Consider the following 60,948-nt stretch of genomic DNA (forward strand, 5'->3'; position numbering starts at 1 on the left):
ATTGAGAATGCCTTGACGTAGTGAGAGAATTGTTCAACAACCTAACCGACACATGGGTTTAACAGAAACTCAGGTCGTCATACCTGATGATGGCTGAGAGGATCCATTAACCTTTAAACAGGTAATAGAAGATGTAGATAGAGACCAATGGATAAAAGTCATGGATCTTGAAATGGAGTCTATGTACTTCAATTTTGTATGGGATTTTGTAGATCAACTAGATGGAGTAAAACCTATTGGTTGTAAGTGGATTTACAAGACAAAAAGAGACCAAACTGGTAAGGTACAGACCTACAAAGCTAAACTCGTGGTAAAAAGGTTTTACCCAAAGAGAGGGGATAGACTATGGAAAAAACCTTCTTTCCTGTTGCCATGATTAAATCTATTATAATACTTTTATCCATTGCTGCTTTTTATGATTATGAAATATGGCAAATTGATGTCAAGATAGCCTTTTTGAATGGTTATCTTGAAGAAAGTATTTATAAGTCTCAACCAAAAGGGTTCATTGAACAGGATCAAGAGCAAAAAGTTTGCAAACTTAAAAGATCCATCTATGGCTTAAAACAAGCTTTTCGATCTTGGAATATAAGATTTGACACTTCGATCCAATCTTATGACTTTGAACAGAATGTTGACGAACCTTGTGTTTACAAGAAAATAGTCGACAACACTATAGCTTTTCTGGTACTTTATTTTGATGATATCTTGCTCATTGGGAATGAGGTAGGATTCCTTACTGATGTGAAGAGATGGCTAGCATCGCAATTTCAAATGAAATATTTAGAAGATGCACAATATATTCTTGGAATCCAAATAGTTCGAAATCGCAAGAACAGAACGCTAGCACTATCTCAAGTATCTTATATTGACAAAATATTGTCAAGATATAATATGCAAGATTCCAAAAGAGGTTTGTTACCTTTTAGATATGGAATTTGTTTGTCTAAGGAACGGTGTCCTAAGACACCTCAAGAAATTGAGAATATGAAAAGAATTCCTTATGCATCAGCAGTTGGGAATTTAATGTATGTTATTTTCTGCACACGCCCAAACATTAAAATTAATAAAATGATTTTATTTAAAAATAATTAAATAAATAAGTAATAAAAATTTAGTTCTTTTTCGCGCTAGCGCAGTTACCGAACCCGTCCATCGGACCGAACGAACGGTGGTGGCAACGGCGTGCGCGTGTGGCAAAAGGTTTATACTGAAGGAACGATGAAGTTCCAAGCAGAAGTAGGATTGTTCCCAATTTTATTTTTCAGAGAATCAAAATTTTACATAATGAAAAAAAAATTATGCATTATAAGGAAAAAATAACAACATGTTGATTGATAAGGAATTAGGGAAAAAAATATCTTACCCTTGAAGCAAAAAGGTCTCCACGAATTCTCTCGATCCAGATCATGAACTCTTTGATCTAGATCTCAATCTCTAAAATTCAATATCCCAAATGGCCACCACCACAAATGAACCTCGTGTATTCTCATTAGGGATTGAGAATTTAAGAGTTGTGGGATTTTTAAGAGAGATCTCTCTAACCCACAAAGAGAAAAGGAAGAAGATGATGAATCGTCAAAACTGAATACCCCTACTGCACGTCTGGTTGAGAGACAATTAAGGGAAGGGAGTTGTAACTCCCTCCCTTTAATTTAATTTAAATTAAAATTAATTTAATTTAATTAATAATTATATAGATAGATAGATAGATAGATAGATAAATATATTCTATAATAACTAACTTATTATATGTATATATACTATATGTTATATCAAATATAACATATAACCTATAATTTTTATATTGAATCAAGTACAATATAACCTATAGTTTTAATTTCTCTCAACAATACATGGTATTTAACAAGTAAACAACATAAAATATTATTTTGAAAAAACTGTTTTGAGCAAGTAAAAGAGATCAAACTTAAACATCAAGATCTAACGATTTGAATTGATGCATAGTGAAGTAGGGCAACAACCTTGTTAGAGATAGTGAGTTACCTCTTGAACTTTCAATAATACTAGTTGATACCCCCACAACACGTTTTACCCTCTTAGTCCTTTTCTCGATTCTGTGATATAGAGTGTGCTTATTATGGCCATACACATAAACCTCGGGTCACCATGAAAGCTCTAGAAAGAAACCTTTAAATTGTTTCATAGAAGGCGGACACACCTTCACAACCACGTTAGATGCTTCATCAAGTTTGTTAAAGTCAAACCACTAAACTGAGCTATGAAGACTTCGTCATCTAGTCCGTATCAAAACCATCTTCATCAGGTCTGTCAAAGAAAAATCACTCCAATACTGAGCTATGAAGATTTCATCATTATCCCACCCAAAGAAAGGGCTATGGACCACTAAAATGTTTTAGTATTATCCGTCAAGTCTATCCTTGGACCACCTATATAACGGACTATGCACCATCAAGTCTATCCCAACAGACCACCCAAATAAATGGGCTATGGACCATCGAGTCTATCACAATAGACCACCCAGAATAAGGGTATGTAACCTATAAAGGTTTAAGCTCCATGTTTACTGATGATTCTAAAATTATTTTCCTTGTTAGGCCTTTGGTCAAAGGATCGGCCAAACTTTTCTCAGACCTCACATATTCCAAGGAAATAACTCTTCCCTTTAGCAATTGTTTCACAACTCTATGTCTAAGACATATGTGTCTCCTTTTGCCATTATATACACTATTCTTGGCAATACCTATGGCAACTTGTGAACCATAGTGCATATAAACTAGTACCGATGCCCCTCACAATGGTACATCCCTTAGTAGGCTTCTAAGCTATTCAACCTCTTGTCCTGCTAGTTCTAGAGCAATAAATTCAGATTCCATAGTGGATCTAACTATGCAAGTCTGTTTTGCAAACTTCCATGATATTGCTCCTCCTCTGAGTAAGAATACATATCCACTTGTAGATACCTAGTTTTCATCACAATAACCTTCTAATAGAGTAGGAAATTTGTTAAAATGAAAACAATAGTTCATAGTGCCCTTAAGATATCTTAACAGACGACGAAGAGCATTCCAATGATCATTATTAGGATTATGTGTATATCTACTTAATCTACTCACAGCATATGCAATATCAGGTCTAGTATAATTCATTAAAAACATAACACTACCTATGTTCTTTGCATATTCGGACTAAGATACACCATCTCCTTTATTTTTCTTAAAACTTATACTAGCATCATATGGAGTTCTTGCAGGAGGATCATCAAAACAGCCAAATTTCTTTAGTAATTTTTCGATGTAGTGTGATTGACACAGAGAAAAACCATTTTCAGTTTTTCTTATCTTAACACCAAGTATTACGTCAGCTTCCCTTAAATCTTTCATTTCGAAATGTGACGATAATAACAATTTGGTATTATGTATCGTCTTTATGTATATTCCAAAGATGAGCATATCATCAACATACAAATATATAATCACACACTCAGCTCCAAACAACTTTGAATAAACACAGTATCTGAGGAGTTTACCTTAAACTCATTGTTTATCAAAGTATCATTGAATTTTTCATACCATTGTTTAGGAACTTCTTTAAGACCATAAAGAGATTTTTTTCAGTTTACATACTTTGTTTTCCTGACCGACAACTTTAAAGTCTCCAGGTTGTACCATATAGATTTCTTCTTCTAAATCACCATTGAGGAATGTTGTTTTTACATCCATTTAGTGAATTGGAAGTTCGTGGATAGTAACTAGTGCAATTAAGGCTCTAATTGTAGTTATTTTTGTTACAGGGGAATACGTGTCAAAGTAGTCAATACCTTGTTTTTTTGTATACCCTACTACTAGCAATCTAGCCTTGTATCTTTCAACCGAACCATTTGGCCTCATTTTCCTTTTGAAAATCCACTTGCACTTAATAGGTTTACTTTCTTTTGGAAGATCTACTAAGTTCCAAGTTTGGTTCATAATTAGAGAATTTAGTTCACTCTTATTGGCTTCCTTCCATAAGCTAGAATCTACAGAACTTAAGGTTTCTTGGTAAGTTTTAGGATCCTCATCTATTAGATACATATATGCAAACTAACAATCAATATCATTTGGCCTTTTAACTAAAAAGTAGTTAAAAAATCAGGACCAAAATTTTTCTCAATTCTCTATCTCTTACTTCTTCTAGGTTCTATATCATGCATTCTATCCGTAATGCTAATATCTACAATTTCAGACATACTACCAGAAGCTATATTATTTACATACATTCTCACAATTAGATACATTGGACGAGGAAGGCATGGAAATAGATACATTCTCACAATTAGACGTTCTAATATATTCAATGTTTCTCTTTTTCAATGGAAAAACATGCTAAAAAAAATTCTACATCCCTATATTTACATACAGATATATCATTCAAGCACATAAATCTGTATGCAACATTATCTTGAGCATAACCAATAAACATGCAATCAAAAGTTTTAGATCCTACTGTAGGTTTCTTGAATACAAGATATGATATCTTAGCCAAACATCTTCATACCCTCAAGTAAGAGAGATTAGGTGCATATCCTTTTTAGAGTTCGTAAGGTGTCTTATTCAGTTTTTTATGAGGTACTCTGTTAAGAATAAAATAGGCAGAAAGCACAACTCCTCCTCACATTATCAAACAATCCAGAACTTAACAACATAACATTCATTATCCCCTTAAGAGATCGATTTTTACATTTTGCTATACCATTTTGTTGTGGTGAATAAGGTGCGATAAATTCATGAATAATGTCATTTGATTCACAAAATTCTTTAGGTGTATTATCACAGTATTCACCACCTCTATCTGATCTTAACCTTTTAATCTTTTTATCTAATTGATTATCTACTTCTTCTTTATATTTCAAAAATATACTACCAGCTTCATCTTTTGTCTTTAAAAGATAGATTTTAGTATATCTAAAAAAATCATGAACAAAATAAATGTAGTAATTTTTCCCACCTCTACTTGTAGTGTTTTTTAAATCAGCTAAATCAAAGTGAATCAGTTGTAGTAATTCTATACTTCTAGATGTGACAGGTTTAAATGGTTTCTTGATAAAATTTGTTTCTACACAAACAAGATATTTATTAGTTTCATGTGTTTCAGATGCATTGATCAATTTTAAATCCTTAAGTTTCTTAACCGATGCAATATCCACGTGACCTAGTCTACCATGCCACATATCAAGAGACTCGATTATGTAAGCAAAACTAGAAGCACTTGCATTCATTATATTTGCAACAAGGATAATATTCAATACAAAAAGACCATCAGCAAGACATCCCTTACCAACAAAGTCTCCATTTTTTGTGAGGACAATCTTGTTAGTTTCCAGGACAACCTTAAGCCCAACCTGATTCAATAGACTCCCAGATACCAAGTTCCTACATAAGGAAGGTACATGCAATACATTACTTAAGGATAAAGTTTTTCCAGAGGTTAATTTTAAAAGAACCTTCCTTTTTCCAAGCACTCATGCTGTGATAGAGTTACCCATGAATACACATTTTCTGCCAGTAGTGTCTTCGTAGTCATGGAAGAGCTCTCGGTTTGAGCAGAAGTATCTCGAATCTTCAGCGTCAAGTATCCAATCAATTTTGTTTTCCACCAGGTTTGCTTCCACAACAGCAACGATTACGTCATCTTATTCAACAAGATTAGCTTGTGGTGTAGGTTGTTGATTTGGCCTTCCTTCCCTTTGACTGCATTGGTAGGATTTGTGCCCAGGTTTCCCACAGATATAAGAAATTAATTTTTTATTTTCAATCTTCCCACCAACGGTTTTTTTACGACCATTCTTTTGAGAAGAATTATTCTTTCCAGACTGCTTCTTATGATTTTTGCACCTGTCTTTGTTAACAGCAGAAGATTCAACCAAGTTAGCATAACTGAATTTAGATTTCCAAAAATTAAATTATTTTTTAGTCTGTTGGCTTCTTTCTTGTACACGTGATTGATCTACTCCTAGGGTGTCAGATCCTTCTTTTTGTGTTTCAAATGATTTCTGTAGTTGCTTCAGATGGCATAAATTTCTCAAGTAGTACATTTTCTTGGAGAACCTCAAACATTTTCATGCTCTTGGTCAAAACGTCGGCCACCAAATTTTCATATTCATGTATCTGCTCCACTATTGGTTTCTTGCCCATCATTTGAAATTGTAGCCATTTACCGACGACATACTTCTTGCGGCCAACATCATCTCCTCCATACCGGGACTCCAACATACTCAAAATTACCTTTGCTGGCTTTTGGACCACGAACAAATCGAACATCGAATCTGTCATATGATTCAGCAGATGGCCACAGACTGTTTTGTTGTCTTTCTCATTCTTATCAGGATCAATCGCGGAGGATTGCTTTGATTGATCAAAAACATCAAGGGGTTGTTTGGAGGATTCTAGATCAGAGATAATGGTCACCTTCTCGATATTAGTAGGCGCTTCTATGGTAAGGATATAATCAATCTCTAGCTGTTCGAAGAAGATCAAATTTTTTAGACCAGCGGCGATAATCTGTTCCATCGAATGGTTCGAGCTTGGACAAATTGCGGATAACCTTACCATTCTTGATCAACATCTGGTTATTTGCTTTCAGATTGTTAGAACAGATGTCACGAAAGGTTGTTGCATCGTGGAGAAACCACTGCGGAAGCAATTACGGCACGACCTTGGTGCTAATCACTATGTCAGTTGTTCCCCAAGATTAACGCAGCCTCCAAATTCAGGCATGCACTCGCCGGAAAATGGACTAGAATCGATGAGAAGATTGCTCAGAATAGAAGAACAATTAGAAGAGAATAGAAGAAGAAATTTCAATTGTGTGTCTCCTCTCAGGTATGATTTGTGTTAAATAACAGAGGAGAAGAGGAAATAAACAGTAAAAAGAATATGAATAGTCAGATGAATGTTGATACAACATTCATAAAAGTGCAAAAATGAACAGTCATTAAAAAGTTAAAAAAAAATGAAAGATCAAAAAAAAAAAAAAAAAACTCAAACCCATCCGTTTGGCGATGACAACACGCGTATGGTAAAAAAGTTATACTTCTACCACCAACACACTTTAGACTCTCATCTAGAATGTCTTGGTATTTATACTTTCTAGGCAATTCTAAATCTATCCAGGTGGGACAAAACTTCTCACTTCTCTTAACTTTTCCTATGGGCCTAAGCTTCTCACTTTCTTGAATCTTGGCGAAGTGGGACAACATTACACTTCTAATATTTTATCAAAATCCAATAAGTGAAGTAGACGCCACTAGTAGGCGCGGTCTAAAACTTAATGTGTGGATGTGGCTTAGCATCCGAGCAAGCAGGGGTCATGTTGGGCGCGATTATCCATGATGAATATACGGAGATGGTGACTGCCCAAGCTTTGTACTGATCAGGGACAGGGAGTATAGAGGCAGAGGCGGGGAAAGTTTTGGCTTTACTGTTGGGTTTAAAAATGGCTAAGGAAATTGGATGTGCTTCTTCGTGGATTGAAACTAATGTAGAGGTGGTTGTCAAGAAGTTGCATTTATTTAGTTTTGCTCTCTCCTTGGAGGGCCATTTATGCTGAGATTTATGATTTGATGATTAAAATCAGAACTGTGAACCTCAAATTCATCCCTAAAATTTTTAATATCATAGCCCATAATTTGGTTGCCCATGCTTCTAATCTTATCTTATGTCTTTATAGTTTTTAACTCATTCTTTTCTTGATTGGCTTGTCGAGCCTGTTGGAGGTAAGAAGGACGCGTCTCAGCCTTTGATTTTGACTTAATGAAAGTGTTCGCTATCTATTTTATATAATTGAAAAAAAAAAAAAAAAAAAAAAAAAAGACGACAAAATGCACTTTTGGTCTCCTAAATTTAAGGTTGACTCCAAGATTAGTTCCAAATTCATAAAATCTTTTAGCTCTAAATGATTTACGCTTCTCCATCTAAATTCAATCCAGATTTATGGGATGATAAAGTTCATCTGGCCACCACGAATTGTTGAATGGTTTATTATTTTGATTTTTTAGCTTGTGAGTTTTAGGGGTTTGATGGAAACAATTTTTTGTTCAATGTCCATATTAGAGACGACCAATTCAACTCTCTCATTAAAAGAATGCTAAAAACACAAGGAAGGAAATTGATAGTGAATTTAGGACGTGTTTGGAATATATTTTCAAGTGTTTGATTCAAAAAATAAGTCATTTAAAAAAAAATTGAGTGTTTGACAATCGTTCAAAATAGCTTTTCAACTACATTTTAATAGAGTTTTATCAAAAATGTTTAAATAAAATGAGTTTTTTTAAAAATATATTTTTCCCAAGTCAATTCAAAGGCTGTTAAAAGTTCTTCTAATTTATTTCTTTTCTTTCATAGAGACGGAGGGGAGAGAGAAAGGAGGAAAGAAGAGAGAAAGTGGGAAGAGAAAATGAAAAGGAAAAAATGTAAATAGAAAAATCTACTGAATACATAAAATTAATAAAAATTTCCACCTTATTTTAGATTTATTTATTCAATATGTCACTTCACTTTTCCATTAGTCAACTAACGGTCAAATTCATGTAGGGATCACTTAAAAGCATATTCCAAACCTCGAGGATGAAAGTATTCCTTTTGAAATCTCAGGGAGCTAATTGACATTAACCTCAAATATTAGAGACTAAAAGTATATTAGATAGAGATAGTAGTCTATCGTAGTTTATCGTAATCTATCGCAGATAGAAAGTGAAATTTTGGTATATTTGTAAATTTTTTTTATATTAAAAAAAAAACCCAATTCTCTCTATCAAGTTGTCTAAAAAAGAATACAAAATTACTAATTAATTAAAAAAAAAATCAAGTGGCCTCGTTAATGGATGCGACCCATTGCCACCTGTGCCCTAATGGGATTGGAAAAGATCATAAGAATTGAAGACAAAGCTTAGATTTGTTTTTCTTTAAACTAAATCCATTGTTATTTTTTAATGTTAAAAAATCCATTGTTTAATAACCACAATCTTTGTCACCAACTTTATGTGATTTGTTTGTCCTCTAGTTATTTCATACGTGTGGATTTATATTTTAACAAATATTATATATATTTTGTAATATTTTAATATTCTTAACGGTATTTCCATAACGTGGGGTGTTGAACTTAAAAAATAAAAAGAATTATACCTTTTTATCCCTACGTTTTAGTCCTAATTTCTATTTGGCCCCTAGATTTTAATTAGTAAAGTTTTGAGTTTTATTTCAATTTAATTTCTAAGTTTCAAAATGTTATATTGAGTTTTGTTTCAGTTGGGTCTATGAAATTCAAGATTTTATATTTTTAACCACAATTTTTCATTAAATACTTATTTCAATCATTAACGTCAATTTCTATTAATTAATTAAAATAATTAGAAATTTTAATTTTAAAAGTGATAAAAATAGTGAAACTTAATTAATTATAATTCTTTTAATAATTTTTAATTTATTAACATAAATTAACTCCAAAAGATGGAAAGTGAGTATCTAGTGAAAATTTGAGATTAAAAGTATAAACCTCGAGGTATAGAAATCAAATTGAAATAAAATTTAAATGTCAAGCATAAAATTATAGCATTTTAAAATCTAGATACTAAATTAAAACTAAATTCAAAACTTAAATAATTAAATGTATAACATTTAGAAATATAGGACTAAATAGAAACTAAACATAACATGAAGTTCTTTTCTTGGTCAAATATCTTATAGATTTTTATGATCATATATATATATATAATATATATATATATAATATATATATATATATATATATATATATAAAAGTTCGACTATTCCAAAAAGTTAGATAATCAAACCACTTACCTTTTAAAAATATCTTATATTAAATGTTATGAGAATTATAATTAAGATTAATTTTATTGTGTTTAAAATTACTCCCACTTTAAACTTTAATTTTGGACACGATTTTGTTACCATTAAAATTAATTTTGAGATTTGAAAAACATTTTAAAAATAATTTTATAGGGTCAAAGGCTATCTTAGCAATTTTAAAATCAATACTATTAAATTGACTTCTATAACCAAAGCATTGATTCAGCTTTTGACGTATCTGTTAATGAATGGTTGGTTTATTTAAAAACTACTATGAAACAATATTCGGTCATATTGTTGAAATAACACAATAAAATGGTAAAAGTGGGAACAAAGCATATAGTCTCTAACATTCTTTTTAATATTTTGTTTAAAGATTTTTCTTTTTAAGCTAAAACAAGCTTAAGTGATATATAATATAAATTGTAATTTTATTTCAGTACAAGAAAGAAGCTCAAAAAGATTCTATTTATTTAAATAGTTATAGCTACTTGAATAGTAAAGCTAAGAAAAATAAGAATTTATGAATTTTTAAAAGGACAAAAGACGTGAGTCATGTCCATTAAAACGTGTCTTCATTGTAAAATTATAATATGATTTTATATTTATAATCTAAATCATATCAAGACAAGAAATGAAGTACCATTTAGTCATATAATCACTTAGTTAAAAAGACTGGAATGTACAAACATAATTCAAAATGATTTACATCTAGTTTATCATGTTTGAAAGTGATTGTAGAATGAAAATTTTAACCTAAGTAATTTAATTATAAATTCCATTTTTATAGCCATTGTAAAAACTTTTGTATATTTCAAAAAAAAATCTTTTGTGGAAGAATTGAATTATAAATCAATGGTTTAAATCCTATTTTGGTCCCTAAACTTTGAATCTTTTCTATTTTTGTTCGTAAACTTTAAAAAATGTTCATTCTAATCCCTGACGATTACTTTGATTTCTGGTATTAAGATTATGTTAACTCTTAAACATAATTATGAGATTACTTGGGATTTTTAGATGACTAGACAGACAAATAAATTAGTCATGTTAAAAAATCTAAAGTTTCAATTTTTAAATTAGTCATGCTAAAAAACCTAGAGCTTCAAAATTGAATTAAGTGGTAAAGCGATTTTCTATAGGAAATCCCAAAAGTCACTTTGTATCTAAAATTTTGATCGTTCACTATTTTGGCACGTTGATTGTTGATATTTTGCTTCACTCATCTTGTTCAATTCATGGTAAATACAATTGCATCTTTAAATAAATTTCAATATCTAAATAATTGATGCAATCTTAACTATAGAGATTAAAATAAACAAGATTTGAAATTCAAAGACCAAAATATAATTTAAAGGTTAATCAATTCAATCACTTTTTTATATTTGTCAACAAATAAATAAATAATCCAACTATTGAATTCCTATTTCCTAGATTACCCTTCTTTGGGACGCCAACGAAGAAGACACCCAGAGAACAAGCGTTTTGCTGCGGCCCATGGAGCTCGAAAATGACACGCATGTTTATGTCTTTTTAAATTGACCAAATACTTTACACAAATCACGACACATGCCACTGAGAACAATGCTATTCTAAGTTCTAACTAACCCAATCTGGCATTTATATTTCGTGAAGGGACCCACATCCACCGTTGATTTTAGGGAATTCAAAGTGCGAGATTTGTTCAACAAAAACAAGTGAACCAAAGTGTTGGGATTTCAATTTTATAGATATATCGATAAAATATTAATATTGATAGATATTTTTGTAGGTTATGAAATTTATAAAATTTATTTAGATTAATTACTAAGTTATCGATATTATTATTTGTATTTTTGTTTATATTCGACTAAATATATGATATTTTTTAAATATTTTATGAGTATTTATAATAGATGTATGAGATATCGACATATTGACAAATATTTGCATCATTGATTAAAACCTATTGAATATTGATCGTCCATTCGAACCGAAAACCTAGGGTTTCCCAACTCTACAAAGTATAAAAACAACTAAAAAAAAGAAAAAAGAAAGTTCGTTGGTCTTGAGTATTTTGGTTTACTTTCTATTTGATTTTTATGTTTTAAAATGCCGCGCCTTTAGTTCTTACAAAACCATTTGGTACAAGGAAATAAAGGATGAGAATTAGGTTTCTGGTATGATAATATTGTATTCATGAACATCCTTTTTCTCTTAGATAAGTAGAATCTCATGTCCTTACAAAATGACGAGTTTTTTTTTTTTTTTCCATTCATTTACTTTTTATTTTAAATATAGTTAATTAATTAAAACTAATATTATTAGTTTACCAAAATCAATGTAATTAATTGTTTAACAACTCAATAATATTCCATTAAAATATATAAGATCAAAACTCGTATTATACTGAATTATTGATTAATTAGTAAACAACATATTAAAAATCTTTAATTAATTAAACTAGACAAAAATTCATTTTAATAGTCATAGTTAATTACTTGTTGTTTATTTATATTTTATAATTGTTTTTAGTATTCTTACTTTTTATATAATATATTGTTTATTAAAATATTTTTTTTTATACTATTCATAAACGTAAACTAAATTTATATTTACTACTGCTAAACTTAACTAATTGAAAATAATTAAATATAATTAGATATTCATAAAATATATTAATAGGTTAATTTTAATTAAAAATTATTCATTCTTCAAATATTTATAATTAAAATTATTATATGATTCTTAATTAATTATTTTTTTATCAATACATTGATTGATATTTATGGTTTAATTAATTTGTCCATTAAAATTAAGATTGTCATACTTAATTCCATAAGTTAAATATAGACATAATTTTTATTCATAAAATTCTAATAGCATTTCTTATGTACAATTAGACATAGTCATTTTTTATTCTAAAGTCATCCATTAAATCTTAATCCAAATGACCTCTAAATCTTGAATATGATTTCAACATAGTCCTTAAGCTTCAAAATGTGATTATTTCACAGTTGAAATTTGAGTTTTGTTTCAGTTGATCCATATGTTCCAAGATTTACACTTTTAATATCAATTTTTTTATCAAGTGTTCATTTCAGTTTTTGGAGTTAATGTTTATTAATTAATTTAAATTAATTATGAAGTGGAATTTTAAAATTAATTTTAATAGTGATGGAAAATAGTGAAACTTAGTTCATTATAATTCTTTAATTCTCTTAAATTATTTAATAGATATTGGCACTAAAGACAAAAAGTAAGTATTTAATGAAAAATCGATGTTCAAACTTCAAAGTGTGAATATCTTGAGACTAGAGATAAAATTGAAACAAAACTCAAATCTCAAATGTAATATTGTAACATTGAAATCAAACTCAAAACATAAAAGACTAAAAACATAACAGTTGGAAACTTATGGGGTATTTGGGGATGCTGAAGTGGTTATTATAGTATGTAGGTAATTTATTATAATAGTTTGTAAGTTGTAATAATCTTTGTTTGAGGTGCATTCTATTTTAGTATGCATTGTAATAATTTGTGTTTAGGGTACATGTTATTTTATTATAGGTAGAAAAAGTAGACATTTTAACGAAGAGGGATTTGAAATAGTAATTATATTTAATTGTAGGTTATAATGTTTGAAATGACTAATGTTCTCGGACCATAGCAAAAGTAAAAGGGATTTGGAGTAACTTGTTCCACATTGGAAGTTTTGACGATGGGGAAGTGGTATAAATAAAAAGATGTGTAAAGGAGTCTTCAGATGTGGTGGCCACATACATGTGCCATTACGATTTTCATTAAGTTGAATGGGCAGCAGTGAGTTTGGGTAACTGTGCTGGTGGTCAAAAAGGATAAAATTTTACTACATTTTTTTCTTTTTAAAATGTTATCGTTTTATTAATTAATTAAAACGTTTTCATTGGAACTAAATTTATTTCTCCTTCCGTTTTTCGCTTTAGATCCGTTGGCTATGTAATTTCCAATCCGTTGGCCATTTATTCTTCCAACTAGTCGTCGTGTTCTTCACCTACATACATACAAGAGAGCTTTTTCAACTGGGGACACAAAAAATCGTCTCCTTCTCTTCTCTATTATTTTCTCCCTTCTTAATATTGTTCTGAGCATTCTTTCCTAATGATTCTATTCCTAATTTCGGTGGGTGCACGCTTGAATAAGGGAGTTGTACTAGCCTTGGGAAGCAACCGACATACGCGATTTAGTACGAAGGTTGTGCCAAAATTTGCTTCCAAAGCAGTAGATTTACCACGACATAACAATGACGTTTGACATTTTGGTTCAGACATATAATAGATGAAATAAATATTTAGGGAATTTACATAACTAATATTTCACAAATATTCTAAAATTGAGTACATCTCATAACTGGATCTTAACAACATTTTGGGTCATTTTTAACCTTTTGATAAAATCTCTCATTTTTTAATTTAATAATATTTTAAAATAAAAAAGTATATCAGTTTTTTTATTTACTATCGATTATATGAAGATTTTTTAAATATTATTAATTACATTATCTATCATCAATAAAATTTTGAAATATTTATTTTTCCTCATTCACACAATTTTCAAATTTTTGTTATTTATTGATTTCAATTGACGTTCATTAGGATATTTCAAATTAATGATTCCTTTATTTTAGGAAATTTGTTTATTTTCTTCCATATTTCTAATTGAAAATCAATCACCTCTCATTGAAATCTCAAGTATATGTCGAACATACAGATAGTATACTTAAACATCTCACATCACATATATCATGGTTTTTTTTTTTTTATGTATTTACAAATACATTGAAAAATGCATATATGTAGGATCAATATGACAACCCTAGAGGGGAGGGTAAATAGTGGTTAATCAAATTAATGGAAACTTTTTATTAATGTGGACCCAATTAAGCAAATCAGCAAACTTTTTGTTAATTAGTAATTTAAGCGAAGTTTATACACATATATTCACTTCAAAAAAATCAATAAATTGGCATAAACAAGTTGAAGAACAAATTGTAGTAATTAATTTTATTCAATGAAGTCCGTTAACAAATTAATTGATACTGGTAATTTTATAGTGGTTCAGCACAACCCGTCCTACATCGACTTTCCAAGCTCCTCATGGATATGTCACTACAAACTTCACTCTTTTCACGGCTTAGAGTTGAACAATACAACGTTCTTTTTCAGACTCAAGAACAAATCTGATCATTTCCACTGTTGAAGATCAAGTCGTTACAATTACTCTTTTTTCGAGATCAAGAGCAACCCTTACAATAACATGAAAAAAAATAAAAAGCACATTTGACAAACTCTCTAAAAGAATAGATTTACAAATTTTTAGCTCATAACAAATCAATCTTCACAATCATAAAATATCTCTTTCGAGATTTAAATGAAAAGAATAAAATTGAAGCTTGGAAAGAGCAACAATGGTGGCTTGGTGAATTATGGAGAATTGAAAAATTATGAAAGTCGTTGCCTTGATTTTGGAAAAAATGAAGAGTTTAAAAAGATACGAGGGTACGTCATAGGTGAAAACCAAATTCAATTTTAATCATTGGATGTTGGTAAAAGAAAATTGAATGGTGGAAATTTAAACTCAATTAGCCATTACACACAAATATAATATAATAATATATATTTTTAAAATCATTCTCTTTTAAAACCCAAAATGTAAAAGCCCACCATGTGTCCAACTAACCGTTAGACATAAATATAAAATAATATTAAATTCATTTTCTTTTTAAAACCAATCCAAAAATCAAAAACCCACCATATGTCACTCCTCCATTGTTCCCAATGGTACGGGTCCACTTTGATGAAAAATAATCTATGTCATCAGCTCGGAATTAAGCTTGTTTCGCCTATATATTTTTTGTTTGAGATGTGATTTGAGTGATTCAAATTGCATACTAATCTTTATTTCGAGCTCTATTAAAAAAACTAAAATTATTAGTGAATAAAAACAGGTTTGTTATCATCAAAATACTAATTAATTAATTAAAATTAATTATTTTGAGATTAAGGGCTTAAAGGTAACAATTTTTTCTTTTTGATAATGACAAACTACTCAAGAAAAATAAAATCCAAAGTGTTTATGATATAAAATATGAACTTGAATCACAATCAACATAACAACAATTCTCATATTCAAAAGCAACAAAGATATTCGATATCAACATGCTTTCATTTTTCCTATTACCTCTCCTCCCTTTTGGAATCAATAAAAAAGGACAATTAAGAAAAAAATAACATAAAGACATGAAAGTTTCTCCTAAAATCATGAAGACATACTTAGTATTTCTTCTCTTATCATTATATAAAAGAATGAATCAAGTTCACAAATTTCTTCCCTTTTTTGAAATCAATTAAAAACTCCCCTTTAATAAGGGACAGAAAAACATTTAGCACATAAATCAACTCAAGGGTAGAAATATCAAATAAAATTTTAATCAAAAGACAATTACTCGTCCTAAAAGGATAAACAACATGCTTGGGATGTTCAAAAATCCAGTAACCCAACCAATCTGGACTGTCCAAAGGTACGCATACTCTATCCATTGATTATCTTGTTAGCATGCTGTAAATCCTAGTTATTGCATGACTTGTTAGTTTCCGTTTATTGATTGTAATTGTTATTGTTCAACTTCGAATGAAATTTGGAACGATCCTTTTGCTGCTCATGGAAATCCTCATGTCTGATTTCCTTCAACCTCATCTTCAATGGTCTCACCATCGAAGTTGTTTTTCGAATGAGTCATCAAGCACAAAGATGACTTATCACATATTTCTTTTTTCACTTTATGAAACTTTTCTTGATTATTAGAATTATAATTCCCCTTCACATCATATAAAACATTAGTAGTACAAGAAGAATTTTTTACATTATATATATTATCAAGAAAATTCCAAATATCATATGCATAATCAAAATGTAAAATTTTGTTAAATACTTGTCTATCTAATGCACAATATATAATATTTATGGCTTTGACATTAAAAGTAATAACTCATTATTCAATTTCAATTTTGATAAAGCATGCTCACAAGCACATAAAATGTTAAAATCTATAGCAAGTATAAAAGTTTTCCTTTTATTTTTCGAAACATCATAATTTCTATTACCATCAAAGAATTGCAGTCTATCAAGATATTCTTAATTTATCATAGTTCTAGCAATTAAGCTTTTCAATTATTAAAAATATATTTCAAGTATCCAAATAATATTTGGAAAATAATTTTATTAAAACAACTTCTTTAATACCAATTGTTGGAGTAAATAACTCAATCAGAGGGCATTTGGCGTGCAGAGTTAAGTTGAGTCGAATATGTAATTATTATCTGGAAAATTAGATTATTTGTGGGGTTAGATTGTCTGTGTTTGGGGAGATTATTTGTGGAGTTAGATTGTCTGTATTTGGGGTTTAGAGTTGAATTGAGTTGAGTTGGAATGTCTGTATTGTTGGGATTGATACCCTAAATCTCATGGTCTTGTAGTTTGTAATTGTATTTGTACAAACTTATTATTTATCTCATAAAATGAATTGTATTTTATTTGACATTTAGTTGCATTAATCCCAAAACCAATAAACTAGTATTCAAGGTTATTAGATGAAGCTTAAACATGTATATGGATACATACAGGTGGATCATGTTTAAGCAATAACCTGAACGGTTATGTTGTAGATAGATAAGGTTGGGTACCTTATCCTTGTGACAATACAGATACGGTTCACTTTATAGTTGTTACAATTGTTGTAAAGTGCTACAATTGATATGATCCTAATCATTCATGTAGAAAACTGTGAGTGGGGGTATCATATAGAAATAGTTTATATAAGACTAAACCACGAAATGAGTAGTCTCTCTTTATAACTCCGTTGCTAAAAGAGACTTACATTTTACTAGGATGACCATAGACCATAGGTGACTTGACCTAAATCCTAAGTGAGTTGTGAACTCTTGCCTATGAGGGTAGTCCTTTGATTTGTATGGGTAAGAGTGGCCAGATTTGTTGACTCAATAATCCTATCATTTTAGGGATCCATTTGATTGGGGAGTTGGGAACACAAATACACAAGAAGTAATTCACTTTTTTCCTATTGTTAGGGCAAGTAGATAAATTGCTCTCCTAAGGATGATTTTCGGGTCTTGAACAATGTGTCGCCACACTCTTTCCTGGTCCAAGAGGGATTTGGTTATAGTTGGACTATAACTAAATGTTAATTTGATATATCAGTGGTACTTAAGAAGTTGGATGTAAGTATAAGGGCAAACAGTAATTAACCTAGTTGTACTTACGATTAATTTGTGAAAGGTCAATGCCCTATTGATTGGTATATCCAATGAGTACAGAAATATATCTATAGTGCGAAGAGTATAGCTGTTGGTCTTTAGTGGAGTGACTGACAGTCAATGAAGGTTGATTAATTTAATTAAAGAGTTTAATTAATTAATCAAGTATCATTGAAGCTTCAATCTATAAGTCCATAAGGTTCTTTTGTTAGCTCGATAAGGATTAATGAGAATCGAATCAATTTTGGATTAATTTAAATTGTTTAAATTAAAGGAAATTAATTATATAAGATATAATTAATATAATGTATATGATACATTATAATATAAAATTTTAATGAGAGAAATGAATATTTGAATATGATTCGAATATTAATTATATGAATGTGATTTATATAAAAACTATAGATTAAAATCAATATGAATATGATTCGTATTAATACTATAGGTTATACGAAAGAGTAATAAATTATAGGTTATATTATATGTGATATAATATAAACTATAAGTTATGTGTTATATATGATATATCATATAGTTTAATATTTATATATATGTTAAGTTAGTTTAATATTTATATATATTTTGATAACTCCCTCAACACCCCATTAACCACCCTCTCATTTAATGTGCTTTATAGAGAGAGAGTTTGATTTTTTAATTCTTGAAAAAAGAGTTTTTTACAATTATTCATCTTCCTTCTACATCCTCCCAAGAATTCTTTGTGTGATTTATCTAAAAAAAAAACTCTTTTCAACCCAATTAATCAATAGAAGCCCACGACTCTCTGTTGATCCTCATCCTTGAGAATAACAAGGACTCCTTGTGTTGGTGTCACCTTGCTGCAGTGTTCGAGGTTTTGGTGTCGAGTTCCAGAGATCGAGAAGGTTGAGTTTGTACTGTGAACGAGAGGATATGTCAATATACGGTTCTTCAAGGGTAAGCCTTTTGATCCATTTTTCTCTGTAATTTCCATGACAAGCATGCTTAGATTAGTGTAAACTGTTTATCATGTTTCTGTCCTCTATAATTTTATGTTTTGTAAAACGAAAATGGAAAACTACGCATCCGTTTGCTTCTGCTTCGGGGTATTCCAATCCTTCATGTATTTTGGATGCTGAGTTGACTTGAGTTGAGTCAGAAAATATGTGTTTGGGATGTAGAATTTAGTTGCGTTGAGTTGTTGTATCTGATGCAGTTTTTCTAAACAATGTTGAATTTTTTTTTTCCTATTCTTAAAACATAACAAATTCCTATAAAATAAACATATACTAAGCACAAATTTTGAATTTAATTTTTGACACTCAATTATATAACATATTTTTTTTTCCATTCCTATACACCAAATATTTTTCAAACAAATGAAAACTTTTCACAACTACTTAGCCCTCAATCATGAACACTGAAAAAGCATAAAATTGAACAACCTTTTGTATTTGAAAAATGCAACATATTTTTACCACATAATCTGAACACTCATTGCATAATAATTTTATCTACATTCCTAAAGTCAAGTCATATTCCAATAAAATGAACATTTTTTTCTAGTCCCTAATCCTCGATTAATTTTAACTCAACCATAAATGTTAATTCAAAAAGGAAAAAAAATCATTCTTATCATATTTTTTGGCCATTTGTGAAATATGAATTTCAATTTTCATAGTTAATGTTTTTTTTCCTTTTTCGTGCAAATGTTTGATTTTTTACATTTTATATTAATATAACGAAATGATTTTTTTTGTGCAAACTCATTTTTTGCAAACATTTTTTATGATTAAGTTTAATTTTCCATTTACAAATGAAATAATAATATCTACAAAAATGTCTACGTACATGAAAAATACATAGCAATGAATAACATTCAATACATCACAAATTGTTCTCCAACAATTAAACAAAATTTAAACTATAAAAAGTAGACTCCAAACTTAAAAATAATGAACCTCAAACTAATTATTAGAGGAATTATGCAATTAGTTTGGCCTACAAGTAAGAGATAGTCTTCGTCGAAGTTGGTTGCACGAGGTTAATGTTAGTGTTGGTTGTCAATCGAAGGTGGTTTTCGTTTGAAGTTGTTGTCAAAGGTGGTTTTTGAAGCATGTAGATGGTCATCGGAGTTGGCCACACGAAGGTGGTTGTCAAGATTATGTCGCTGGCGTTGTTTGTTCGAAGGTGGTCGTCGTAGGTGATTATAGAGACCTGGACTTGGTCGTCAAAGTTGCTTTGCGTGAAGGACGAAGGTGGTATCGGAGTCTAGAGTTGGTTGTCGTAGTTGGCCATACGAAGGTAGTCATCAGAGTGTGATAGCATTAGCCGACGACAATGGTCGATGGGTAGAGGCATTGAAAACATTGGAGGGAGGGAGAGTTGGGATGAGTTAGAGGGAGAGTTGGGGGGATTTAGAGTGAGTTGAAAAACCAACTCAATTCCACCAATATTTAAAGTTGGTGAGCCAAACATTTAGTTGGTAATTTAACTCAACTCGACTCATGTTGATAAGCCAAATATCCCTCAATAAGTTTCAAATAAAATAACTTTTGATAAAAAAAATTGATTAAAAATAAAAGCGATCTCACTCTAATACCAATGGTAGGATCGATATGATAATTCTAACAGGGATGTGAATAGATTTTAATCAAATTAATGAAAACTTGTTACTAATGTGGGCCCAAATAAGAAAATCAACAAACTTTTTGTTAATTGGTAATTTAAACAAGAATTTTATGCAAACACATTTACTTCAAAAATATCAATAAATTGACTTAAACAAATTCAAGAACAAATTATAGCAGTTAATTCTATGCAATGAAATCTATTAACAAATGAATTGCAAAATTAACTAGGAGAGAAATAGAAAAATTGACACCATTAATTTTACAGTGGTTCAGGACAACCCGGTCTACATCCACTTCCCAAGCTCCTTTTGGACATGTCACTACAAATTTTACTCTTTCCATGGCTTAGAGCCGAACCGTACGACGTTCTTTTTTGGACGCAAGAATAAATTCGATCCTTTCCATGGGTGAGGATCAAATAGTTATAATGACTCTTTTTTCGAGATCAAGAGTAGCCCGACAATGATATGAAAAAACAAATATTACACTTAGACAAACTTTCTAAAAGAGTAGATTTACAAATTTTAGCTCGCAATTAATCAATCCTCACAATACATAAAATATCCCTCTCGAGAATTAGATGAAAAGAATAATATTGAACTTTGGAGAAAGCAACAATGGTGGCTTGGTGAATTATGGAGGATCGAAAAATAATGAAAGTTGTTGTCTTGATTTTGGTGAAGATGAAGAGTTTGAAAAGATATGGGGTAAATGAAAGTCAAATTCAATTTGGGCTATTGGATGTTGGTAAAAGAAAATTGAATGGTGGAGATTTAAATTCTAGTTGTTAGACATAAATATAATATAATATAATAATATATATTTTTTAAAAATCATTTCTTTTAAAATCCAACAAAAGTAAAAACTCACCATGTGTCCAACTAGTCATTAGACACAAACATAATGATATTAAATTCAATTTCTTGTTAAAACCAATTCAAAAATTAAAAGTCCACCATGTACCACTCCTCCATTGCTCCAAGTGACACTGTTCGCATGAGATTTCAAGAGAAATTTATTTCGTTTGTATTTATATTAATTTTGTGGAAAGTGAATACAATATCTAATACATAGTATTTGTTATGCTTTCAAAATAAACTATAATCTTTAAGCTGGTTGATCTTCTTGAACGATCAGCCTTTGGGCTTGTTGATCTTCTTGGGTGATCAGCCTTTGGGCTTGTTGATGTTCTTGAATGATCAGCCTTTAGGCATAGTGATCTTTTTGGATGATCGTCCTTGGGCTTGTTGATCTTCTTGGATGATCAACTTTTGGGCTTGATGATTTTTTGGGATGATCGGTCTTTAGGCTTGTTGATCTTCTTGAACGATCAACCTTTGAGCTGAGTTTTTCTTGGAACCAATTCAAAAATTAAAAGTCTACCATGTACCACTCCTCCATTGGTCTAAGTGACACTGTTCGCATGAGATTTCAAGAGAAATTTATTTCGTGGAACTTGAACTTTGTATTTGTATTAATTTTGTGGAAAGTGAATACAATATCTAATACATAGTATTTGTTATGCTTTCAAAATAAACTATAATCTTTAAGTTGGTTGATCTTTTTGAACGATCGGCCTTTGGGCTTATTGATCTTCTTGGGTGATCGACCTTTGGGCTTGTTGATGTTCTTGAATTATTGGCCTTTAGGCATAATGAACTTTTTGGATGATCGTCCTTGGGCTTGTTGATCTTCTTGGGTGATCAACTTTTGGGTTTGATGATTTTTTGGGATGATCGACCTTTAGGCTTGTTGATCTTCTTGAACGATCGATCTTTGGGCTGAGTTTTTCTTGGATGATCGGCCTTTGGGCTTGATGATCTTCTTAGATGATCGTTCTTGGGCTTGTTGTTCTTCTTGGAGGATCGGCCTTTGGGCTTGTTAATCTTCTTGGATGATCGACTTTTAGGCTTGATGATCTTCTGGGATGACCGACCTTTGGGCTTGTTGATCTTCTTGGATGATCGGCCTTTGGGCTTGTTGATTTTCTTGGAAGATCGGCCTTTGGACTTGTTGATCTTTTTGGATGATCAGCCTTTGGACTTGTTGATCTTCTTGAACGATCGGCCTTTGAGCTTGTTGATTTTCTTGGACGATCGGCCCTTGAACTTGTTGATTTTCTTGGACGATCGGTCTTTGGGTTTGTTGATCTTCTTGGACGATCGGCCTTTGGACTTGTTGATCTTCTTGGATGATCGGCCTTTGGGCTTGTTGTTCTTCTTGGACGATCGGCCTTTGGGCTTGTTGTTTTTCTTAGATGATCAGTCTTTGGGCTTGATGATCTTCTTGGATGATCGTTCTTGGACTTATTGATCTTCTTGGAGGATCGGCCTTTGGGCTTGTTAATCTTCTTGGATGATCAACTTTTGGATTTGATGATCTTCTTGGATGATCAACCTTTGGACTTGTTGATCTTCTTAAACAATCGATCTTTAAGCTTCTTGATCTTCTTGGATGATTGGCCTTTGAGCTTGTTGATCTTCTTGGATGATCGACCTTCGGGTTTGTTGATCTTCTCGAACAATTGGCCTTTGGGCTTGTTGATCTTCTTGGATGATCGACTTTTGGGCTTGTTGATCTTTTTGGATGATCGGCCTTTGGGCTTGATGATCTTCTTGGATGATCGTTCTTAGGCTTGTTGATCTTCTTAGAGGATCGGCCTTTGGGCTTGTTGATCTTCTTGGATGATCGGCCTTCGGGCTTGTTGATCTTCTTGGAGGATTAGTGTTCGCACAAAATTTTCGGAGAAACTTGTTTCGTGGAGTTGAACTTAAGTTGGTGTTGATGTTGATGTTAATTTTATGCGGTATGGTTCGATCTCTAGTGCTTGATCCTCTTATTCTCTCTCGGTTGAATGTGTACGCTTGATGTATAGAAGCGGGGTGTGTGGATGTTCTTGAACTTCGAGTCTTGGAAGAATGCTTGTATCTTTAAATGACTTTACTCTTCAAGCGTGTTCAGAATGCTTGTATCTTCAAAGGACTGACCCAACTTCAGGAGTCAAAGAGTCTTCTGATTGTAGAGAATTCTCTAAGCTCTATGGAATGCATAATTGCTGACCTCTTGAAATGAGAAAAGCTCCTCTATTTATAGAGCTCTCTGGTGGGCTTTGTGGCCTTAGGCTTGGTTGGTCCATGGGCCTGGTCCTTGAACCAGATTAGTTGGACTTGAGCTGATTTGACGTTTAGATCAAATTCAACCCAATTTTAAGCTTATTTGGACTTTAATGCAAATAATAATGTTAAATTGGGTCAAATTAATATTATCTGATTCATTGGTGATGATGAAACCATGTAGCGTCATCATAATTTGTCTTCAATTCCAAATACATGTCAACTCCTAATTGGTCCCAAATTTGATGATTTGGAATTTCGTCATGAATGACGTGGCAATTTGTGATTGGTCCAAAATTTCTCATTCATTAAACCTATTTTGCTTATATCTTCTTTGTTTGAGCTCCTATTTGAATGATTCAAATTGCATTGTAATAGTTGTTCCGAGCTCTACGCAATGGACATTTCAAAATACTAAAATTATTAGTGAATAAGAGAAAGTTTGTTATCATCAAAATATTAATTAATTAATTAAAATTAACTAATATGAGATTAAGGACAAAAAAGCCAACAATATATACATCACGAAATATTGTAGTACTTGTCTTGTTTATGCAGTTATCAAGTGTATTTGGTCTATTTCTACAAAATTCAAATATATGGTGTTGTATATATCAAATATACTTTGTTTTCTCCTTCCAGACTTCTTGTCGATTCTTATTTTAATTATGATGGCAACAATTTTTTGTATTTTTTGAGAAACTTTCCTTACTTATGTAGGTTTTGGAAAAAAAAAACTGTTTTAGAAAGTTCATAACCACAAAAAACTTATCTTGCATACTTCTTTTTTTTTTTATATAATAATGTTATTTATATGTATTTTTTTTAAAAAAAGTTAATGGTGATGTTGATACCAAAATTTGGTATCGACTTTGAATTTGTAATTTTTGGGAGGAATCGAACAAACGCCTTGTAAAATAGAAAATCTATCATTGATGTGGTGCTTGACCATCGACACTTTGATGATCAAGTTAGTAATCATTTAGAGAGAGCTAGAAGAGTAGAGAATTCGAGAGTATTTCAGCATATCTCAAATGTTATGAGCTTTTCTCAATTATATAAAAATAGGTTTCATAACAATCATTCGCTAATTAACTTCTTAGGTTATTAAGCAAGCCGTTACTAACCATTGTGAATTATTGGATTTATTTCATTAGTGACTTAAGCATGTGCAAAAGTACAGCACTAGGCATAATCTTTACCGTTATAGGGTTAACCTTCTTAAGTTGTATGGCATGTCTATGGTCGGTCCCCATAGTTAGCCAAATAAATTTATAGCTTTATGGTTGACCTTATAGTTTGATAGGTCGCTCTCCATACTTAGCCAAATAAACCTATGGTGGCTCGATCTTCATATTGAGACAAATAACTATTAACTTTTTTTACCCACAACAAGTAAGGAGGGTTGAAAAACTAAATTAAGTCAGACTTTTGTGTAAAATAATATTCTATTAGGCTATTTAGGTAAAAAAAAAAAAAAAAAGAAAAGAAAGTTTCGACAATTATGTAATAAAACCTATTCATCTAGGCTACATGTGTAGACAACCCTAGTTGGAAACATGAATTATTGTAATTGAAATCCTAAAATGTAGTGGATTATAATTGTATACGCCGCCTACGTGAAGTTGGAGTCCAAATATTCTTTAGAGACTAAATAAAAATTAGACCAAATATATTTTCCCTATTAAATTCCATAGAAAATAAATGCACACGTGCACTCCACTTGGTTCAACAAACAACGGATTAAGTGCAAAATCAGGGCTCTTTAAAAAATTATAGTAAATCTAAGGAAAATTGAAAACTATTTGCAAAATTAGTGTAGCTTTTTTTGTCTTATTAATTTTCATATGTTTAAAAATCGAAAGTTAAAGTTAGTTTCTTCCAAGAGGCACCAATCACTAAAAGATAAAACTTTTAAGTTTGACAAAGTTGAAAGTGGAAGGAGGTAATGGGGTCAAGTGCAACATTAGTAAAATCCATAATTTTTTTAAATTATTATTTTATATTATTTTTGTATATATTTTTTTCATTCATGTTACCTAAGCTTGTGATATTATATAATTCTTTATGAAAATTTTTGTATTTTGCAAAAAAAAAAAAAAAAAAAAAATCTCAATAACATTATGTTTTGAACCTTAACTAAAAATATTTAAAATACACATAAACTCATGACTTACTTTTGAAATTAGAAAAATATTGTTATTATAAGAAAGAAAGTTGAGTAACTCCACATTTATTAAATTCAATAGATTTTGTCCTTTAAAAATGGATGTGTTTCACATTAGCTAATCATACCTACACTGAAAATCTAAATAAAAAGAAATCAACAAGAGAACGAGCGAAAAAATTATTTGAAAATGAATGGTTAACATGAATATTTTATTAACTTATTTATTTATACCAAATTCAATGAAAAATAATATAGGTCCGTCCACTTTCAACTTTGTCAAACTTAAGTTTTGTTTTTTTAGTGATCGATGTATTTTGAAAATGTGGAACTAACTTTTAATTTTCGGTTTTATACATGTGAAAATCAATAGGATACTAGTTTTGCAAATAGTTTTCAATGTGCTTTATTTATACTAATAGTTTTTGAAAGAACCCTAATTTTGTACTTAATCCACGAACAACATAATATAGTTTAACCGATACAAACGTGTATCATTAAGTTCGAGGTCTGAAGATTGATCTCTCATTCATATATTGTAGAAAATAAAAAGGGAAAAGTACTTTTTTAATCCCCAAGTTTTTTGAAATAGGTGCATTTGATCCCTAAAATTTCAAATTAGCCATTTTAGTTCTCAAGTTTTCAGTAATAGGTTTAAAAGTTTCTCTTCATTAATAGAATTGTTTAAATTAACAGATCTGTCCAAGTAGATTATTTAAATGATGGTGTGACTTGTTGACAACTAAGTTGATGATTTGGATTTAAATTTGTCTCGTGTAGTTCATCTTGTGAAATAACTTCACGAGACTAAAGAGAGAAATGACGTGAAGTTGAGTTTATTTCTTGTAAAGTTCATCTCATGAAATAACTTCACGAGACAAAAGACATAAATGATGTGAAGTTGAGTTCATTTCTCGCGAAATTCGTCTCGTGAAGTTACTTCATAAGATAAATTTAAATTCAAATCATCAACTTAGTCAGCAAGCCACATGAGCATTTAAATAATCTACTTAGACAGATATGTTAATTTAAATAGTTATGTTAATGAAGATGACCTTTTAAACCTATTATTAAAAATTTAGTGACTAAAATGACTAATTTAAAATTTCATAGATCAAACGCATTTATTCCAAAAAAAACTCAGACCACTGAAAAAGTATTTTTCCTAAATAAAAACAAACGAATAAACAAAGTTTCTTTTTTTTTTTAAAAAAAAACAAAAAAAAAAAAAAAAAAAAAAAAACGAAGCTACCAATTGGAGAATGACTTTGTAAATAAGGTACTAATTACCGCATTAAGTTGGATGGTCAGATATTCCATCTCACCGTTGTTTGAACGAATAAAAAAAAGGCTTTGTGACCAACGCAAATTTCGAGGATTGTTTTGTTATTGAATTTGCGAATCTTAGGGGTCATTTACGTTTCATTAGAAACGTGGAAATATTATAATTCATGGCTCCGGCTAATTACTACATTACGAATCCATAAGTTGCTGTTAAATGAAAAATCAGCAACAACAATTCTATCTATCAATTTAATAACAGAAATCAATATAAATTTCTTTATGTAAATCATATAAAACTTATCAAATAGGTATTTTGACTTTTTAAATTATATTATAATTTATTTATCTTTTACCATATGTGAGGTAAAAAATTCAAATAAATTTGATAGTACAGAATATGGAGAAGAACCTCACATTTCTACTACAATACTGAGTAGAAAAATAATAGAGAAGTTTTATTTAAAAATAATAATAAAACTAGAAATATAATAATTATTGTAAAAAGATTTCAAACCAGAGAAAAAACCACTGATTACATAAACTTACTATGTGAAAAATCTCTTTCGATCCCAATTGTAATCACAATAATCTATTATGTGAAAAGATTTTTTTTACTACTCACACTATTTTTTCTACTCTTAAATTAGAGAGTACAAAAAAGAAAAAAAAAAAATAGAGTTAGCACACCTAAATTTAAAGTATTTCTAATTGGAATAATTTAAAACTAAAGACATAGACTTCTTTAACATTGCTTAGAGCCGGTGGCTTCTTGAACTTTTTCGATGTGGGACACCTGCATTTCTTTTTCTTTTTCTTTTTTTCTTTTTTCTTTTTTCTTTTTCTTTTTTTGCCAACAGACAACACAAACTTTATAGAGTTGAGATGAAAATGCTAATTCAACCTTTATATATTAGAATCGAATCCATAAATATACGTCAATTCGAGCATAATAGATGAGCCACCTAATAAATGGATGGATCGATCTTTGATACTCATAGTTGAACTAAAAAGATCAAATATTTGAAAATATTGTTGTCATCGCAAGTGGAATTTTCATGAGCATACTACTAAATGAACAACCAATATTTAAACAATAGTGTGAGCTAAGCTAAAAGGTCGTTGGCATACACTCCCACCCTTATGGCTATAGGTTCCATTCCCATCGATGTCATTATTGTCCTAAAAACATTAAGGTGTTGTTTGTTTCATGGAAAACTAAGAAGTTGTTTGGCACACTGAGCTGAGTTTATATATCTGTAGAGTTTATATGTCTATGGAGTTCATATTTCTATGTTTTAGGTGTTGTGGTGTTGGGTTCATATGTCATGAGTATTTGGTGCATTTTTTTTTTATATATAAATAATTTATTTTTATGATGATTATTTTTATTTGGAAACTTATTTATTCAATAATTCTCTCTCTCTCTATATATATATTGATAAACTATAGACTGCATTTTTTTAAAGCACACATGTAATGTTGGAAGTTTTGGGAAATGGAGTTTAGGATTTTCTTTTAGATCATGCATTTCATTTTTTTTTTAATTTAAGCAATCATGTTACAAATTTGTGCATGTGACGTTTCTAGTTAAGTCATTTTTACTTTAACACTTTTGATAATATATTTTTTTTAATGTTTAAAATAAAACCACTCATGTGTCTGACAATTTTTTCTCAAATGAGTTTTTCATACAAGTTTTTTTGATCTCTTACATGATAAAACTGATAAAAAAAATTGGGAATTCAACGTTTTGACAGAACTTATGTACTTTTGTGTCAACAAATGTGTTTTTATTGATAATTTTATGTATCAACTTAAATACAAACATTTAGTGATGTTTTATAAGTATTTTTAAGCTATAAATTAAGGTTTTACGTTTTTATGTCTCAAGCATCAACAAAACAAAAAGCTCATGTGTTAACAAAGCCCAAATTTGTATAATTTAAAATAATGGTCGTTAGAGTTGATGGAGTGGCCGCTGTCGGAGGTTGCCGCAGTTGGTGGTGGTTGTTGGAGGTAGTTCTCGGAGTTGACCGTCGAAGGTGGTTGCCGGAGTTGAGCAACGAGACATCAATGGCGATGGGGGCTTATGCACTGTTTGTGGACATGGTATAAAATGTCGATGACATACAAAATTGGCCTCCCAAATAACGAGTTGGGCTCATATCTCAACTCATCTCATTTCATCCTCACCCCAAACACCTCCTAAGATTCTCATGGGATGAATATTTAAATTACCCCATTTTTTCCCACTATTGTAAGATGCGCAAGTATCGGAGATGCCTTTATAAGGTGCCATCTTAAAAGTTTAGGATGTCATTCCCGAATCATGGGTTTCAAGATTCCTATGTTGAGAAAATCTTATTTTTACCATTTTATCATTCCTTTTTCTTTTATCAAAAAATTTCAAAGCATTATAAGTTAACTTATTTCACAGAAAAATGTAAAACTAATATAAATGAAATTCATAACAATAAATGTATTAAATTATCAAAGATGTTAAAATGTTATATCAAATTAATATATAGATTATTTGAAAATAAAAAGCAATGTTGGAAGATTAAGGGCATATTTAGATTGATATGAGAAAAAAATGCTTTTTTTTAAAAAAAAACTAATTTTTAGTTAAAACTTTTGACAAAAATGATTGAAAATACTTTTCAAAAAATATGTTGAGTGGTTGCTAAATACTCTAATTTGTTATAAAATGATTTATTTTTTAAATTAAAATTATTTTTTAAATTAAATGCTTAAAAATACATTCCAAACACACTCTAAAACATTTCAGACATTTTGATTTAGAAATTATGCAAAATAAACTAATTATTTTTTGACATTCTTACAAATTCTTGTGAATACTACTTTTCATGTACTTGAAGATTTAAAGGGTACTAAAAAAAGAAAAAGAAAAAGAAAATGAGTCAGCGTAACAATGGCAAAAATCATTTTCAAATTTGTAAGAGTTAAAAAACAATTTTGGTCCCTAAATTTTTATGAAAGTAACAATATAGTCCTTAAATTTTAGTTAATAATGATTTAGTCCATGCACTTTCAATTTTGTAATAATTTAGTCCCTAAACTTTAGTTTATAACAATTTAGTCTTCGTACATTGAAATTTATAACAATTTTAGTCCCTAAAGTAAACAAATTATCAAAGTTTGATGTCAATTTTTATTATTTTATGATGTAGACTTTTTATTTTATAAAAATAATATATTAACTCTCTAATTTGTTTATTGATTTATTTATGTAAAAAAACTCATTAAATTGTAACAATAGTTTCTACAATAAGAACTAAATTGTTATAAATTTGAAAGTATAAGGACTAAATTGTTACATAATAAAATTCATAGACTAATTTGTTACAAAATTAAAAGTTCAGGGACTAAATAATTGCAAACTAAAGTACATGAACTCAATTGTTATTTTTATGAAAGTTTAGGGATTAAAAGTGAATTTTAACCAATTTGTAAATCTACCACTGGTTTCTTAAAATTTGTAAATATATAAAAAAGACATTAAATATGGTTTTCGTTTTTTATTATTCCAATTTTATACTCATTGGTATATCATCACGTATATCAATAATATGTATGATGTACTTTATATTTGGTATATCAGTTGACTAATATATTAATCAATAAGTGGTAGTGCATTTGTTATTATTGGTGGACTTAAGTTGAATCCTTATTCATTTATTTAAGAGTATTGGTTTTCTAGTATATTATCATTTACTTATAGCGGTTCAATTCATCTTATTTGTAACCATTTTTAATGATTGTTGATGAACTACTGTATCAATATTGCATTTAAAATTATATTCTAAACAGGTGTTGATATACTGTTGATATTTGAAAAATGTAATTTTAAGAAGTACTAATATATTAATATACTAATAATACACCAATGTTATACTTTAAATGAATTTAGAATTAATGTTGATATGCTACTAATACACTATTGTTATATTTAAACTTTTTTAGAATGAATTTTGATATACTACCGATACAATAATGATATACTTTAAATTAATTTTTAATAAGTACAGACACGATAATGTTATGCTTTAAATGAATTTTGAATAACTGTTGACTGATACATTAATAATATACTTGAAATCGTAGTTTAAATGAGTGCTGACATAGTACTTATATGTTTGAATTACATTTTGAATGAACGTAGATGTACAATTGATATAGAAGGTTATACTTGAAAGGGATTTAGAATGAGCGGTGATATATTACCAATACACTAATAATATAATTGAAATTAATTTTTAATGGCCATTGATATATTATTAATACATGAATGTTGTATTTTGAATGAAGTTGAGCAAATGTTGATAAACTATAAATACATCAATGTAATACTTAGTGTTACATTTTGGATAACAAATGGCTTTCATAAAAGCAATATAGGATAAAAGCTTAGACATGGGATTTCATTGACCGCTAAAAATAGGGTAATACCTTAAAATTATTAAAATTGTATGCTTAATTGTCCAAGTTTAAATTGACAATTGATATATGTGTTTAATTGTTTAGTCTCCTATAAAGGAGGAATTTGATTCATGTGACTACATGTCGATTAGGGTACATTGCGTATGCAATATGATCACATACGACTTAACCCGTTTTAGATTGAAAGAGCAAACATATGGGCGTATTTGGGTTGCATGCCGAGTTGTGTTTGGGTCTAGTGGGCAAAGTAAATGTGGGCGTATAAGTATGCACAATGTTCATTTCGAAGGTTGAAACAACTACTTTTGAATCCCATCTTTCTTTTATATCTTATCTCACCATATTTTCCTTTACTATTTTCCGACGTTTTCTTGTTGTTATCTAATACTTAATTTATTTATTTTAAATGCATGTTACAAATCTTTTTTTTTTTTTTTTTGGTTACCATTGTTTGCAAGTTTAGAGGAGGTCTTCTTATATCAAAATTGATTGATTGTACTTCGTTTCTTAGTCTCCGTTTGGCAACTATCTAGTTTTTTAGTTTTTGTTTTTTAAAATTAAGTCTACAAACATTACTTTCAGCTCCAAATTTCTTCATTTGTTATATATTTTTTATCAATGGTTTTAAAACACGTAGCAAAATTTTGAAAACTAAAAAAGTAGCTTTTAAAAATTCGTTTTTGTTTTTTGAATTTGGCTAAAATTTAAACCATTATACTTAAGAAAGATATAAATCATTGTAAGAAATGAGAAGAAAATAGACTTAATTTTTAAAAATAAAAACAAAAAATTAAGGCATCGTTTAGTAACCATTTGATATTTGGTTTTTGTTTTTGAAAATTAAATCTATTTCATCCACGTTTCTTAAAATAATTTGCATATTTCTTAAGTACAATGGTTGAATTCTTAGATAATTCCAAAAAACAAAAACAACTTTTTGAAAACTATTTTTTATAGTTCTCAAAATTTGGCTTGGCTTTTTTAAACTATTGGTGAAAAATATATAATAAATGAAGAAATTTGGACGTGAACGTGATGTCCATAGGTTTAATTTTCAAAAATAAAAACAAAAAACAAAATGGTTATCAAACAGGACCTAAATGGTTACAAAACAAGACCTTAAGAAATTATTAATTGGATTTATCCATTTTATACTACCTGTCAACAATGTATACTTACACCTAGAAACGTTTGTGCCAGAGCCTGACCAATCGTCAATATAATTAAGTTATACCATAAAAAAAAAAATTTAAAACACAACTATTGCAAAAGTAATTTAGTCCATCAAACTCAAAACTAATTGAAACAAAGCAAATCCAAAGTAGAATGAAAAAAAAAAAAAAAACTCCTTGTTCATCATAATTGAACAAACAATATCCTCCATAACACAATTAAAGTTACGATATATCAATTAACTTCAAAAATATCAATTGATTGACATATCAAATGTAAAGTATATCAGTTGATTGATATATCGAATATACCTATTTAATACACAAACAAACGTGAGTAAAATTAGAATGGTAAAAAAATAAAAAATCAAGTTTAACATTTTTTCGAAATTTAGTAAACAATGACTAGATTTGCATTATATATATGGCTGCCTAAGTCTCTATTTGAAAACCATTTTATTTATTGATTTCTTATTTTTAAAAATCTAGCATATTTTCTCTTAATTTCATACAATAATTTGTTTCTTTCTTAAGGATAAGAGTTGAATTTTAACTAAATTCAAAAAACAAAACTAAAATTCTAAAGCTACTTTTTAGGGTACCATTTGGTAATGATTTGGTTATTGAGTTTTTCTCTTTGAAAATTAAGTCTATAGACATCAGTTCTATCTTCAATTTTTTTATGTTGTTATCTATTTTTTTATCAATGATTTAAAAAATCAAGCTAGATTTTAGAAACTTAAAAAAATAGTTTTTAAAAACTTATTTTTATTTTTTAAATTTGGTTAAGAATTCAATTCTCATATTTAAGAAAGATACAAATTATGATAATAAATATGGAGAAAATAAGCTTGATTTTTAAAAATAAAAAAATAAAAAACGATATGATTATTAAATAAGATCTAAATTTTTAAAATTTAGAACTGAAATGGAGGTTTAAGACGTCATTTCGGCCGTAAGATTTATTATTATTATTATTCTAAAAACTTTGAAAATTACCTTTTTAGGCTTTGACGAAAATCTGTCCTTTTTTTTTTTGGACTAATTGATTCTTAAAATTGTAACGGGACGCCGCCCACTGGCTTTCTGTGTCGTTGTTCTCTCACATTGATTCTTCGGCGGTTTTGCGTCTCTCGCATTCCCTTCGGTATCGGAGCCGTCAACCGGAGGACTCCGACCATTTTTCTGAGGGAATACGAGAAGAGTATTTTTCAATTCTTTACTTTCACAATCTCCTTCTTCTTCTCTCTTCGTTATCGGAAGAATTTCCCTTTCTCAATCTTCGCTGCACGGCCATTCAGGTACACTTCTTCTTAATCTTTCGTTTTTGAGCAATACGCTTCGAAATGTTTGGCTTCTCTGAAGAAGAATGGAGCGATTTCGTTGGTTTTATTGAGAAAATTACACGTTTTTTTCGTTTTAGTATCTGCGGTGTTTTTTTAACTGAAGCGCGTGTTGAAAATGGGGGGAAAATGAGAGTTAAGGTGGCTATTAATGGCTGCTGCTTGAGTTTTTTGGTTGCGGACATTCTTCGAACTGACTGTTTTCTTTGTGGATTATACAGATCGAGCTGCAGTTTTGAAGCATTTGAATCGAATAAGAGTTCTTTTTTTTTTCAAGGTTTTCGGAGATTGATTCTGTTGAACTTTTGTAACTGTTTTATTATTCGTCGAAATAACTCATGGAAGGCGCATTGAATCTTCTTGGAGGCGTAACTATTTGCCCTGCCTCTACGCGTTGCCAATCTTTATTGTCTCCGCGGCTTCATTTTGTGTCGTCCATTGCGCAAAGTGCTGGATTGTACACGAATTGCAAAAGATTTTCTTGTAGACGTGTTGGTTCGAGAGTCAGATGCGAAAGGAATGTTGCAGATGTGCTTGATAGAAAAGTTACTGAGTCTAGAAGTTCTGGGGAAAATGAGCAACAGTTTACATGTGTCATGAAGTTTGGTGGCTCATCAGTGGCTTCTGCGGAGAGAATGATGGAGGTTGCTGAACTTATACGAAGCTTCCCTGAGGAGCGGCCAGTGATTGTTCTCTCGGCCATGGGAAAGACAACCAATAAACTATTGCTGGTACGCGTTTCCTTTTCCATTTACTCTGCTCCTTATTTCTTGAAAAAGGCATTATATTATCCTTCAATACATGTCCATCGTGGTTGATTATTGATACGAAGTCCCCTGCTAATTTAATAGGCTGGAGAAAAGGCTGTTAGCTGTGGCGTTACTAATGCATCAGATATTGACGAGATGAAATTCATAAAAGAGTTGCATCTGAGGTAAGAAATTCGAGTCCTTTCAAACCCCTACTGAATAATGTCGAAAATCAAACTCAGAGCCTTGTCATGTTGTTTATAGGACTGCAGACGTGCTTGGTGTCGATAGGTCTATTATTGCAAGTAAGCTTTATTTTGTGCTTGGAACTTGTTGGTTTAATAGTTCATATTCTTGCTGCGTCTCTTTACTTCTCCAGTTTGATACTCTGTTATCGATTCTGTCTGTGGTTTTTTTGGAATAAGAATAAAATTTAGGCTGGTGTAAACCCATAAGAAAAAGTGGAGAGAATATATAACGTAAAAAAAGTTATATTCCTTGGGAATTAGGAATGAATAAGATATTTTCTTTTCCAACAAGATGTGATGTAGGCAAGAAGAATGAGCTGAACAACTGATGATGAGTATAAATGAGAATGGGGGGACTATTCCTACTTCTCCTGTTATAATCTTGCTATAGAAGTATTAAATATACTGAGGATCTTATTGATAATTGATTGAGTTACCGTGCATTGTTGAGCATCAACTTGCAAATATCAACTCAGTGTCTGAAAGAAAAATTAATATTTATAAGAGAGAAAAAAGGAAGTATTTGCTTAACTTCTTTTTATGCTTGTGGAGAGTCTTCCCGAGCACCTCGCGTTAAGATGCAGATATTGTGGTTTATATGGGAATTTCTAATTTAGGTAGCCATTTTGTTATCCTACAATCTAGGGACTACAATAATATTTTCTATTGTAGTACACCATGGGTATCTGGAATTTTCCTGTCAAAGTGGTAGCGATGAAAGTATTAAGTTTTGTTCTGTAGCATTTCTTGATTGGTCTGCCTTGTTTAAATTTTTGCATTTGGTACCTCGTTTTTGATATTCTGGTGGCCTCAGAATATGCTGGAATGCATGTGCATGATGACGTGAAATACCTTTATTTTAGAAAGGGATATCTTCATCCAATGGCTTGAATTTATGTCCCCCTTTCATGTTCCTTTGCGACAATCTAGTGCAGTTTCTTCCGATTCATTTCTATTGATATCAGGATCATAAATCATAAAATAGCACAAACATTGCGAATGCTATGACATTGGTTCTTTAATATTTTACAGCAATAATACCATGATCATATTTGTTATATGCATATATATTGCATAATTACGTTGCAGATCACCTTGATGAATTGGAGCAACTTCTCAAGGGAATTGCTATGATGAAAGAATTGACTCTTCGAACCAGAGATTACTTAGTTTCCTTTGGGGAGTGCATGTCCACAAGGATTTTTGCTGCCTATTTAAGTAGGATTGGTGTCAAAGCGCGTCAAGTATGCTTCTGTTCCTTTTACTGTTGACTTATTTGACACATCTAACCTGTTTTATAGACTCAAGGTTGTTCAAGTATTTCCCTGCGCATTTAACCTTTAGTGTTGGGTATAAATTAACAGAAAAAGCCAATATTTCCTTGTTAGTTTAACTATTTCCAGTAGGTTTCGAATTAGTAAAGTAGGGATTGGTTTATTATAATTTTTTCTTTAATAATTCAACCCCTACTGGAGTTGGGAGGGTCGTTGAGGGATTATTGCTTTTTCTTTGGATAAGAGTAGGATTGTTTGCTCATGATTGACTCCATCAGTAATGTTCTTATGTTAGTCTGGGAGACAATTTTGATGCTTGAACTAGCAACCTGTGCTGAATTTTAAGTTTAAAGAAAACAAAAGAAAAGAACTAGGAAGGCAAACTTTTAAACATCTGGCAAACAACTTCGGTTTGACCATTTAGTACAAGATTGCATTCAGAAGATGTTAGCTTTCAATAAACCCCCTACCCAATCACTGCTATTATTTTTAGAGGTTATTGTTTATTTTATTTTTAATATATATATATGGATAAACCAAATCTCATATGGAAGACTGTTATCATCATTACTTATCACCTTAGAAACTTAATATGCTTTTAGAAATTTAATAGTGGTTTCAATCATCACAATGCTTTCCGGTATTCCGTCATCGGTAGTCATTTAAGATGACAAAAACTTGTGATAATGTCTGCCCTTGCAGTATGATGCATTTGAAATGGGATTTATCACCACAGATGACTTCACAAATGCTGACATTTTGGAAGCAACCTATCCTGCTGTTGCAAAAAGGCTACTTGGTGATTGGAATTCTGATCCTGCTATTCCTATTGTTACTGGCTTCCTTGGGAAGGTCTTTCAATGAACCATTTTGCTTTATTGTTTGTTCATTTTGAAGGATTGGATCTTTTTTTAGTCTTGGAGATAATGCAATCATTTCTATCCAAAAAGAAGAAATTGCAATCATGGGAACTTGTTTCTTTTCTAGAAAAAAAGTTATAATGCAATCATTTTTTCTTTTTTTCAATTTAAGGGCTGGAGATCATGTGCAGTGACTACATTGGGAAGGGGTGGTAGTGATTTGACCGCTACAACCATAGGCAAAGCACTTGGATTGCGGGAGATTCAGGTTGCAGCATCTTATTAATAAGTTTTGGAATGCTGTTTCCTGTTTTGAGTTTAATAGTCTTTATTTGTTTAGAAGGGTGCTTCTAACCTTTAGGTATTTATTTATTATTATTGTTTTTTTTAATTTTCAAAGTTGTAAATATAAATTAATTTTGTGCCTTGTAGGTGTGGAAAGATGTTGATGGTGTTTTGACTTGTGACCCTAATATACATTCAGGTGCAGAACCTGTTCCCTTTTTGACCTTTGACGAGGCAGCTGAACTTGCTTATTTTGGAGCTCAGGTGATTACTTGCATTTACTTGGTGGCATTGTCAATCTACCTATTTGTTGACTTAGCTATGAAGTTTAAACCGTTATTTGTCTTAGTTAGTTTAGTTGGAGCATACTTTTAATATATCTGGCTCTTTGAAATGTTCAAACTATATATTACTTTTCACTCGGCACTTTAATTCTACTCCTACCATTCCTCAAATTTTAATTTGCTCTATTCAGGGGCTTTTACATACTTATGAAATAATACACGAAGGAACTGATTTGTGTGTATTGTTCTGTCATGAAATTTATTACTTTCCCTTGTTTGATTATTCAGAATCTAGGTGCATGATCCAAGTGGTATAGTTAGCCTGAGGTGCATAAATTGTGGGGTGATCACCACCTTTGATCTTCCTTTGTTCACCCTTTTTTGGTTCCTTTTGTAGGTCCTGCATCCACAATCGATGCGACCAGCTAGGGAGGGTGATATTCCCGTTCGGGTGAAAAATTCATATAATCCTCAAGCTCCAGGTACTCTCATCACCCGGAACAGAGATATGAGCAAGGTCCGTAGCACTTAGATTTCTTGAAAATGAAAAACTAAAGCTTAGTCTTTTCTTATTTAAAAGAAAGAAAGAAAATAAAAAAATAGCTTGTATAGTCTTGAAACGAGCTGTAACTTATCACGTTCTCAATTGCAGGCGGTATTGACAAGTATTGTTTTGAAACGCAATGTGACCATGTTGGATATCGTTAGTACTCGCATGCTTGGCCAATATGGTTTTCTTGCCAGGGTGAGGAGGGGGTCAATTCTTTTTCCTAGTGCCTTGATTGCATTATTGCTAAATTTTATATTGATATCTTCTTCTTTTTCTCCTGGTATGTGTGGGTCTTGTTTTAAGTACAGGTGTTTGCAATCTTTGAGGATTTGGGCATATCAGTCGATGTGGTTGCTACTAGTGAAGTCAGTTTATCCCTGACCTTGGATCCATCAAAGCTTTGGAGCAGAGAGCTTATCCAGCAGGCAAGCGTATGAACTATACACTCTGTTTATTTGTGATCTTAACTTTGTTTTTCCATTTTTGGTTTTCCATTTTCTTTAACTGTTGCTCTCTCTTGTTTTGAACTGTTGCTTTCTGTCCATCTGTCTCTCTCAGATTTTATTTTCCTTTTATTTCTTTCAAGAAAATCTGGGTTTCTCCTCTGTTTTATTTGAAAGAACTAGAGATGTAAGCAATTTTGTTTGTTCTCTTCTCGTTTTAAGTTTTAAAAAATTTGTATTTAAAATATTTATTCGTGTTAACTTAATCTTCTGTATGTTCTAATTTTAGTTTAGAACTATGAAACCATGGTATTGTATGTTTTTACTTATTTTCAAGTATTACATGTTCTTCATTTATATTTAGACTTAATCTGGCTCTGTTTTTTCAAAAATTATCGTAATATAACTTATTTATTTATGTGCACATACTTCACTCAAACAACGCCTGAAGGTGATTGAGAGACTTATTGTGTTTTCTTTCATTTTGAAAATACTGTAACATGTGTTGTATGAACAGTTTATCATGCTAGTTTTGGTACTTAACTCTTCATTTGTCATTTATGTTTGACAATCAAAATAATCTCAGAAGACTTCCCATTGATAGCTGATTAGCTTTACATTTATATCCTATTGGCAGGAGCTTGATCATGTGGTGGAAGAACTCGAGAAAATTGCCGTTGTGAAACTGCTTCAGCATAGATCAATCATTTCTCTCATAGGAAATGTTCAAAGGTCATCACTGATACTGGAAAAGGTGCGCATCTAGTATTACTCCCACTGATTCACACACACCGTGTCCAAAATTAGAAGGAAAAAGAACGTTTAATTCATACACTTTTATCGTGTCACACATGTTTCGAGCATTTCCAGATGTATATGTGCTTCATAAATAAATATAATAAGATTTCATCCTAAAAGTTTCAAATATTATCTACCTGCATGATTTTGAGTTATCAAGCATCGTGTTGTTGCTTATTTCTAATGCATAACTTTTTGGCAGGCATTTCATGTTCTTCGTACCAATGGAGTAAATGTTCAAATGATATCCCAGGGTGCTTCTAAGGTTTCTTCTTTTTTCCATACCTCACATTGAAAAGCCATTCTCATGATAAATCACTTATCCATCACAGAAGGGCATGTTTGATGATATACTTTTAATCATTAAAAATCAATTTTGATGATATTAAAATTACATTTAAAAGTGTAAAAATTTCCTATTAAATTAATTGTGTGATTAAAGGCGTGTTTTGGAGCGATTTTTAAATTTGAAAATCACTCTCAAACATGCACAAAGTGCATCTAAGGTGTCTTCATTAGAATTCATATTTGAAAAATCGTCCCGTTTACCTCGAATTGACCCTCGAGAGATACTTAGGACCTGATACGTCTCTTGAAACTCCAGTCTTAAATGGATGATCTCGAGATTTTTGGGATGAATATTGAGCATAATGTAAGGAGTGGAATTCAATATCTTGATTAATAAAAGAAAAACCGTTCTGATTGAAGGAGCTTGTTTTTCTAGACCAAATAAGAAATGTCATTACATGGACAACCTGTGGAAGGAACCTATATTTCCCAATTTATGTAACAAGATGTGTGGTACAGAAAGCATTGCAATGCTGATTACCCCCATGGCTCTCCCAATTGCTCCTGTTCTGGAAATGCTTTTGTAGTAGGTTCAGCATGGTTCATGAAACTGTGTAAAATTTCATACTTTAATTTGGCTGTATTACAAAAATAAATCTAAACTTTGTCCATGTAGAAATGTAGAAATCCATTACGTCGTTGGACAAAAATTGAAACCTTAAACGGTGTGGTGATGACTTGGAATGAAAATTGAACTCAAACATCGCCATACAGTTCCAAGTCACTGCCACACAGATTTTAGGTCTCAATTTCAAATCCAAAGTTCTAACAAAATTCTACTATTTTTAAAATATTTATGAAGCATTAAGGTATTACTAACAAATTTTAAAGAATATGAGTATACTTTAAGTAAAAAGGCACAGTTTGAGAGAATTTTGTAATGTAGCTTCTTGATTTCTTTATATAGTTGATTCATTTTATTATTCACTGGACAGGTCAATATCTCGTTGATTGTCAATGACAATGAGGCGGAACAATGCGTTCGGGCTCTCCATTCGACCTTTTTCGAGGTAGACGAACTCGATGTAGATGCAGGTTGCATATCTCAAAATGGTTCAGTCTCGGCCAGCAACACTGTGTGAGCATTGAAGCCCATTTTTTCGTCTTGAGAAGATGTATTTTTCCATATGAGGAAGGAGCAACCGTAGCAGTTGGTATATATTATATTGTCATTGAAATCGGGCAAGTTGAGTTACTTTCTTCTATTGGTTTGATTAGATAAACTGTGCTGCTAATAGTTTAGTATTTTAATTAATTCAGGAAAAGAGAAAATTAGGATTTATGGTTTATGGTGTACACTACTAAAGTTCCATAAATGTTTTATGTGCATTTTTATATCCTAGCCCATCAGTTGAGAAATATATATGAAGTAGTAAATCAGTACGTTCATTAGTGATGAATAATAAGTCATTATTTCTTTCGAATTGATAGTAGTAATTTGACCATGCGATTTATGATCAATATTTTATGAACTGTTTCTCGTAGTTTTCTTTTAATGCTGATTAAAATTATTAGATGCTATTTTATTTTTGATAACCTACGCAATTGTACTTTATCTTTTTCGATTGGAAAATATATGATGTTCTTAATGTGTGCCTAATTATTCGAATGAAAAAATGTTAAACTATTTATAAAAAATAGTAAAAAAAAAATAATGATAGATACTATTAGAATATATGTTGATAGAAGTCTATCAGTTTACTTATCGAAGTTAATTTTACTATTTTATGAAAATAGTTTTTCTTTTCCTTTTTTTTTTTTTTTTTGAAAATCCCTTAAAATTTAACATTTTTTGAAAATCATGAAAATGAATTAAAAATATATCTTACGAAAAGGTAAGGTTGAGGAAGGAGAATATAATTTGGTCTCTAAGATTTGTATTTAGTTCCTATTTCGTCACTTTTTAAAATTAGTATTGTTTTTAAGATTTAAATATAGTTTTTATTTAAATGCTGGGCAGATTACGTAAAGGATGTGGTAATGGAATATGCAACACACCACACTTTTTTCCAGTCTTCCTTGGCGAGCGTCTAAAATTAGGTTAGGTCAATAATAATCTTCCCCATCTATTTCCCAAATTCATGTTTTGACTAAATTATAACCATGAAAAATGGCAAAAACTTTCTTTTACCTATAAATTAGATTCATCATTCTCTTCTTCGGAAAAAAAAAAAAAAATACAATAGTTTTTAGTCTTTTAAGTTTTGGGTTTAGTTTATATTTGATTTCTAAATTTCAAAATGTTACACACTTATGAGTTTTGTTTCAATTAGGTCCTAAATATCAATATTTATACTATTAACTTCGATTTCGATTTCTCTCTAAATACTCATTTTTAGTAAGTTTTTGACGTTAATGTCTATTAATTAATTTAAAGTGATTATGAAGTGAATTTTTAAATTTAATTCTAATAGTAGTGAAAAGTAGTGAAACTTAATTAATTGAATCCTTTAATAGTTTGGAATTAATTAATATAATACACTAAAGCTGATTGTGAATATTTAGTGAAAAACGAGATTGAAAATGTAAATCTTGAAACTTAAGGACAAAATTAAAATAAAACTAAAATCTCGATGGTAAAATTGTAAAATTTTGAAACATAAGGACTAAATTGAAACCAAATCCAAAGCTTGTAAAATTGAAACCAAATTCAATGGTAAAATTGTAAAATTTTGAAACATAAGGACTATATTGAAACCAAATTCGAAACTTAAGGGCTAAAACATTTTAGAACTTGGTGGCCAAATAGAAACTAGATCTATAACTTAGGAACCAAAAATATTATTTTCCCTTATAGGGCAAAATACACTTTTTAATGTGTAAATCTTGAAACATAGGGACAAAATTGAAACAAAACTCAAATCTCAGGAATAAAATCGCAATAGTTTGAAACATATGGACTAGATTGAAATTAAATTCAAAATTTAAAGATTAAAAATGTAACATTTTGAAACCTAGGGTCCAAATAGAAACTAGACCTATAACTTAGGGACCAAAAATGTATCTTTCCTTTTATTTGTTATATGTTCAACCATATGTACGATACAAATTCGAACTTTTGACCTCGTCAAAATATACGCCTTTATTAGCTGAAATATGCTTATGTTGGCCATTTATCATTCTCTTGCAATTTAATTGATGAGTAACTTGTGATTTTATCAAATTGACAGCTTGTGGATGTGTGATTGTAACAATTTATATAGTTCAAAAGTGGTCCTTTTTTTTTCCTTTCCAATTGCTGGTTTTAACAATTAATCATCATAGGATGAAATAAAAATTAAGAGGAAGTTAAATTTTAGGTTGATTCTAAATACATGAAATTCTCTCTTTAAAGCCCTTAATTCTCTTGGGATATACATATAAGGTTAAATTATAACAACAATATATTTAAATTTAATATTTAATTTCACACTTTTAAATGTAATTTTTATATCATCAAATTTAATTTTGAGTTATTAAAAACATGTTTTAGGGTAATTTTTAAAATATCAGAAGTAATTTTAATCATTTTAAAACTCCTATCAAATATGACCTACCATATGAATGCAGTTATATAAATCATTCTTTTTTATGGCTAATACTTTTTCAAAAAATATAAATTATATAGTGCGTTTAACCTATAGTTTTATTAACTGTTTTTTTTAGAAATTAGACATGATGGATCACGTGTCTATTGTAATTTTGGTGCTGAATATGTAAATTATAGATGTTATTATTATGTTTTCCAATATTCCTTGAAATTACATTTTATCTGGTTGGTTTAAAATCCATATACTATTTTAATTTGTTGTGTTATTTCTTTTAGTGGAAGTTTGTTAATTTTTAGACAAACATAGCATGAAATTTTAATCATGTAAAGCAGATCTTAAAAGAATATAACAAATGAATTTTTCAAAAAGGAATTTAAAAGGGAAAAAAAAAAGGAAAAAGAAAAAGAAACAAAGGAATATTCAACTCTCATTAATAACATAAGACTATTTTTCTGGTATTCCTTTTGAATGGTCAATCCTGAGGTCAACGTTTTACTTTTACTTTTGTCCAATTTGTTTTTCATTTTAATTGTTTTTAAGTAAATCAATGATGAAAATCGACCATTAAATCTCTAACCTCAAATAAAGAATTATCGTTCGACTCAGATTCAATACGACCTCGTTTTAATTTCATGTTGTTGATTCGTGGTATAGATTCTAGACTATGTTTTTGAGTTTTATCAAATTATAAGAATAAATTTAAGTGTTAAATCACACAAATTAAATTATAACTTTCTTCTGATCGTAGAACTAAATTCTAAATGATGCCTTCGAAATTGATTTTATAAGGGCTTAAAGTAATTATGTGAAAATTTTAACTCTTTGCAATGTTTGGTAAAATTGACTATAAGATAATTTAAAGCAATCACTTTTTTCAATTGTGTTAGAGCATGTTTGGGAGTAATTTTAAAATAGTTAAAAACTTAAAATCACTTTTATCATTTTTAAAATTTTCGATGGCAAAATTCGGGCAGAAAAACTTTCACGTGCTTTTGACAGTGAATTTATAACTTTGGGAAGAAAAAGGACCTGCAAGACAATAAAATAAAATATCAGTGTGATATATGTCACAAAATATTCGATGCTCAAGTCGGTATTTAGCAAAGATCAGAACAAGCTAGAGATTGGGGAGAAGAACTTACCTTTGGATATGCCTATGACCCCTTATTTATAGTGTGGTGGCTTTGGATTCCTAGTCTCAAAGAGGAGTAAGAAAGGTTAAAGGGATTAGGAAACGTCAATTCGAATCAGATAGGGAAACTTGGACCATGGCCCATGAGGGGAACCTTTTTTTAGAGGGAAAAATGTTCATCTAGGCCTCTGAGGCCGAGGAGGGTAAATTGGGCCAAATGGCCCAACTTGCCTCATCCTCGGGCATGTTGGGTTATTTGGCCCAATTTGCCCCGTCCTTGGAGGTGGGCAAGTTGGTTGCCCACCTCGCCTCGCCCTCGGCCGAGAAAGGTAGGTTGGTCTCTTTTGGCCCAACGCCTCTCATTTTCTTCCTTCCTCCGTTGCCCCATTTCTTACACTTGTTCTTGTCTTCCTCATGATTTTTAGTCTGAAAATGACCTATAACAAAAATTATCTAGAACTACTTTTAATCCATTAAAATCAATTATAATAGCAAGAAATGCATTTTAAAGTGTTAAAATAAATACTAAATTGATTTTGAGTGATTAAAAATATACTTTCGAAATGATTTTGAATACGACAAGAGTGATTTCAACAATTTCAAAATTACTTCCGGACATGCATTTGGTTTCTAATCATATAAGTTTTTGAGATTTACCCACTAAAAAATTCCATGCCTCTACTCAACTAATTATTAAGAATTTTATTCCATCCCTATTTTACAATACTTTTTTCTTTTACATTTAAACACATATTTACTTTATTATGAACAATTATTTTAAGTTAAAACAATCCCAAAATAAACCTAAATAATAAGTTTAATTAAAATTTGATTTTCAGATTTCAGGAACAAAAGCATATTTTCCTAAATTTCAAATTTCGCATATGAATTTCATAATTAAATAATAGGGACTATATATAGGTTGAATTAAGGAGATTTTCTGGATTACCAGAAAATTTGAGTTGGTCGAATTGGCTATCCGAATGATGTTAGGTTGGGTTGGATTGGACTGTCAGCTTGTTTTTTTTTCTTCTTTTTTAATATATATTTTTTATTAACTTAAAATACTTAAATTTGTAACACATATTAATAACTAAAATTTCATCAAAACTCAAATGTTAAATGTCAAAATTCAAGATATTTATTACAAACTTTAAACAAACACCATAAAAAAAATATAAATACTTTTCTAATAATATTAGAAATTCAAGTTAAATTGGGTAAGTCCAAATTTTAAAAAATGTAATCCAAATCCAACTAAATCCAAAAAATATAAAATATTAAACTCAACCCAAAATTAAAACTTACCCCACCTAACCTTAGACTAAGTAGTCCGAATTATTTAGGTTTGTCCTAACAGATACCAAAAAGAAAAATTACACTAAAAGCTACAATTAGACTAAGCACATGTAAGATTATTCTCTTAACAATACGCATTCTAGACTCAATCGCAGCTGTTGATCGTTGAATCCTTATTAACAAAAAGAGGGCAGACCGGGCAGCGTCATACCTGCCCGTTGACTATAAAAGCAACTACAAATCGAAAACCCCCCTTTCTCCATTAGAGAGAATCAAAGCAATTTGGCGTTGAGATATTGGGAGAGGTTTCTCTTTCTAGGGTTCCTTCCTCTCTTCTTCTTCTCCATTGTTGCTAATTTCACTTCCTTCACCTCTAAGTCCCATCTCCAATGGCGCTCTCTGATAAACCCTCTCGCCAATCTCTGATCCCCAGCTTCCTTTACTCTTCCCCTTCTTCCACCCGAACCCTCCCTCTCAAGAAGATGCTTCAATCTTCACCCACTTTCGATGCCGTTTCCTCTCCTCCTAAAAGCTTTGTTATTCCCGCTCCAACTGAGCCGTCTAGGAAGATCGAGTTGTACTCGCCAGCCTTTTACACTGCTTGTACTTTTGGTGGAATTCTCAGCTGTGGTCTCACGCATATGGCTGTTACTCCTCTTGATTTGGTTAAATGCAATATGCAGGTTCGTTTTATCTTCGATTTCTCTCTTTACATTTCTGCTTAGCTTACTTGTGTTTGGGATTTTTGAAATTTTTTTCGTCGTTCTCTGATTCAGATCTGTGGATTTTCTCGCTTTTTTAGGAGGTTTTTATTTTGTGTGTTGGTTTTTTTTGGCTGTGGTTGTTGAATTTTGTATGGATCGGATCTATAACTTGGCTGATATATTATAGGCTGGATCTGCTATTAAGAAGTTAACGACGGTCTTATGCTTGTTTAGATTGATCCTGCGAAATACAAAAGTATTTCGTCTGGTTTTGGAGTTTTGCTCAAGGAGCAGGGTGTGAGGGGTTTCTTCAGGGGTTGGGTGCCTACTCTCCTTGGATACAGTGCACAGGGTGCCTGTAAGTTTGGGTTCTACGAGTTCTTTAAGAAGTATTACTCTGATATTGCTGGACCTGAGTACGCAGCTAAGTACAAGACCTTGATCTACCTTGCCGGTTCTGCATCTGCTGAGGTGATTGCTGATATTGCACTTTGCCCTTTCGAAGCAGTGAAGGTTCGGGTTCAAACTCAGCCTGGTTTTGCTAGAGGTCTAGCAGATGGACTTCCCAAGTTCGTTAGATCCGAAGGAGCTCTAGGGTACGTACTGCTATAAATTATTCATCCCCCATTTTCTAAGTGACAGGTGGAAAGATTTCTGGATGTTTTAATGGATTGATGGGTTACTACTCGTTTGTAATTGCAGGTTGTACAAGGGTATTGTTCCACTCTGGGGACGCCAGATTCCATGTAAGTTAATAAAGAACAATTCTGATCTTTAACCTATTTGTGCCCTTTTTGCTCCCGTTACCTTTTCTTGCATTGAATGGTCATGTTTTCGCACACTGTCACACACATATATACAAGAGTTGGAACTATGGTGACTGATACTTTAAAATTGGGGTATGCTTAGCTATTATTACAAGCACTCTCCTTTAACTCGTATACTGATTTTAATGTTTATTAACCTTTATATTGGTGCTCGTTCTTTTTTGTTACATATTTTCTACTATGGAAATTCGAATATCTTCTTTCTATTCATTCCATCCTAATCTGGCGCGAAGTTTTTTTTTTTTTTTTTTTTTTAATAGTAAATTGACTTTGTTTTAATTTATTAATTGGTGGGGCCATGGATTATAGTTCACAATCTTGTTCATTTGTTGATACTTAGGAAGTTGTTGCTGGTTTTATAGATGCTTGGTCGTTAATATATAATGTCTATGTGCATTGTCTGGTGCACTGTGCTCCAAGTTACAGTTGGCATTCCTGGGTCTTTCTTGTTGTTTGATAGTGATGTTGTACGACTTTAGGAATTTTGTATTGTATTTCCATATTTTTTGTATCTTCAAGTGGCGTTTAAAAAAAAATTATTTGTGGAGATATTTTTTAAACTTACTTTTAGTTATTGCTCTATTTTTATGGACCAAAGATTAATCCATCTCTCTACCCGAACCATTTGTATACGAAGGTTCTTTTTAGAGTTCACTAAGTTGACTTTGGAAAATTTCTAGTTGCAATCATTAGATACGTGGTCAAATTTCTTATTTTATTTCACCTTGTACGAAGTATCCTGCAAAAAGGACCATCAAATTCAATTTGGCTCTGGGTGATTTGAAAGCCGAAATTTGTGACATAGATTTGAGTTTTGCTGCAAAGCCTAGTATTATGTGTTTTTTCTTCTTTTTTTTTGTGCTTTTTTTTCAAGTCGACAAGCTGTGATTTTAATATGTCTTGCACTTAGCTTCAAGCCATTGCTTTGTTTTTAATGACCGGTTCTTTTCTTTCAGATACGATGATGAAGTTTGCATCCTTTGAGACCATAGTCGAGATGCTATACAAGTATGCCATTCCCACACCAAAGGACCAGTGCAGCAAATCTCTTCAGCTTGGTGTTAGTTTTGCTGGTGGATATGTGGCGGGTGTTTTCTGTGCTATTGTGTCTCATCCTGCTGATAATCTTGTGTCGTTCCTAAACAACGCCAAAGGAGCAACTGTTGGTGATGTAAGTGCTGCTGATGGAGCTCTACTTTGTTCTCGTGCCATTTGCTTTTTTTTAACTCGTGATTTTTCATTGCGCAGGCTGTCAAGAAGCTCGGATTATGGGGTCTCTTCACCCGTGGGCTACCCCTCCGTATTGTGATGATTGGAACTCTTACTGGTGCTCAGTGGGGTATCTACGATGCCTTCAAAGTATTTGTTGGACTGTAAGTAGTTCATCCCAATAGCCAAACCTTTGTATTATATTTTCCCTTTCATTTGAGAGCCATCAGTCACATTGTCATTTTCTTTCGACCAGGCCTACTACTGGTGGCCCGGCGCCTGCTGCCCCTGCACCTGCTGCTGAGCTCGTGAAGGCGTGAGGTTGATGCTTGATTGACCAACCGGAGTTTTGTTGTTTTTATTACAAGTTGAGGAGAAACCTCTTCATAGGAAATTGAATAAACATAACCATTTTAGAATGATGCTTATAGTCCTCGAAGCTGGAAGAATCTCTTCATAGAATGGATGGACCCTTTTCCATTCAGTTTTCGTTACACCCTTCTTTACTCGGTATTCATTGAATTTGTTCGGCCAAGGATGGTTTTGATCTCATCCTTTGCTTAACTTGGGATACTCATTTGTTTGTAGTAGTTCAGAATTCGGATAGAGAATTGCAGTTTGATGGTTTTAAAACCATGAGCATATGATGTATTTTGTTGTACCCATGTCAGGAAGAAACTTGTCCAAATAAACTGACAGGAAAATGGGCAAAGGAAGATTTGGCTGAGTTTTCATCTCTCTTCTTCTATTCTTGGTAAGCTAAAAAGCCTCTCTTTTTTGCTCTTGGAATTTGAATTTACTAAGTTTGTTACGAATTTACCTCGAAGTGTTTTCTTAACATATGTTAAATGGATCATTATATTGATATTAGAGATCCATCAAGATTAAAATGTTGATAGTTATTCATATTAATACGCGGCTAGATATTGATATAATATTTAAAATATTGATAGTTATCCATATAAATATAAATGTTCATATTGATCAATATAAATGTTCATATTGATCAATTTGATCAATTTTACAAATAATTGAATCAATATAAATTCTTAATTTTGAATTAATTTAGAGGATTTTGATACAAGTGTCTATCTCAAAACTATCATGATTTGAAAATGCAAGACAAAAACTATATCTAACAAAGAAAGCATAAGTCATAACTTTGTATACGAATTCTCACCTTATTTTGCCCAGGTTGTTTAAACCTTAAATATGTTTTTGAAGGTTACTCTCACGGACCCTTCCATTAATTCTGGTACAAGTCTAAAGGTAGGTTTGAAAGTCTCTCTATGTTCCCGATAATCATTGATTACAAAATTTGTACTTCTATAGTTTTTCTCATATACAGTCAATAATCCAAACGTCAAATGTGACTACCTCTTCCAATAATTTCTTTGCAAGTATTGAGCCTACAAACTTCAAACTGAAAAAACACTTCATAATGGAAGCGTGACATTAGGTACCTAAAACCAATTGGTTTTAGACCATCCATTGCATAGAAGGGTGTCCTACTCGATTTTTTTTTTAGTACTAACAATTTTTTAGGATGAGGGATCGAACATTCAACCTTTAAAATGGAAGGTCATATTAATTATCATTGAGCTAAGTTCACTTTTTCAAAGATATATGTATCTTGTAAACATTTAAGTGACTTATGTTGGATTACATCGTATTTTAATCAAATGGACCTTAAAGGGAAGCAATAAACTTGAGGGTCGTTTGGTAATTTCAACATTATTTGAATTTTTTAAATGGAATTTGAAAATTTTGTAGTGCTTTTAATGTGATCGTTAAGAAATCACTTTAACTTTAAGATCACATTTTTCTTTAAAATTACTTGGAAAGTTAATTCAAACTCTTGTTTACCCATTTTCACAACTTTGGACGATCAGTAGCTTGGTGTCTCCCTATAATTACCCAACCTTGCATTCAATTAAAATTGTCGCGAATCACCAATGATTCAAGCACTAGGGGATTTCTGTAGAGGCATCTGATACGAGTGGTGGAAAGACATGGAGGTTAAGGATAGGTCTACTAAAATCCAATGATATAGATTCAAAGGACAAACCCAAAAAATGGGCTTCAATATGGGGATCATGCTCCATAAATGCTTGGATGCAATGCCATGAATCATGACAATTAACACAACTATTCGCTAAACTGAATATCAAAGAATAAGACATCAATTATCATTCCACGAGGCAATGAATCGATCCTTCACCCTTACAACTATTGAATTAAAAAAGCATACAGACATCTATTCTTGACTAATACGAACCCTTTTTAAGTATGTTTGGGACACATGCTTTGCTATACCTTGACCAAGAAAAGTATTTGGGACAAACGTACGGGTTATCCTTACTCTAATCCAGAAATTGGTTACGCTGCTTCTAAAATACTTCCTAACTATGGAATCATCCAAGAATGGCACGTGGTAACCCGTCTTAGCCTCGATTAATCTACTAGCTTGATTGTTTACAAAGTTCTTCCTATCGTGGCACGACTCTATTGCCAATATAATTCTAGACAAGTCCTCACTCATACAATGCCTTTAGGCATGCTTTCTAGTTCCTATAGAGGAACTCATACCATACTCATTTGCCATTACAGCTTTCTAACTTGATTTTTCCATCTTACAAGTTGCCAAACTCAACAGTATATTCTTTTTTTTTAATTAAATTATAAGTCTAGTCCCTGACATTGAGACTTCTATCCATCTAAAGTTCAGTCAGGAATCAAATAGACAGAAATCTCAATACTTAAAACAATTTCCGATTTACTTTTCTATAAAGTGAACTTCTTCTTACGATATTACACTCTCAGCTCCATAAAGTGAACTTCCAAACCATGCTCACCATATGAGAACATTGACAAAATTTGATTTACTCACGATTAAGATAACAGTGCATATTAAGATATCATATGAGCACCTTATGCTACATTAATTCTTTAAAGTTAATTAAAAATAAGCATTAAGACTAATCATCCTAGAAAAGGAATAACGTTATGCTAATTACTGGAGGAGGAAAAGGTTCATGTACCGCACATAAATCACAAATGATTGCAGTTCCTGAAAACCGATTGAAGAGACAAGCACCAAAACTTCGGCCATTGCTCATTCTCCTTTCACATTATCTGTAGTAAACATCAGTACACTATTCTTCACATTGTACAACTGCATTAGACCAATCAATCTGAAACTTCTGCTAACAACTATTAATGAAAGGGACAATAACCATTACGAGGGAGGTTTGGCTGACTTCTTCACAAACAGCTTGCTTATATCTTCAGTAACAATGTTACTCCTGGCAAAGGCAAACCAATTGCAGAATTGCAATCAGAGTTCACTCATATTACTACATTTCGAACCTTTTTTCTCTCTTTCTTTTTGATAGGAAACAAAAGGAATATATTCCAAAAGAGAACAATAACAACTTAAGGGCCGTGGGTAGAGAGAACTCCCCCTAGAGGAAAACTACTTAGATAGAATAGAGCCAAGCGTATTAATAAAGTTTCAAACATTAATATTGATTAAAACAATATGCTTTTACATACTATTCATGGCCAGAAGTCCACAAACCAAGTTTTTCTTATACATAACTTCTTAGTTCTACATTGCCATTATGATCGTGTTCCAAACCTAGTATCATAGGTTTTCATTGGACACTAGAGAGCTCTTTCATGGATAGTAAATAAATGAAGGAGTTATCCACGTTGAGGTGGAGCAACATAAACTTATTACAATTTTCTAGGCTAGAAGAATGCACATAGGCCCAAAGGCTATAGGGACATGATTTAATTATTCATTGTGTTTCCTAATAGAAGAACGATGCAAAATTTTTCAATCTATGACCTCATAACGATACATGTACCTTATGAATCTATCTATGCCAATGTACTAATTAGCACGACAGTATGTACAAGATTTCGAAATGACTTGATTTTCAACACCGAGTGCAGACTTCATAAACTATATAAAAATGCATCAAACCGAATTAGTTTCTATCTAGCATACTCCACATGCCCATAGGAATATGTATTTATTTATTCATTTTGTTTCCTAATTGAAGAATGAATGCAACTTTTCAATCTGTCACCTCATGAGGATACGTGTACCTTAGTCCCTGATGAACTATGCTAATGTACTCATCAGCATGTGCAAGATTTTGAAATGATTTCATTTTCATCACCGAGTGCAGACTCCATAAACTATATATAAATGCATCAAACCCAATTATTCTTTTCCTAGCGGTATCACATATTCAGGGAACAATGTCATTAGCTTTAAGTGAAAGCAAATACTAGCATAAACAAAAGGAAAATAAGGAGAAATTAGAAATACATTAGAACGAACCTTCCAGTAAGCTGAGGTGGAACCAACAAACTGCCTGAAGTATCCGGAACATTCTTAGAGTGAGGCAAGCTCGATCTTGGAACTTTACTCCTAGGAAGAGAAGATCCTAAAACATTTGTTTCTCTCTTGCGAGATGCATTGGCAGCCATAGCTGCTGCCACTCGAGAAGAGTGATCGCTACCACTAAAAAGACTAGAGGATGAAGGAGAATTCAAGAGTAAAGAAGCATCAGGAAGCTCAACCGAAGGCACAGAAGGCTCCTCTTTAGTTTCAAATTGTTGATTTGGCTTAAGAATGGGCCTACAGAGTACAAAGCCAATCACAAGGAAATAAATTAAACCTGTCCTAACACAAAACAAATCTAAAAACAGCAAATATGTTGTTCCAAGGTCAAGATAATTGAATCAGCAGCTAAAGCATTTCTTAAAAGCGGAAAGCCACTCAACAGTACTAGAACAACATCGTTAATCTTTAAAGAACCACTCAACAACATCTGGAACTGGAAGTACAAGTACAACAACCTCCCTTCCTCCCAGTTTAACTAATAACAACCCTCCTGAAAGATACAGTACAAAATTAAGGAGAACTGGTATAAAACCTCCAATTGTTCGGGGGTGAACAAGTAGTAATTAAGTCCAAACACAAAACCTATTTGGTTTATGAAAAATCAGGAGAGGAAAATGATTGAAATTCGATAGGAATAGTGAAAAAGAAACAAAGCAATCCGTATAGGAACTCTTCCGCTAGGGAATTAGAAAATCTGAAGAAATGGAAGAAAGATTACTGGTTGACGGGAGGAGATTTAGGCCTCGGCTCGTGCTTGGGGAATTGAGGCTCTGCGACGGTGCGGTTTTCCGACTTCTTCCGATTATCCTCCGCCACCTCCTCCTCCTCCTCCGCTGCCGGCACGTCGTCGTCCGATGAAGCGTAGTCTACCAGTGACATTTTTGTTTCTCTCTCTCCCTCTCTCTCTCTCTCTTCTTGTTCTGCGTTTACGAAATCATGACCCGCTTTTTCATAGCAGTCGGGTTTTTCTTTCTTTGTCATCCGACCCAGCTCAATACCGAACGACGTCGTGTAGTTCCATTTTTTCTTCTCTATTTTTGTTTATATTTAGTATCTCATTTTTTCAAGGGCTCTTGCATATATAGCAAAACGAGGGCAAAATATTGCAAAAATAGCCCAACTTAAAAATAATTATAAATATACCAAAATTTACCTTCAACCCATGGAAAATGTCAAACAGGTTCAATTAAGGCGCAAAAAAAAATGTTAAAGGCCGAGCTTCCTGATTTTAATGATAGATAATGATAGAAGTTTATCAATGATATATTTATTCATACTTTATTTGTTCCACTGTAAATTATAAACATATTATCGTTTTATTATAGAAGTATGTCTCTAATAAACTCTAATAAAATAATGTACAATCCAATTGCTATTACTAATATATTAGTATAGAAATATATAGACTTGTATTACATTCTAATTGAAGGTGATGCATCAAAATCACTGGTGTATAGTTAATTAACTTTGTTAATCACAATAATGCATCAAGTCTTTGATGTATATAGCTACCACCAAAATTTCAACGGCCTTGCAGCGAATATATATTGGAGGGTTTAAATACTATTTTGGTCCTTATATTTTTTATTTTTGTTTATTTTGGTCCCTTTACTATAAAAATGTTCATTTTGGTCCCTATACTTTTAGTTTTAGTTCATTTTGGTCCACATACTTAAAAATGTTCATTTTGGTTATTATATTTTTAATTTTGGTTCATTTTAGTCTTTGAACTTTAAGAAAAATGACCATCATTTAAAAGTGAGAATGAAGAGACCAAAATGACAATTTTTTAAAAGTACAAGGACTAAAATGAATCAAAGTTAAAAATACAAAAACTAAAATGAACATTTTTAAAATATAGAAACTAAATGAACAAAAATTAAAAGTATAGGAACCAAAATTAACATTTTAAAAGTATAAGAATCAAAGTAAAAAAATATAGAAACTAAAATAGCATTTAAACAGTATATTTGAGTTAGCAAAACATGCTTGGTAAACGTATTAGTTTGAGAAACAAGAAAATGATGCAACATTAAATCACATTTTACCAACTAAATTAAAAATATCGTTATGCTTAGTATTTCTATCCATAAAGTGCCGGATTTCATTTTGAATTTCATGCTTCTAGAAAATTCAATTTAATTTCTATAATTGGGTTGTTTTTCAGAATATGAACCATTTTCTTCCTGTGAGAACTTTTTAAAACAATGAATAAAAATTTCAACTGAAAATAAAAATAAAATGAAAAGAAATGAAAAGATGAATATGATAAACTAGAAGAAACCCTCATTACATTTGGCTTAACATTCCATATAGGCAATTTAATACCCACTGTAAGCTTCATCACCCTATACAAAAAGGGGAAAAACAAACCCTAAATAAATTCCTATAAAAAGAAAATATACTCAACAAAAATGCTCACTTCATCAAGTTCTACATTCAAACAAGACTACATACATACAAGAAGTTGTTGAAGATTGTTAACGCTGCTGGCCGAGAAGCGATGGCTTATAGAAAACATGAGTTTGTGCAATCTTGATACGATCTCGAGGATCGGTTATCGTTTCGTCCCTTAGGGCTTGAAGAATGGCCTCTGATGAAAATTCCCTAAATATACAAAGAATGAAAGTAATTAGCAGGACCATAGGGTACTTTAATGCCTTTTGTATAACTCAAACAAAATCCACAGAAGAGAATAAAAGCAAATGAACTGAATTTCTTCATACCTTGTTATTAGTATACTGTAGAGCATCTTTAAAATTGGGCAAAGCTTAACTGGAGCAACAGGTTTGTTATCTTCAGGGTGTAGAACACTCAAGCTGGATTGACTGAGCAATTCATAAAATGCTTTCACAGCAGAAACTCCCTGCAAGAATGATCTCTCTGTCAAATTCACTCTGACATATATCTCGGGCGTTAAATAACTGATGAGAGAAGGAAAAAAAAAAAAAAGAAAACCCCATGAAAGCCGAATGAGATTTTGAGGTTGGTTTTGGTGCAATTTAGGAATGGGATGGTTGGTACGTGATTCTTTCAAAACTAGTTTTTGAGTCAACTTGAATCAATCTCAATTCACTAACTCATTCCCCAACCATGAACACCCCAATTTGAATCTAGCAAAGCCGTACTCCTTGTTTTTGCCTTACCAGACTTGCTCTCTCAAGATTATGCTGCTGTCATGCTATAACACACACACACACAAACATGCACCTATGATCAAGTCAAAGATGCCCGATCATAGAAGCCCCCTCCATTTATCACCAGATCGGTGTACAGCACTCAAAGATTAACAAGTACAAGAAACATGTTCTTTTTTAATACGAGATAATTCCATTAATGGATGGAATAAAGGAGATTAAACTCCGCCATCTATTGACGAGCTCTCCCATTGGAGATTAAATAAGCTAGGCTATTATGAATAAAAAGATGCTGTGATTTACACCAAAAGAAAGACAAGAAACATGGTTTTAGTATCACAATGTACAACAGCTCAGAGGAAAATAATTCGACTTCAGACTTGTACAACCCAAGTGAACTCCCGTGGGCCAATAGTTGCTATGATTATTCGGTTTTTTTTTTTGAAAGAAAGTCATAAAGATCATCGATAATGTTTTCTAAGCTAAGTCATTTTGTCTATTCTACCCTTTCAGCAAATTTTAACATATACCAAAAATGGTGTTCCTACTTCTCACTTATATAAATAACGTACCTGAATCATACCCTTGCCTTTGATGCTATCACCCATTTCGAGGCTCAGCTCTCCTTCAGCTAATTTTTGCCCATACCACGCATTACGGCCTTTCAATAGAGTAACATAAGTGTCGGCCAGTAACGGTCCCGCCAATTTCTCTGGTTCTTCGGCCAATAGATGAGTAATAAATATCATCTCCGAGGTGCAGTGTGCAAAGTATACCGCCTTGCTTGTGGCACTCTCTTTTGTTAAAGCTGCCACCATTCCTGTACAAGAAATGAAATTTTACCGTGTTAACCCAGGGAGGCAATGAAGATCAATCCATTATGTGGGTTTTTTCATCCATGCAGCATATGAGTGGGAAAGAGGCAGAAGGAAAAGTTTGGATCCTAAAAATATAATGCTCACGTGAAATTTGACTAAAATGTGAAGAGTTTTCTAAAATGATGCACAGTCCACACTCATCATGATCGTCTACTCAACTTTCCTATCGCATAAACCATCAATCCATGTCAAGTAAAGTAAATTATAAAAAAAAATATAAACCAAGTTGAACCCTTCATTCACAAAACTTTTACAGTGATCTCAATAAATACGATGCAATAATATTTGTTTTTCTGGTTGTAACTTGAGATCTGGAACTAATTTAAGCCAAAGATTTCTAAAAACTAGATTAAACATAAAAAGTTGCAGCCAAGATACAGAACGAAAAGACTAAAACTATATTGACATGTCTCCTATGGCCATCAAATATTTAAGACATTTAATAAACGAATAGGAAATTAGTGTTACCGGCTCCAATGGCATAGACATTCTTTAATCCGCCCATTACTTCATGGGTAACAAGGTCGCCATTGTCCCACACAATGAAATGTGGTTGCCTCAAAAAATTTGCCAGGGATTTTCTCCACTTTTCAGCTCCACAAATTCGAGCATTGGCATATTCCCTATTGTAAATCTCCGAGGCAATATTTGGTCCCCCGAGATAAAGAATGTTCTCCGGAGGAACTCCAGCTGCAAATCAGTAATACGGGTCTTAGACTTCTGACAAATTTTAGGATTCTGTATAATTTAAGAAAACCATAATGACACAACTTAAGGGGCAATACCATATGTTAGTGCAAAATATTTACAATATTTTCTCGAAATAAGGCTATAGTTGCACAATTCCATATAACGTCGAAAAGAAACAATACTATAAGAATTGAAACTCAATCTCTTACTCTGATACCACATCATGTTAAGTTATTACTACACTTAGAAACTTCAAACTATGGCTATTAATATAAATTTTTTCACTACCAAAAAATATAAAAGAAATCCCAATAGGAAGCAATCTTACTTGCGCTGTTAATCATCTGAGTAGGAGTTATTATCCGTGGTTGAGGCTCCAATTCAGCCTCCACACCCTTTGACAAAGAAATGATAACAGGCATAATTAATCTCTCTTTCCAATACCTTCTCATTTCGTCGAACACTTGGCGGGTGTCGGTCGAAGGCAAGCTATTCACCACAATGTCAGCATCCCACACAGCCTCCTGCAAATTGTTGACAACCTTCAAAGGGCAGAGAGGCGTATCAATCATATTCAAGCAGAACCCATCTTTCAATATCTCATCCGCATACAAAGTTCTGTCACCTAATCTAGCTTCTACATATTTCAAATATGCACATCGCCTGATCAATCTTCTCAACACATCTTCCCTTGAATTTATCACTTCAAATAAATGCTCTGCAGTTGCTTTATCTACTGTTCGTCCACGTCTTCTCCAAATCCTAATCAAAACTTTCTCTCTCAAATGGCCATAGCTATCTTGTAGCATGGCAATGAAGACGCTGCCCCAAGCACCAGCTCCAACACCCACGATCCTCAGTGGATCCCCATTCGCTTTTCCAAATAGACGACGCAGATCGTCAAGCTTCTCCTCCATTGAACCGTTCGAGTTCTGAATTGAGCCATTTGAATGGCTATTGCTGTCGATTGCATCAACCATTTTCTTCTTTCGAACTTGCAGAATCAGAATTTGAGATTCGGGATTTAAATAGCTTGTTTGTAAATCGAATTCAATCAGATTTTTGTAGGAAGAAAACAAAAATTTCCTAAACTAAGCGTTTTTACGTACCGAAATCGAAACGCGATTACGCTTTTTCATACTCCAGCTATCATTGACCCAAGACAAATCGACATGTGTGCGAAATTCGAGACGCAAAAGACAGATTCATCGACACCGATCAAGAACCGCGTAATCCAGCGCGCAGAAATGCAATTTAAATACGAATTTGACAATCTGCCGCCACGGCGCAGTCAACGAAGATCTTCGAAGTTTCTTTTACGTCTTCAAATCCAACTTTTACCTGAAAATGACATCGACAACGAAAAACTCGAAACCAAGTTATTCGAATAAAAGCAGAACAAGTGCAAACCAGACTCTTTAGGAACTTTTGATTCTGTCATCCGTGAATCAGGAATAATAGAGAATCGAGAAGAAAAACAATAGCATACGAGCTCAAATGAAGATGGATAAACTCTTTCACATTGATAACCAAAATTAAGTTTTTAAAAATGACTTTATTTCAATGTTAGAAAGTAGAGACAATGATCCAAAAGATCCATTTTAAGGGTTCAAAATGTCTAACGACTCTTTGATGATGTCATGATCACTACAATATTATCTTTGCTTTCTTGTTTTCTTCTCCATGTTTTTCTTTTTCTTTTTCTTTTTCCTCTTCCTTTCTCCCGACTTCTTCTCCACTACGTCTTCTTCTTCTCCAGCACAGTGAGTTCACACGAGCAGCTCCGAGGAGAGTGATTGTTGATGACGGACGCCTGACAAGATTGTGTGAGGAAAGAAAGAGCAAAACCGGTGAAGAATGGAAGTGCGAGACCAGCGAGAGCGAGATCGTCGAGAAGGGAAAGAAAAATGGATCTTTTTTACGTGCGAGAGCGAAATTGCTTTTCCAGGTGCACACGAGATTATTTTGGTAATTTCACCTCAATTTGACGTCAACAAAGGGTCATTCAACATTTTTTTCCCCAAAAAGGGGACATTTCACATTTTTTTGCTTAATTTTTGGGTCATCCATCAGTCGGGCCCAAGAAAGTAAGTAAGAGTAGCAAGAAAACCGTAAGAAAAATCAAAAAAAAAAAAAGGTCTATTACTAACGTAGTACCAACCCCATCTATTATTTGACGTGCCATTAAGGAGATGTTTGACTCACCAACATGAGTTGAGTTGGTCTCAATGTTTGGTCCACCAACTTTAAATGTTGGTGGAGTTGAGTTGGTATAAACTCACTCACCCTAACTTTCTATTCTTCCAATGTTTTTAATGGCTCCACACATCGGCCACTGTTGGCGACTATTATTGTCACACTCTAGGAATTAACTCCGGGCTTTGACAAACACTATCAATGACAACTTCGGCGACCCACTTCAGGTTCCGACAACTACCTTCGTAGGCTTCGATAACTTTCTTCAACTACAAACTCCGAGACGTGTGGAGTTTGTTGGTGAAGTTCCTAGGTTGATTTGGCATGTTCCTACGGTAACTCCGGCGGAAGTCTAAGGCTCTTCCCATCTATCAGGGCAGTTAAAACCCCCAAAAATCACCTTCGATGATTAACTTCGATGACCACCTTCAAGCAATCAACTCCGATGACCAATTCTGAGCTTCTTCAACCACCTTTGATGAAAAACTTTGGCAACCAACTCCGATACCACTTTCATGCGATCAACTTTAGGCTCTGACAATCACCTTCGACTACAAACTCCAGAAAAATCATCTTTGATAATCAACTTTGACAACCATTTTCAGCTATTATAAAACCGGTGACTATTAAATTATGTTGTAGGATTGTTGATTATATAAATATTAACATTTTGTCTACATCAAGTCAATATTTATTTGTAGAAATTTATAAAATATATTTTTATTTAATTGAATCCACATATCAAATGAGTGCTAAGAATATTAGAAAAAAATATTTATGTAGTCGAAAAGTATGCAACATATAACAAAAAATACCA

The 60,948-nt window shown here is 31.8% G+C and overlaps 4 protein-coding genes across 6 annotated transcripts; 2 read left to right on the top strand and 2 right to left on the bottom strand.

Moving 5' to 3' along the window:
- The first annotated feature begins 33,973 nt into the window (after positions 1-33,973).
- Positions 33,974-41,542, top strand: LOC120067707 (aspartokinase 2, chloroplastic-like). 2 transcript variants are annotated; one of them, XM_039019251.1, is made up of 14 exons: positions 33,974-34,228; positions 34,492-35,001; positions 35,122-35,204; positions 35,284-35,324; positions 36,357-36,511; positions 37,244-37,393; positions 37,574-37,669; positions 37,834-37,950; positions 38,368-38,487; positions 38,623-38,715; positions 38,829-38,951; positions 39,601-39,717; positions 39,964-40,026; positions 41,045-41,542. In XM_039019251.1, the coding sequence occupies exons 2-14, from the start codon at positions 34,609-34,611 to the stop codon at positions 41,189-41,191; spliced, it is 1,698 nt and encodes a 565-aa protein (XP_038875179.1). In that variant the 5' UTR covers positions 33,974-34,228; positions 34,492-34,608; the 3' UTR covers positions 41,192-41,542. The 2 variants fall into 2 exon arrangements, with proteins under 2 accessions (XP_038875179.1, XP_038875180.1); XM_039019252.1 differs by having other exon boundaries at positions 38,829-38,945.
- A 4,779-nt stretch (positions 41,543-46,321) lies between these two features.
- LOC120067144 (mitochondrial phosphate carrier protein 3, mitochondrial-like) lies at positions 46,322-49,549 on the top strand. The gene is made up of 6 exons (XM_039018590.1): positions 46,322-46,753; positions 47,009-47,370; positions 47,477-47,520; positions 48,558-48,772; positions 48,850-48,974; positions 49,067-49,549. Exons 1-6 carry the CDS (start codon positions 46,460-46,462, stop codon positions 49,128-49,130), a joined length of 1,104 nt encoding a protein of 367 aa, XP_038874518.1. The 5' UTR covers positions 46,322-46,459; the 3' UTR covers positions 49,131-49,549.
- Positions 49,550-51,667: 2,118 nt separating this feature from the next.
- Positions 51,668-54,192, bottom strand: LOC120067146. The gene is made up of 4 exons (XM_039018591.1): positions 53,949-54,192; positions 53,165-53,464; positions 52,047-52,115; positions 51,668-51,945 (listed from the first exon to the last, which is right to left on the bottom strand). The coding sequence occupies exons 1-3, from the start codon at positions 54,107-54,109 to the stop codon at positions 52,049-52,051; spliced, it is 528 nt and encodes a 175-aa protein (XP_038874519.1). The 5' UTR covers positions 54,110-54,192; the 3' UTR covers positions 51,668-51,945; positions 52,047-52,048.
- Positions 54,193-55,496: 1,304 nt separating this feature from the next.
- Positions 55,497-59,470, bottom strand: LOC120068496 (probable glycerol-3-phosphate dehydrogenase [NAD(+)] 1, cytosolic). Of its 2 annotated transcripts, XM_039020282.1 has the most exons (6): positions 59,045-59,470; positions 58,264-58,929; positions 57,714-57,935; positions 56,940-57,187; positions 55,957-56,096; positions 55,497-55,837 (listed from the first exon to the last, which is right to left on the bottom strand). In XM_039020282.1, the coding sequence occupies exons 2-6, from the start codon at positions 58,913-58,915 to the stop codon at positions 55,711-55,713; spliced, it is 1,389 nt and encodes a 462-aa protein (XP_038876210.1). In that variant the 5' UTR covers positions 58,916-58,929; positions 59,045-59,470; the 3' UTR covers positions 55,497-55,710. The 2 variants fall into 2 exon arrangements, with proteins under 2 accessions (XP_038876210.1, XP_038876211.1); XM_039020283.1 differs by having other exon boundaries at positions 58,264-59,470.
- Between the last annotated feature and the right edge of the window lie 1,478 nt (positions 59,471-60,948).

Source organism: Benincasa hispida, chromosome 12 (assembly GCF_009727055.1).
Source record: "Benincasa hispida cultivar B227 chromosome 12, ASM972705v1, whole genome shotgun sequence".
Classification (NCBI taxonomy): Eukaryota; Viridiplantae; Streptophyta; class Magnoliopsida; order Cucurbitales; family Cucurbitaceae; genus Benincasa; species Benincasa hispida.

Coding starts and splice junctions, on each gene's coding strand:
- LOC120067144 (XM_039018590.1), top strand. CDS start 46,460: ATGGCGCTCTCTGATAAACCCTCTCGCCAATCTCTGATCCCCAGCTTC. Junction 47,371..47,476: donor AGATCCGAAGGAGCTCTAGG/GTACGTACTGCT, acceptor TTGTAATTGCAG/GTTGTACAAGGGTATTGTTC. Junction 47,521..48,557: donor CTGGGGACGCCAGATTCCAT/GTAAGTTAATAA, acceptor CTTTTCTTTCAG/ATACGATGATGAAGTTTGCA.
- LOC120067707 (XM_039019251.1), top strand. CDS start 34,609: ATGGAAGGCGCATTGAATCTTCTTGGAGGCGTAACTATTTGCCCTGCC. Junction 38,952..39,600: donor AGCTTATCCAGCAGGCAAGC/GTATGAACTATA, acceptor TCCTATTGGCAG/GAGCTTGATCATGTGGTGGA. Junction 39,718..39,963: donor CATCACTGATACTGGAAAAG/GTGCGCATCTAG, acceptor ACTTTTTGGCAG/GCATTTCATGTTCTTCGTAC.
- LOC120067146 (XM_039018591.1), bottom strand. CDS start 54,109: ATGTCACTGGTAGACTACGCTTCATCGGACGACGACGTGCCGGCAGCG. Junction 53,465..53,948: donor AAATCTCCTCCCGTCAACCA/GTAATCTTTCTT, acceptor TGTACTCTGTAG/GCCCATTCTTAAGCCAAATC. Junction 52,116..53,164: donor CCACCTCAGCTTACTGGAAG/GTTCGTTCTAAT, acceptor TGCCTTTGCCAG/GAGTAACATTGTTACTGAAG.
- LOC120068496 (XM_039020282.1), bottom strand. CDS start 58,915: ATGGTTGATGCAATCGACAGCAATAGCCATTCAAATGGCTCAATTCAG. Junction 57,936..58,263: donor TCAGATGATTAACAGCGCAA/GTAAGATTGCTT, acceptor ACTGATTTGCAG/CTGGAGTTCCTCCGGAGAAC. Junction 57,188..57,713: donor TGTCTATGCCATTGGAGCCG/GTAACACTAATT, acceptor TTTCTTGTACAG/GAATGGTGGCAGCTTTAACA.